The sequence below is a fragment of the Plecotus auritus genome (assembly GCF_963455305.1).
Source record: "Plecotus auritus genome assembly, chromosome: 2".
In the NCBI taxonomy this organism is placed as follows: Eukaryota; Metazoa; Chordata; class Mammalia; order Chiroptera; family Vespertilionidae; genus Plecotus; species Plecotus auritus.
The window spans coordinates 92,882,692-92,954,780 of NC_137771.1; the positions used below are offsets into that span (position 1 = coordinate 92,882,692).

A 72,089-nucleotide genomic window follows, 5' to 3' on the forward strand; every position below is an offset into this window, starting at 1 on the left:
TGGTATTGTCAGTGTTCTGGATTTTGACTACTCTAGTAAGTGTGTAGTGGTATCTCATTGATGTTTTACTTTTCATTTCCCTGATGATATATGATTTGGAGCATGTTTCCATATGTTTATTTGCCATCTGTGTATTTTCTTGGGTGAAGTATCTGTTAAGATCTTTGGGCTCTTTTTTTTAATTGGGCTGTCCATTTTCTTATTGTTGAGTTTTAAGAGCTCTTCATATATTTTGGAAACAGTCCTTTATCAGATGTGTCTTTTGCAAATATTTCTCCCTGTTTGTGGCTTGTCTTCTCATTCTCTTGACATTGTCTTTCACAGAGAAGTAATTTTTAATTTCAATAAGTCCAGCTTATCGTTCTTTTCTTTCATGAATGAGGCCTTTGGTGTTGTATCAAAAAAATCAGCACAGCCCTAGTCGGTTTGGCTCAGTGGATAGAACATTGGCCTGCGAACTTAAAGGTCCCAGGTATGATTCCGGTCAAGGGCACATGCGCGGGTTGTGGGCTCGATCCCCAGTGCGGGGCTTGCAGGAGGCAGCCGATCAATAATTCTATCTCATCACTGATGTTTTTATCTCTCTCCCTCTTCCTTCCTCTCTGAAATCAATAAAAATATATTTTAAAAAATCATCAGCACACCCAAGGTCATTTAGGTTTTCTTCTATGTTATCTTGTAGGAGTTGTATAGTTTTGCATTTTACATTTAGGTCTGGGATCTATTTTCAGTTAATTTTTGTAAGGAGTGTGGGTCTGTATCTATATTGATTTTGTTTTTTGTTTTGTTTTGTTTTGTTAACCCTCACCTGAGGATATTTTTCCATTGACTGTTTTTTTTTGTTTGTTTGTTTTTTTTTTAAGAGAGAGTAGAAGGGACGGGGAGAGACAGAGAAAGAGAAACATCAATGTGAGAGAGATTGGTTGCCTCCTGCACACACCCTGACCAGGGTGAGGTATATTCCCTTGACTGGAATTGAACCAGGGACCCTTCAGTCCGTGGGCTGACGCTCTATCCACTGAGCCAAACCGGCTAGGGTTATGTTAATTGTTTTTCATGTGATGTCCACTTGTTCCAGAACCATTTGTTAAAAAGACTACCTTTGAATTGCCTTTGCTCCTGTCAAAGATCAGTTGACTATATTTATGTTGGTCTATTTCTGGGCTTTATTCTCCCCCATTGATCTATTTGTCTATTCTTTTGCCAGTACCACACTGTCTTGATTATGGTAGCTGTATAGTAAGTCTTGAAGTTGGCTGGTGTCATTTTTTCAACTTTCTTCTCCTGCAATATTGTGTTGCCTACTTTGGTCTTTTGCCTTTATATAAACTTTAGAATTAGTTTGCTGATACCCACAAAATAACTTTCTGGGCTTTTGGTTGGTATTGTATTGAATCTGTAGATCAGATTGGGGAAAACCTTGATGATACTGAATCTTTTTATCAGTGAACATGGATATTTTCCCATTTATTTAGATCTTCTTTGACTTTGTTCATTGAAGTTATGATGTTTTCCTCATACAGATCTCATACATATTTTGTTAGATTTGTACCTAAGTATTTCATTTTGGGGGGGTGGTAATATAAATGATAGTGTGGTTTTAATTTCAAATTTCACTTGTTTATTGCTGGCATATAGGAAAGCAATTGACTTTTGTATACTAACGTGTGTTCTGTAACTCCATTTTCTTTTTACATTGGTTATTGGTAGCATAAGTAAGAGCTTTTGAATTGCACAGTTATTATATGTAGCTACTTCATCATATTTTCTCAATATTTATACTAGATTTAAAAAATAGGTGTTCAGTCATATACAGGGTGGGGCAAAAGTAGGTTCATAGTTGTTCATATGGAAAATAATACAAGAACTAATAAATAATAACACAAGAATAAACTCTGTGTTTATAGGTTCACAATTGTAAACCTATTTTTGCCCCACCCTGTATAACTATTTATGTATATCCATATCTATATAGGCTTGTTTCCTTTAACATTTATACTCAATTTACTTGTCTCATTGCATTAAAGAGAATTTGTAAAAGTAGATTGAATGATTTTGATGAGGGAACCATCTATATCTTAGTCCAGATTTTAATGGTTTTAGTATTTCATTGTAATATAATGTTTGTTGTTGGTTTGATAAATAGGCTTTTATAATATTTTTTAAAAAATAGGATTGGCTCCTGCATTTTATCAAATGCCTGTTTTCTTCATTATTAATATTACTTCCCCTCTCCAAGTAAACCTCCTCTCAAAGGGCTTCACATTAAAAACTTGCTATCAGCTGGTAACAAAATTTTCAGTTAGCCATCGATGTCATCATTGGTTAACCTGAGGTATCCTCCAGAGGCCCTGGAGGGTGTCAGCTTGGAAATGTCATTTATGCATCATGGAGTGGACACAGGAACTAGGGTGGAGGTGAGTGTGTCATTTCTGAAGGAGCTGGGAGAGCACTTAAGTAGAGTCCAGGAAGCAAGGGCTGGGAGAAGAGAGCTGATTACCAGCTGTCATCAATCAAAATGTCAAAGGAGCCTGTGAGGCAAGGGTGGGGCTGAGAGTGGAAAGCCAGTGAGATCCCTCATCAGGCATTGGGTGGAAAACTTAAGAAACCAGTGGAACAGATACCGGTATCTGGATGTGAACTTCAGCTGAGGTCCTGGGTCAGCCCAGGTGAACAAGGTAGTAGGAAATGAAGTGTGAGGACCAGATGTGAAGTCCAGTAATCCCCACGGCTTAGGGTTTCTGGTTAAAGCCCCAAGATCTTGCTTCCTTATATTCATTTGGATTGTTTTAAAGGCAAAGTTTGATAGGCATCTGTGAATAAAATGCTAAGTGAACAGTATTGAACAAGACATATGATAATCTTTCCCAGTTATTAATAGATGCTTTCATCCTTTACAAAGGAAGAATTATATTAAGTCAAACATTGAAAAATAATACTTAAAGAATCAAAAACAAAACATTGACAAAAACTTTTATCTGAAAAATATAGAAAAATGTAAAGAACAAATAAGAGTAGCTAATAATCCCATCCCTTAAAGATAATATCAATTGACCTTTCAGTGTATTTTATTCCAGTTTCTGTCTATGATTTAAGAGCATATAGAATCTATACAGATGAGTAATTCTTTTGCCTTCTTCATTGTTGTTACACCACAAGCATTTTCTACTTTCATTAAGGTGTGTGCTCAGGGATTTCGTCTGTGCTCAAGCTCCATTCCCAGTGCCTTACACAGGGAGCTTATTTGTTGAGTGACTCTATTAAATCATTAAAATGTCTTTGTGTGGGAAGAATCAAGATGGCAGTGTAGGTAACGCCTGTACTCGATGCCTCCCACAACCACATCAAAATTATAACTAAAATACACAACAACCATCATTCAGAACCACCCAAAAGCTGGCTGAATGGAAATCCTACAACTAGAGAAGTAAAGAAGAAAGCACATTGAGACTGGCAGGAGGAGGAGAAGGCACAGAACTGGCTGATCTGACACCCACATGTGCCTTTAAAAAAAATATATATATATTTCTTTATTGATTTCAGAGAGGGAGAGGGAGAGAGAAACATCAATGATGAGAGAGAATCATTGATTGGCTGCCTCCTGCACACCCTCTACTGGGGATCGAGCCCACAACCCGGACATGTGCCCTTGGTCGGAATCGAACTTGGGACCCTTGAGTCCACAGGTCGGTGCTCTATCCACTGAGCCAAACTGGCTAGGGCAACATGTGCCAGTTTTTAATTGGGAGGGAGATCATCTCTGTGGAGGCCACCTGTGAGGAGCAAGGCATCCCAGACTCACACCAGATCCCTAGCTCAGGGCTCAGAGCTGAGAAGAGAAGTCCCCATAACTTCAGGCTATAAAAAACAGCCAGGATTGTGGCTGAGTGACACAGAGGCTGATGGAGACCCAGGTGTTCCTTTTAAAGGGCCAGCACATGAACTTATTAGAACTTGACCCCTCTGAGCACCAACATCAAATGGCTTTGGGGGATTCAGACACATATGGATAAGAACTGGGTTGTTTGGCATTGGGTCAGGAACTCTGGGGTGGCTTTCTCCCAGATGGGGTGCTTGCAGGGGTCATTATTCCTGTGCTGGGACCTCCTTCATCACAGAGGAGTGATATAAAAGTCTCCATCAGCCTGGCCTACACTGTTTACTCTGCCCTGGTTATCCCCTGAGACCCCACCCCACCCAATTTTCAGCTCCACCCAAGCTGTTTGCAGCAGCTTTTCCATACGAATGGTCTGTCCTGGCTCAGGCTTCACTTTCCTAAAATTTCTCAAACAAGGTGCAGCTGGTGTTAGTATGCCCCAAATTTATCAATAAAAGACCCAAGACCTGGCACTAGCACCAGCCTGTCTTGCTTTACAGCTTGGCCTCACCTGGGAACTTCCAAGCCCAATACAAATAGCAACCATCTACAGATCTCTCTGTAGCTCTTGCCAGGTGGCCCAAGGCAGTGGCTGACTTTGCACCTCCCTGGAGGCCCTAGCCAGGGCACCTGGTGGACAGCTTCAGATCACAGCAGATTAAAACTACACGTTCACAAGCAATACACTAAAGAGGCAGACTCAGTGAGCACCAAAGCCCCTTTGAAGCAAGTTCTGCTCCACAGGAGTGTGTCCTGCACAGCAACTCTCCCATTGTAGTCACAGCTGGTCCTCATAGCCAATTGGCCTGGAGGTCAATTCCTCCCAGTAATGCCAACAAGACTCAACTACAAGACTGTGCACACAGCCCACACAAGGGCACACCTAGAGTGCCCAGCTCAGGTGACTGGGTAGGTTGAGCCATTGGGTCCTACAGGAGACCTACTGCACAAGGACACTCTACCAATTCCAGGAGACATAGCAGCTCTATCTAACACATAGAAACAAACACAGGGAAGCAGCCAGAACATGGAGACAAAGAAAACATGTCACAAATGAAAGAAATGGAAGCAAGCAAACTACTGGATACAGAGTTCAAAACCATGGCTATAGGATACTCAAAGATCTTCATGAAAGCTTCAAGGGACCTAATGAGACTTTCAAGGGTTTTAGTGAGAATGTCAAAGACATGAAAAAGAAATAGTTAGAAATTAAGCATACACTGACTGAAATAAAGAATAATTTATAGGGATTCAACAGTAGAGTGGAGGATTCTGAGAATCAAATCAATGATTTGGAATATGAGGAGGCAAAAAACACCCAAGCAGCAGAGTAAAAAGAAAAAAGAATGAAAAAATGTGAAGATAGTGTAAGGATCCTCTGGGACAACTTCAAGCATACCAACATTCACATTAGGGGGGGGGGGGGTCCAGAAGGAGAAGAGAGAGAACAAGATATTGAAAACCCATTTGAAGAAATTATGACAGAAAACTTCCCCTACCTGGTGAAAGAAATAGATTTACAAGTCCAGGAAGCACAGAGAGTCCCAAACAAGAGGAATCCAAAGAGGACCATACCACAATACATTATAATTAAAATGCCAAAGGCTAAAGACAAAGAGAGAATTTTATTATAAAATAATTTTTTTCTCTGGCTCTATTTTCTTTCATCAGTTTATGTTGTTCATTATATTCCACAAATGAGTGAGATCGTGTGATACTTATCTTTCTCCGACTGGCTTATTTCACTTAGCATAATACTCTCCAGGTTCATCCCTGCTGTTGCAAATCGTAAGAGTTCCTTCTTTTTTACAGCAATGTAGTATTCCATTGTGTAGATGTACCACTGTTTTTTAATCTACTCATCTGCTGATGGGCACTTAAGCTGTTTCCAAATCTTAGCTATTGTAAATTGTGCTGCTATGAACATAGGGGTGCATATATTCTTTCTGACTGGTGTTTCTGATTTTTTGGGATATATTCCTAGAAGTGAGATTACTGGGTCAAATGGGGGTACAAAGAGAGAATTTTAAAAGCAGCAAGAGAAAAGCAGTTAGTTACCTACAAGGGAGAGCCCATACAGCTGTCAGCTGATTTCTCAACAGAAACTATGAAGGCCAGAAGGGAGTGGCAAGAAATATTCAAAGTGATGAATAGCAAGGACCTACAACCAAGATTACTCTACCCAGAAAAGCTATAATTTAGAATTGAAGGTCAGATAAAGAGCTTCACAGACAAGAAAAAGCTAAAGGAATTCATTACCACCAAACCAGTATTACATGAAATGATGAAGGGTATTCCTTAAGAAGAGAAAAAAGAAGAAGAAGAAGAAGAAGAAGAAGAAGAAGAAGAAGAAGAAGAAGAAGAAGAAGAAGAAGAAGAAGAAGAAATAAAAATTATGAACAATAAAATGGCAATAAATACACATCTATCAACAATTAAATCTAAAAATCAAAATAAGTGAACAAGAAATCTATGAACAAAATAAACTGGTGAATAAAATAGAATCAGAGGTATGGAAACGTGGGACAGAGTGATGAATCTCAGAGGGAATGGGAGTTAGGGGGTGGGAAGAGATTAACCGAAGATCTTACTATGTACACAGACAGTAGGGTGGTAAAGGCCCGGGGTGGGGTGCAAACCAGGTAGAGGGGAGTAATGGGGGAAAAAAGGGAGACATCTATAATACTCTCAACAATAAAGATTAAAAAAAGTCTTTGTGAACATAGCTTTTAAAATGTACATGAAATTCCTCAATGGACATACCCTAATTTACAGAAGCATTTGAGACCATCATTCTCCTTTCTCTCTGGCCACTTGTCTTCTCATGCCTCAGCCATCTGGAATCTCTTGGAGGTCTAGAATGCACTAGTTCTCCTTCTTACCTTTTGTTTCTTGCCACCCTCCTCCCACCCCCTCCCCATTAGCCAAAATTGCACCTTGGATAAACCTTATTGCCTAATATACTGCCACAGTGCAAAGCTCACCCTCTGTTTTGTATTTGATGTTTCCTCCACTCGTTGCCTCCCATGCCTGGCTAACTTGTTCTTGCCTTTTAGGCTTCAGCTGAGCAGACACTTCTAGCAGACTGCCATGTCTGTGCCCCCCATGCAGGTTACAGCCCCTGTCACTCAGGCCCCTGTCAGCAAACAGAGGGCACAGTTTAATAGGTCATTGAGGAATAACTTAATGCCAGAACATAATTACAAAGGTGAAGGCAGGGTTACAGAAAACTAGCAGGGGAAGGTGGAGCACCTGGGCTAGCATCAGAGAAACTGTGACCATTTCTGAGCCTGAAGGGGCAAGAGAAAGAAGAGATTTCCAGAGCCCAGAGAGGACTCCCATAGAAGCTTTGGTAGGGGAGCACTGCTCTGGCCTGGCAGGGGGGAGTCCTCCTTCCTCTCCTCCCATTCTCCATTCCTCCTTGAGCCTCTACTGGTCAGCTCTGTGGAAGCCAGGAGGCAAGGGAAGCCTTGGGTACAATTCATAAAGGCCAGCAACCTGGAGCTGAGAGCGGGGCAGAGAAGGGGAGGAGTGTGTACATGGAGGTGACCCATGTCCAGGACCTGCCCAACCGTATGACCCTGTATATTGCCACCTTTGCATCCCATACTCTCATGAAAGATCCTTGAAGTTAGGAACCAAGCCTTATCTCTTTGGGGGACTATACCCCAGGAGATAACTTGAAGGGGGAAATCAGTCATGTGCACAGTAATATTCTCAACTTTCCATGTATAAGAGTAGAGATTAGAAATGTCCTCAGGGGGAAGGAGTCCAGCCAGCCAGCCAGGATGGCATTGCCCAGCCAGGGAAGGCTACTTTGGGTGGGCTCTGGTAAGACCTGTGAGTGGGAGCATGGGATAACAATGACAAGAGCAAAGCTTGCGGATTATAATGAACTTGTCAAAATGTGTAGCTGTGTCCTATGTAGGAAGAGATTAAAGGCATATCCTATATGATAAAGATGTAATATGCAAATTGACTGTCACACCATCACAAGATGGAAGCGCCCACAGTGGGGGTGGGCCCGGCCACTCTGTGCGCCTGCCGCCAGAGTCCTCCCAGCTTTGCCGGAGGCCTCGGGTCCACCTGTACCCCCCACTGACTGACAGCTCACCCAGGCTCCTCCAATGAGCTGTCCATCCCTCTCTTCCTCCCTCCCTTGAAGCTGAAGCCTGACTGTAGTGTCCAACAAATTGGAAGTTATAACTTATGTCGTTGAGAGTATCCTCCATTCCTCAGCTGGGGCCAGCTGCTCCATGCACCTGCCGCCAGAGTCCCCTCAGCCCCACCAGGGGCCTTGGGTCCTCCTGCTCTCCCCACTGACTGAGGCTCAGGCAAGCAGGGCTGGCCGAGGTGCAGGCAAGCCCCGGATGGCAGCTGCCCAGCTGCCCAGGGCCAGCCCGAGGCTCAGGTAACCAGGGCCAGCCAAGGCTTGAGCTGCTGGCAGTGGCAGCAGCAGAGGTGTGATGGGGTGTCACCTTCTCCTGATTGCCGGGTCACCTCCCGTCCCTGAGGGCTCCCGGACTGTGAGAGGGGGAAGGCTGGGCTGAGGGGACCCCCCCGCCACCGCTCAAGTGCATGAATTTTCATGCACTAGGCCTCTAATATGTTCATAATAGCCAAGAAACATGGTCAAATGTCACATCCTTTAATTTAGGAAAAAAATAACAAACTTCTGAAAGAATTTGTCACAAAAATTAGTGCAAAGTTGTGTCCTTAGTCAGGACCTTGAACAATATAAAACAGGGATATGACAGCTTATTTAAGGAGGCTGTTTTGGGAGGACCCCCTTAGCTCTAGCCCATTTTCCTCAGCCCCCCAGTGTTCTCGTTTGGTGATGAAACTCCTTTTCCAGGATGGGGTTTGGGGTGAGTTTGTTCACTGACACACAGAAAAGGGTGTTCAAAGTTTATCAAACTTTCTTGTTCATATGAGTCCCTGAGGATCTTGACAAGATGCAGATTCTGATTCTCTAGGTCTGGGTGGGACAAGAGTTCCCCTTTTAAACAGCATCCCAGGAGGTGCTGAAGCTGGGGTCCTGTCCACCTGCTGAGCAGCAAGGCTGTAAATCAGTAGGATCATTTACTTGTTTGTTTCTTTACCTTTTAAAACTTCTACCTGCTGTTGCTGAATTACACTGCCTTATCACCCATCCCCAGTTCTGCTATGCCTCTGAGAGAATGCTGGCTCTCTGGGTGGGGATCGCAGCATCTCCTGGGCCTATCAGCCAAACAGAACAGGCTGAATTTTACTTTTTAAAGTAGGTATTTAAAAAACAATAGTTTTAGTGTGCCTAACATAAATATTATCAACTTGAGGAGGATTTTTCAAACTACACATGATTCCCACTCATTTTCTTTCTAGCCACAGTTATTTTTATGATTACCATCTTGTGTTTCTCACACTGGTTTCATGTGAGAAACTTAAAATTCTCAATGAATCTTCCCAGCTCGATAAATTCTTCACCACAATCCTATGCAAAGGTCTACATTGATAATGTAGAATTCCAAATACCATTGAGAGACTTAGTGTGATTCTACTAAACCACTGAGGAAACGGGCCCTTATAAGCGGTGAGCACCAGCTGTTTGTTTCCGTGATTCTCCAAGCTCCAGTCAGGCACCAGTCAGGCAGCTCTGGCTGCAGAAGGAGCCTCCTAGGGGAGGAAGTACCTTCCCAACTCCTGGAGCCACTATGCATCCTCTTTTTTCAGGCATTATTTCATTTCTGCTGAAATACCCCTATTTTGCACATGTCAGCAAAGAAAACATGTCTACTGTGGTTAAAGGTCCAGGTGTTTGGGGTTTTATTCTCTCTCCCTCACCCCATTGAAAACTTATGGAGAATGTAAATGAAGTTCCTATTTACACAAGTAGCCTTTGTTACCGAGTATACTTTCTAGCTGGAGATGTAAAAATTACCTTCTAGATCTAATCCTCTGAGGATAACCCGTGTAACTGCTTTATTTTTTTTCTTCCCCTGGTTATGCCTCTTCGCTCTCTTTCTCTCCAGAGCCTGATGTTTTCCCTAGAAGTGCTGTGATAGATAGACAGGCGGGGAGTGCTGCCTCCACCGTGACCCTGGGCTGGCCCCTGTGAGAGGACGAACATCCCAGTGAATTCATGAGTGGGATAAGGAGTCCGAGGGGCAGGGCTCTCCCGGGGCTCTCTCCGTGGCTGCATCCCTGACTCTGTGTGTGGCCGCGGGCACACCATTTAGCCCAGTGGTCGGCAAACTGCGGCTCGCGAGCCACATGCGGCTCTTTGGCCCTTTGAGTGTGGCTCTTCCACAAAATACCACCTTCCACAAAATACCACGTGTGGGCGCGCACGTACAGTGCGGTTGAAACTTCGTGGCCCATGCGCAGAAGTCGGTTTTCGGCTCTCAAAAGAAATTTCAATTGTTGTACTGTTGATATTTGGCTCTGTTGACTAATGAGTTTGCCGACCACTGGGTTAGCCTCTTTGGCTAAGTCTCTTTGCTCTGTGCTACCCATCCTCTGTAAAGCTAGAAAGCAATTCTTAAACAAGTATGGCATCTTTGTCCTCGCAGATGTTTTGTGTTAGATTTGTTCTCTGGCTCCAGTTCCTTGAATTGTTTACAAGTACACACACCTCTTGTGGCTCCTAAACTTGTGTGTGTGGAAACGTATACACTAACAGAGGCAAAAAATGAAATGCATCCCACAGAAAATAGACATTTGCCTGAGATGGCTTCTTTGTCATCACTCCCCTCCCTGCAAAAATATCATTGCCCCCAGCCAGTTACCAGACATTTATTAACTCATTAAAAACAACCCAGATCTGTTCAATTTTCTTATTCCTCAAGCACTACCTATGTTTCTGTTGTCCCAAGCAATTAAATGTTTATATCAACATTTGCCTTTCTCACTCTCCTTTTAAAATTTAATCACCCCCTTGCCCCCTTTAAACACTCTGAACCTCAGTCTTGCAATACAGACCAGGGAAAAGCCAGGCTCAAAGACAGAAGAGGAATGTGAGTGAAGCCACTACTGGACCATCTGCTTTTCCTTGCCATGGAAAAAGGATTTGCAGGTTTGTGGGAAGACTATTTTTAGGGGCTACTACACTGCTAATATTCTCTCCCTGTTTGTAAAATTTCTCTCCCAGGTTGAGACTGCCACAACTCACTGTGACCTCCACAGACAATAAAGGCTCATTTGGCAACGTTCTAAAAATACAGAGTTTGGAGTAGTAGGGTCTGCTCCAACCACGTGCAGTTGAACTGTCTGCTTCTCTTCTCAGTGGCAGGCTTCTCCCAGTTCCTGGAGAGGGAAGCACCTCCTGGCTTGGATGAAAGGCATCTAAGTTAGAGAGGGATGTGGAGGAAAGGGAATAAAACAAAAGTGAGATCAATTTGCATTCAGATGTTTGCATTAAATATTAATGGGGTTTGGGGGTGAGGGTAGCTTTTCCTTTATTCACACTCAGGTTGCCAGGCTGTCTGGGGTTTGCCCGGCTGGCTCTGGGAGGAGGGAGGGAGGAGAAAAGGAGGAAGGGAAAGGGAGACCTACCCCTGTGAGCTGCACAGGGGTCAGGCCCTCACCCTGTGCCCTGGCACTGTGGCCCAGACCACTAACAGCAATTTAAAGGAACTGAAAAGTTCCTAACAACCAGAGAACACCTGGTGGCCGATCTTTAACCAATGAAACACCCTCACGCTTTAAAAAGCAGTAACTGAGTGTAGAGTCAACAGAGAACATGGTGGAGGGACAGGAAGGTGCGGCACAGCAGGAGAGCCCAGTGTAGGTGTCTGAGGGACCCAGATGGCCTGGGAGCCGGAGCCAGAGCCCCTGGCAGGCGAGCTGGAGAGTACTGCAGGCCTGCCCTCAGCTTGTGGGGCTGGCAGCCCCCGTGCTTTCTTGTTTGAGTGCAGGCAGTCAGTGAAAGGGCAGTCAGTGTGGGCAGTCAGTGTGTGTGTGTGTGTCGGGGGTGGGGGGGCAACTGGCAGGCCCTTTCCCTCCATCTATAGCATCTGTAGCATTTGAAGGGAGGTCAGGAGGTTGGGCTATTGGTGACTGTGGAGGGAGCTACTACTTTGAGGAAATCATGGCTCTGTGCCCAAGGTGGGTTTGGGGATGGTTAAAGTTCTTCCCAGTGTCAGGTCAGGAGAGGCTTTCTGTCTTCTTTCTCCTCTCTCTCTCTCTCTCTCTATCTCTCTCTCTCTCTCTCTCTCTCTCTCTCCTTGGAGAATGAGGGCCTCAACAGCTGACTGTTTACTTAGCCTTCCTGCAAGGCTGGCTCCAGTCACCATGCCTGGGCCTGTCCCTGTGTTATCCTCCACAAGGGAAACTTGGAAATTTCCATCACTCCCCTCTACCCTGAGGGGCTTGTGATCATACAGCCAGCGGTTGTCAATCTTGGCTGCACAGTAGCATCACCTGGACATCTCTGAAAAGTTCAGGTGCCCAGGTGACACATGGCCCAATAAAAACCAGCATCTCTAGGGGAGGATCCCAGGCTCAGTAGTTTCTAGGACTTCCCAGGGTGATTTCAGTGGTGGCCAAGTTTGAAAGCCACCGGCATTGGGGTTATGAGCACATCCGTTTGTTCAAGCTGATTCTTGGCTCTGCTGTCGGTACTAGCCTTGGGCAAGTTATTTATTGCTCTCTGCCTCAGTTTCCTCATTTGCACAATGGAATAATAATGGTACCAATAATAGCACATAGTACTGGTTTGAAGGTCAAATGAGTTAATATGCACCAAGGGCGTAGAAACTGGCTGGCACGTAGCCGGCACTCTGTTTGCCATTTATTATGCACATCTGAAGAGGGACATTGCCACATGAAACAGGCAGGAAGGCGAAGGAACCTGAGCATGAGTCTTATCAAAAGAGGTGTAATGAATTGGAGCTGTGTCTTTTGGAAAGAGGGGGTCTTTGTTGAGATATGATGGTTGTCTTCAAAGTCTCATCAGATGGAAAAGGAATGTGGCTTATTTCGCATGACTGTGAATGGAAAGTCTCCAACAGAGCCATTCAGCAGCAAGACAGACTGTCATGGAGTGAGTTCCTGGGAGCTCGGCTATTCAAGCAAGTGGGATGGTTTTTGGTGGGAATGTTATAAAAGTAATCAAAATGGAACTGAGTGACTTCAAAGGCCTTCTTTAGTCTATGCCGTGCAGGTGCTAAGCACTACTAAATGTTAGCTATTATCAAATGCTCTCTTAAAGTGGGCAAGGACTGGCAGGGTTGCTGGTGGATAGGGGAGTCTAAAACTGTGTCCAAGGTTCAAGGTCAAACCAGATGGAGTCAAACTTGTTTTCAAGTCAAAGGGCAGTGGAGCATGGTCTGGAGAAGAGTTGATGAAGAAGCCAGCAGGTGTGTGTGTGTGAGTGTGTGTGTGTAAGTGTGTGTGTAAGTGTGTGTGTAAGTGTGTGTGAATGTGTGTATGTGTGAGTATGTGTGTGAGTGTGTGTGTGTGAGTGTGTGCATGTGAGTGTGTGTGTGTGAGAGTGAGTGTGTGTGTATGTGAGTGTGTGTGTGTGAGTGTGAGTGTGTGTGAATGTGTGTGTGTGTGTGTGTGTGTGTTCTGGGGCCTCTGCTGTAAATAGGGGTCGGGATGCCCAGAGGCCCTTTCTGTTGAGTTTTGGACATAGGATAGATGGGTGGGTTGGCTTTGTTTGAGGAAGAAGGTCAAAGAAGTGGACATTTTTTGAATCTGAAACTCTCTGCCTCAGCAGCTTCCCACCCACGACAGCGATGGCTTGTTCCTCGCCATCCCACATTCTTGACTCACCCTTACCCCCTCACTGTGCAGTTTTCTACTGCAGCTCATCTGATTCACGAGAACTCTCCAAGCCTATTTTACTTGCCTTTACTTTTTAGGGGTGGGGTGGGGAACAGCACTAGTTGTGACGTGATTTCATTAGAAATCAACTTGATTAGTTAGCTCTTCTTTCACCCTTCTATCTCTGTCTAGCCCATGGTCAGGCCCTTCCCTTGGTGGGCACTTGGTGGAGGCGTCAGCATGCAGTGGCTCCTGGTCCCCCCTCTGGCCCTGCACTGCCCTCCTCTTCTGCAATGTGAGCAGAACAATCTTCAGACATACCTCTCCCTTCCCTCCTTGTCACTGCATCTCTTCTCTTTGCACAGACATGCCCTGGACCTCACTGCCTCATAGGAGGCGCCACCTCTAAGATCTCCATCTCTGAATGCCCTTTGTAGCCACAGCCTCGTGTCCTTCCACTGTCCCGTTCACTCATTCCTATTACACCTTTTCTTTGCCTGCCCTGCAGCCCTGGTGCCCTTCCTATTTCAGCATCTTGGATCCATTCTGGTTGCATCTGTCCCCTCCTTCCCTATCACGTTTGGATTCCTTGGTCTTGGCAAAGTTCTCAAAAGTGCCCCATTCCCTTACCCTCTTGACCTTCCCCCGTGTCTTCCCAGATGACCCTCTCATCTACTTCTGATCCCAAACTGCTGAATTCTGTTGAAGGGGTTTGTGCACCAAAAGTAACCGGACCCACTGCCTGTTCCTGCCTTTGGACTCTCGCTGTGCCCTCAGCCATCTTCCTTTAACTCCATTTTTAGCTCCTATCAGATTCCCACAACAGCTGCCTCAAATCTTTTCCACTCTGCTCAAGCCCCAACTGACCCTGCTGCCTCCTCACCAGATCAGACCACCTCCCTGGACTGGCTAAGAAATGGTCCTCTCCATGCTACTGCTATTGCTCCTCCGTCTCCCTCCCTCCCTCCCTCCCTCCCTCCCTCCCTCCCTCCCTCCCTCCCTCCTCCTTCCTTCCTTCCTTCCTTCCTTCCTTCCTTCCTTCCTTCCTTCCTTCCTTCCTTCCTTCCTTCCCTTTTCCCTCTCTCTCCGCTTCCTCCCCTCTCTTTCCTTTAATATAGATATTTTCTCATTTCTTTTCCTTTTACCCTGTTTTGGGGAAGAAATGTTTCTTATTCTTTCCAAGGCTAACCCTGACCCTAAGACCCTCCCTCTATCATCTCTTCTTCCTATGTGATCTTGTTCCTTTGTCACCTTTCCTCATCTTCAACCCCCATTTCCTTTGGGCCCCGAGTCTTGAGACTTACTCTGATTTCCTTCACCTTAAAAACCAATCAGTAACAAAGCCCTGACTTTGTCTTCATGCTCCCCCCGACCTTTCTCTATCATCTTTCTCATGCTCTCAGTCCGGGTTCTATTCTCCTCCCCGTCCCCATGAACCAGCCTCACTGAGTTAATTTCCCTGAAATGTGATTGCTGTCACCTTCCTCCCTGGGAGGCAGCCTCATGAAGTGGCAAAAGCACTGAGCTTGGAGTCAGCCACACAGGGGTTTAAATCGTGGCTGCACCCATATGTGTTATGTAATCACAACCCTCACTTGGTACATTATTAATCTTTTCAAGCTTCAGTTTCCTCTTCTGGAATATGGATGTACTTAATTCATGAGGTTGCTGTAAGTCCTGAATGATTATACTTGTGCCCAACACATTGTTGGCACAAAACTATTCCCTCCCATCCCTTGTATTAGCTAATGCTACTCCTTCATGTGATACACCTCTGCTTTCTCCAGCTCCCTGTTGAATTTTCATCCACCCTTCGAGGCCTGGTCACAGCCTTCTTACTTTGCCTGCTGGGCTCAAGTCCTCCAGTTTGTTTTCTCTCTGAAACTCATTCCTCAATTATAATGGGTGCATATCTGATGTATCCAGATCATGTGTACATATTTGACTCCCATGCAATCAAGAGCTTCTGGGGATGGGAGAGTGAATTTATCTTTGGATCCCTCCACAGTACTTATCAGAGCACCTCACATATGACAGCTATTTAGTAAATGTTAAGTTTGAAAGAATTTTAAAAAAATTTCTTGCTTCTAGATATATCTTTATAATAGAAAAAAGGAAAAGAAAACCTAATGTAATCCTTCTCACCCATGAATCTACCACCTAACCTTGTAGAATTTACAATGAAGCAGGGATTTACAATGTATATCAATGTAAATAGCCGAAAAAAACCCTTAATAAAGTCTATCAACTGGTCTAGCCAGATTTTTGTGGTCCTTGTGCTGCCTCATGGAAAAGATTTGCCTTCAGGTCACTAAGGTCCTATTTTGGCAAGTAATGAAGCTAATACCCACTTGGTGGGATCAATATGTTTTTTTCATGTGAAACAGGAAATGGTCAGACTAGCCAATATCTAAATTCCTTAATCTTAAACCATAAGTCAGTGATCACATGTTGCGAGTGTGACATAATTAAGACACTCATTTCTAAAAGTGACCAAGGACGCATCTCATGTTTATCCTGTGATGAAAGTTCTTTGAGGAGCACTGTTTGCTGCAGGTGCATTAATTAATTTATATGTTCATGCAATAAGTATTTATTAAACACAGATTGCATGTGCCTGGTTTGGTGTTAGGTGCTGGGAACCCAATGATGACTCAAGCCCGGTCTCAACAAGGGTGCTGGCTGGCCTTTGGCATGCTCTCCCTGGGTCGGGGGAGAGGGGAAGATGCCTGGGGGTGGGTGTGGGCTTGGCCAGGCGGGGCGGCTGCCTAGGCTCAGTGGCTATCACAGAGGACAGTCTGAAGGGATATTCTTCAGCAGTAGCAGCACCTGCCTCTCCTGGCAGGACCCACCACGCAGTAACTCTGGTTATGAGTCTCTGGGCTTGTCACATTATCTACAGGCAGCCTGAAATGCCTCCTGCTACACACACCAGCTTCCCTCAATTCATCTTTCAATCTGGAGGATTTACAAAGCTTTATACCATTAAGAGTAAGATCTCAACAGCATGCCGTATGGGAAAAACATGTTTTGCTCCTGCCCGTATACGTATTAGTGTGTAAGCTCTTCTGGGCAGGGACCCATTTTATGTGTCATGTTCACTGTGCAAGGCTTTATTCCTTTATAAGGCTGATGCTTCAGAAATCTGGGTTTGCAACTCCATCTGAGATCAACATGTAGGAGCTAACACCAGTTCATGGATAGTGGAGAGCCATCCACATTTTACAATGGGGTACATGGGTCTGAAGCCTATCTTATATGTCCCAAGACACAAAGACGATGGAGGAGAGAATGCCTATATCATTTAGCATCCAATCCTCTTCTTGGCTAAGGAGTAGCAGTGCTGACACATGCTCACCTTCCTCAGGGCCTGGAGGCCATGGCTGCAAATCCTTCAGGGGAGCTGGAGGTTAAAACATAGGACAGATGAGAGGGGAGGTTGTCCATCTGTGTGTTCCCTGTACCTGCTTATATCAGACTAGAGGCCTGGTGCACGAAATTCGTGCACAGGGGAGAGGGGGTGTCCCTCAGCCCAGCCTGCACCCTCTCCAATCTGGGACCCCTCGAGGGATGTCTGACTGCCCATTTAGGCCCGATCCCAGTGGGCAGTCAGACATCTCTCTCAATATCCAGGACTGCTGGCTCCCAACTGCTCACCTGTTTGCCTTCCTGATTGCCCCTAACCGCTTCTGCCTGCCAGCCTGATCACCCCCTAACCACTCCCCTGCCAGCCTGATTGATGCCTAACTGCTCCCCTGCCAGCCTGTTTGCTCCTAACTGCCCTCCCCTGCAGGCCTGGTCACCCCTAACTGCCCTCCCCTGCAGGCCTGGTACCCCCCAACTGCTCTCCCCTGCAGGCCTGGGTCCCCCCCAACTGCTCTTCCCTGCAGACCCAGTCACCCCCAACTTCCCTCCTCTGCCAGCCGGGTCACCCCTAACTGCCCTCCCTAGCGAGCTTGATCGCCCCCAACTGCCCTCCCTTGCAGGCCTGGTCCCTCCCAACTGCCCTCCCCTGCTGGCCATCTTGTGGTGGCCATCTTGTGTCCACATGGGGGCAGGATCTTTGACCACATGGGGGCAGCCATCTTGTGTGTTGGAGTGATGGTCAATCTGCATATTACTCTTTTATTAGATAGGATAGAGGCCTGGTGCATGGGTGGGGGCCAGCTGGTTTTCCTGAAGGGTGTCTCGGATCAGGGTGGGGGTTCCCTTGGAGTGTGGGGTGGCCTGGGCAAGGGGTCTGTGGTGGTTTGCAGGCCGGCCATGCCCCCCAGCGACCCACGCATAGGCCCTGGGATCTGGGATTTATTTATCTTCTACAATTGAAACTTTGTAGCCTGGAGTAGAGCCAAGCCTTCTGCTTGCTCTGTGGCAGCAGCCATTTCTGTTGGGATTTATGTATCTTCTATAATTGAAATTTTGTAGCCTTAAGCGGAGACAAAAGCAGGCCAGGGCTGCAGAAGCTTGGCTTCCTCCATTGTCGAGGGCAACCCTAGCCTCCTGCTCTCTCCAGCTCCGTGGCTGCCACTATTTCTGTTGGGATTTATTTATCTTCTGTAATTGAAACTTTGTAGCACTGAGTGGAGGCCTGGGCCGGCAAGGGCAGGTGGAAAGCTTGGCTTCCTCCATTGCCAGGGAAACCCAAGCCTCCCTCCTGCTCTCTGTGGCTGAAGCCATCTTGGTTGGGTTTATTTGCATATTCTCTCCTGATTGGCTGGTGGGTGTGGCTGGTGGGCATGGCTGTAGTGGAGATAAGGCCAATTTGCATATTACTCTTTTATTACCGTGTTTCCCTGAAAATAAGACAGTGTCTTATATTAATTTTTGCCCCCAAAGACACGCTAGGTCTTATTTTCAGGGGATGTCTTATTTTTCTATGAAGAAGAATATGGTACACGTTTATTGTTAAATGAAAATAAAGGAAATTTATTACCTGTATATGGTACGGTAATACGGTAGTTGTCAACACAAACCAGACAAACTGTGAATCCTACAGTATCAAGAATTTACTCATTTATTCAATGACAATCATGTCATCATCTTCTGGAACATCATCATAACAATCCAATTCCTGAATTTCCTGGTGAATTTCTTGTGACTCCATTTCTTTCAGAATCAGTGGACCAAATCTCTCATGTTTAGCAATAGCGCTGTCTTTAAATGAGTACTTCTTGTCAAGGTAGCCTGCTCGCAGTGCATTTGCAATGCAACTGTCAGTGATTTTCTCCCATGAATTCTTCACCCAAGTCACAACTTCTTGCAGTCTAGGTTTCACAAAGTTTCCACGCTGATTTCTCTCCATTCTATTTTCAATGTAGTCATTAATTTCCATGCGCAAATTGTCTTTGAATGGCTTGTTTATTGCAATATCAAGAGTCTGGAGATAGGCCGTCATTACTGTGGGAATCATTATCTGATCTATTTTTCTTTCGTGAAGAAATGTCTTCATGTCTTTAGCGCGGTGAGTGCTGGCTGCATCCCAGACTAGCAGACCTCTTTGGCTCCCTTGCATAACAAGCGGCAGCATTAAATCGACCCACTTCCTTATAACTGCTTGTGTGGCCCAGGCTTTTTCAGTTTCAAGAATAAAAACACCCAAAACACGTTCAATCTTTTCCTTCTTGCCCTTAGAAATGATTAAAGGTGGGATTTTAGTGCCATCCAGACGAATTGCCAAAATACAGGAAACACGTGCACTTTCGTAAGCAATGGAGGGAATGTACGCTAATAAGGCACCCCGCTGTTCAATTGTTGTTTGAGATGATTGGCCCATAAACACTGCAGTTTCATCCATAGCAATCATGTTGGAAAGATTGTATTTAGAGAAGTCAGCATCATCAATAAAGAACTTGAATGCAAGTGCTCGCTTAATAACTTGAGTATCTTCCAACCTAAACAATGTTGTAGATCTTCTTAAAGACAGTTCACTTCGCTGAAGGAAATTATCCAGCCAGTGTTGTGATGCTTTGAAGTCTTCGGGGGCTATGTCAAACTGCGGTGCCATTGCAAGGGCAAATTCTTGAATCTGAGCCCTATTCACAACCAAAGCCTTTGCTCTCCTGTCAACAACCCATTCACAGATCAGGTCTTCCAGCTCGGAAAATAATGGTTGCCGACCTGATCCACACTTGCGCTTTTTAGCATTTCCCTTGTCCACTTGTTCAATGAGGTTACCATACTCTGCTTGCCATTTTCGGACCAATCGGATACTCAACATCTTCTCTTTGCAGAAAGCAGTAAGATTTTGGCCCCAAGAGTCTTCCACGATTCCTTTCTTGTACTCCACGGAGTAGCTTTTTCTTTTTGCGCTCATTTCTAGGAGTAAAAAAAAAAGGAATTGGGGTATCAAGGTGGGGGGAGGGGGATCACTCAAAATGACACAGGGGGGATTAGAGGGGGGAATCAAAATAGCACAGGAGAATCAGAGGGGGGATTACCATTTTAGTAACCCCTTTTGATCCTCCTGTGTCATTTTGATTGCCCCCTCTGATCCTCCTGTGTCATTTTAAGTGATCCCCCTCCCCCCACCCCTGTGCCACTGAACACCTTCACCAGACATCCCCCCTACCCCTTTATCAGACATTTACCCCCTGGGGCCTGTCTGGGGACTGTCACTGGGCTTGCTGGGGCCTGGATCTGGGCTGGAGCAGGGTCTGCCACTGACTGAGAACCTTCAGTCATCATGAAGGCGGCTGAGAGCATCAGGTAGTGTCACCAGAGACAGACCAGCACTCACCACCTTTGCCACGTCCCGTCTGCTCTAATCCTCCTGTTCTTCTACACGCATCTGTGAAAGTCTCCTCCTCTCTCCCGCCCCGCGCTCACCGCTCACTCCGACCTCCGCTCCGCCTCCACACAGCAGTGACGTCAGGACTCCGCATAACGTCACTGGTTGCTAGATGCCAGTCGGGGCGGCCCTAGCGACCAGTTTATGGTAAATTAATTTTCATTCTGAGACATAGCCTGGGGCCTTATTTTCGGGGTATGCCTTATATTTCACTCAGAAGGAAACCTGTAAGCAGGTCTTATTTTTATTTTCGGGGAAACACGGTAGATAGGATGGGTGAGCCTCACTGGGGGATGGTTGACAAAGCATCCAGACTGCCTCTAAGGCAGGGGCATCACAATAGGGCCATCCGGAGACAGTGGATGGAAAGGGGTAAGGGAAATTTCTCTCAGTTCTGCCTTGATGATTTGGGGACAGCTGATGAATCCTGCCCTTCTCTTCTTCTAGCTGAGCCCTCAACTGTGGACCATCTGTCAAAAGCCAGTGTGAGGGGACCAGCGGGAAGCGCAGGATGGCGGCAGTGGTGGGCGAGGTGCGCTGGGCTCCTGCTGCGTGCAGGTGTCCGGGACTGTGTCTGGTGGGTGGCCAGCATTGATGTGGTGGAGAACGAAGAGGCCAGTGCGAGTGTCGTTGTTAGGATGACAGACTCGTTCACCAAGCAGGCTGACCAGGTGACTGCTGAGGTTGGAAAGCTCCTGGGTGAAGAGAAGGTGGATGCAATGCTTTGTGAGGCTGGAGGCTGGGCAGGGGGCAATGCCAAGTCCAAGTCTCTCTTCAAAAACTGTGACCTCATGTGGAAGCAGAGCACGTGGACGTCCACCATCTCCAGCCACCTGGCCATCAAGCACCTCCAGGAAGGAGGCCTCCTGACCTTGGCGGGTGCCAAGGCTGCCCTGGATGGGACTCCTGGGATGATCGGCTATGGCATGGCCAAGGGCGCCGTCCATCAGCTCTGCCAGAGCCTCGTAGGGAAGAATAGCGGCATGCTGCCCGGGCTGCGCCATCCCGGTGCTCCCCATTACCCTCGACACCCCGATGAACAGGAAGCCATGCCCCAGGCTGGCTCCGGCTCCTGGGTACCCTTGGAGTTCCTCGTGGAAACCTTCCATGACTGGATCACAGAGAAAAACCGGCCAAGCGCAGGGAGCCTAACCCAGGTGGTGACAGAGGGAAACACAGAACTTACCCCACATATTTTTAAGCTTCCTCTTAGTGCCTGCCAGGGGCCTGGCAGAAAAGTCAACGTATCTCATTGTAGCCGCATCTGGGCCCATGTTTTCTGTAATCCTGTTTGTGGTTCGAGATAGTGACACCTGTTTTTCTCTCACCTAATGTGCATTTGCTTTCCTAAGACAAAATATAAATGGAAAATGTTCGTGTGAAATAAAACCGTGTGTGGGGAGGCCTACAGATGGTTCCATGGTCCATCTGTATTAACCACCTAGGCTTCAGGGGTCTCTGCATGGCCCCTCTGGATCAGCTTCACATTGAGTTGCTTTTGAAACTGTTCATCTGCCCCTGACAGTGTGACAGTGGCTGTCAGCTTGACTGGTTCAGAGATTTGTTGGTATTGGGGACATTTGGGGGCCTGAGTTATTTTTGAATGTTATGTTTCTGTCACAGATATAGTTTTTGCAGTGTTGAATTAAACTGCCTTAAAACTCCTTTTGTGGTGTAAGCAAAATCCATGTACTCTGTAAGGCATCTTTTCCCTGTGTGGTCGCCAAGTGTGTGAGAGAACCACTTGTGATTACTTGGAGTTATCTTCCTAATAAATGCACTTCGTTGATTGTGTTATCTTTTGGAAAAAAAAAAAAAAAAGCATGTGTGAGGGGACCCAGCTCTTCATTTAGGTCCTAGAGTAGAAAGAGGTTACAGACAAAGTAGAGAGGAGAGACAGCAGGAAGGGGAAAGGTCTGTGGTCCTGCTGGTTTTCTATGTGGGGAGGGAGCGGGTGGGCACAGCCATGCTTACTGCTGGGAACTTTCCAAAGAGTCCCTGGCTCTTCGACAGGCATATGTCAAAATAAGGGGTCTCGAGGCCTCCACCCTGTATTTCTGACACTTTGCCTCATCAAAAATGACTTCCCCCAAGTGTTTGTAGCAAATTTGGCTAAAGAATCATCTGAAGCTTACTGCATGAGTCCAGCCTGAGCAGCCCTGGCTCACATTTGGGCAGGTTTGGCAGTCCCCAAGCCTGTTCACATCTGCTCTCCTTCTCATTTGATTTGATCCTATAATAGCTGCAGGTGGTGGGCAGGGTAGGAATTACTCACCTCGGGTTTATAGGTGATGAACTTAAGGTTCAGATCTATTTTCATGATGGAATCCTACAGAGTGCCACTGGTGTCAATAATATTTCACTTTTTTTTTTTTCATTATATGATGCTGTCTGTGTAGTAGTAGGATAGTTAGTGTGATACTTCAGTGAATATACCACCATGGAGAGTCCAGCATCGAATTTTATAGAAAGAGAACAATGACTAGCCCAGGTTCAAATGGACACAGCTTGGGGATAGAGAAGCTGGGGCTTACTGGTGAAGCCATGAGCCTCACCCTTGCTAGAGGGGAATCACCCCACCACGGTCAGCCTTGGGCATTTCTCTCATTCTTTAAGAGTACAGCTGACCCAGGAGTCCTCTAATCTCTGCCCAGCCCACTGATTTAATCTGGTCTATGGACAGGGATGACTCAGCTAAGTGAGTGCAAGGGCCTTGCCTTGTATCTTTGAAATCTTTCCTAGCTCCTCTCAGAGGACCAACAAGAATGCAAAGGGAACAGGACCCTGTATCACACCTGCTAAATTTCTGACCAGCCAGAGAAATCTTTATAATGACCAACAGACAGTACTAGCAGCCACTATAAAAACTTCAGGGTGAACAGAATGGCTTGATTTGGCCAACTGGGAATGGTTAGGGATTGAAATAAAACAGCAAATTAGGTAGGAAAATAAATTATTTTATGTTACCTTTCTCTTTCTGGCCATTTTGTTAGGTATTATTTGGATGTTGCTGAATGTATACTCACTAGATATTGCCATGTACTCACATGAAATTTGAACTCATAAACATGTGAACATTGCAATAAGCAATTTGTTTCAATTATTATGTTACATTTTCTATTTAATGTAATATGAATTTTTGGTTAGAAATTAAGATAAACACATTCATAAATCTATGCATACTGTATGAGCATAACCAATGGACACAGACAGTAGGGGGGATGAAGGCATGTGCTGGGGGTTGGGAGTGGCTGGTGAGAGGTCAATGGGGGAAAAAGGAGACTTATATAATATTTTAAACAATAAAGAATTTAAATTAAAAAATAATCTATTACTTAGGGCAAAAAGAGATGTTTCTTATCTCTTTCATAAACTAAAAAGGTGACCAGCACTTGTTCTGCTCTTCAACAAAAACGTCAGAGACTGAACTCAGTCATGGGACCACTTACAGGGAAAGTCCAGGACGGCCCTCAGCTGGCGGTGTACGAGCTGGCCTGTGTTCCATGGTTCCAGGTGGATCCCATGGGTCTGGCTGGGATAGATAGCTGCTCATTCTGCATTTAGATTTGCATATCCAGGAACTGAAGCCAGCAGTTCTAACACCATAAGAGACCTACAGCAGAAAGTATTTAGATTTGGACCTCTTAGGATATTTTCTCATTAGAATCAAGGAACCCTTTTACTACATGTGCAGTATAATGATGTGCTGTGAAGACACACATGGTGGGCTTATTATATACTTACCACAAGGCAGTGGATGATTGAAACTGTAATGGGCAAGTGAAGCAATTGCTTGTCAAATTGTGGGGAGTGGAGCAATAGGGACTGAGGGTCAGCTTGCATGATAGAATAAATGGGTACTGACACTTTAAAAAGTACTAATTGAAATTGAATAAAAATATTCATTGCTATTACAACGGGATGCAAAATCTTTTAACATCTTAGATAATTTAGCGTAGAAAATTGGCACATTGCTGACTGATCTTAGATCTGATTCAATACTCGGTTTCCTAAGTGAAATGTTTTAGTGTAGCATCTAAATAGCTTCTGAAGTCAAAGTTTGTTCTGCTATCTCCAACATTTCAGTAAAATCAGTTACTCTGGGAGGATGTAGCAGAGCTGGTCCAGGATAAGGAAATCAGAGAAGATAGTCTTGAATGCTAACATACATTTAAAACAAAATGTTTATTAATCAGTATCTATTTAATCAGATGTCAATTAGTAAGAATGTTTACTAGTATATATGCCATTTTATTAGAAGACAAAGCAAATGATCATAAACTTTTTTTTTAAGCAAACAAAATGAAATAAACAGCAATTACCATTTGCTGAATACTTTTCTCTTTCTAGGACTTTGTTTCACAACTAGAGGAATAGTGCATGGATTCATGCACTGGTGGGGTCCCTTGGCCTGGCCTGAGCCCTTTAACAATCTGGGACCCCCTCAGGGGATGTCGGACTGCTGGTTTCAGACTGATCTCTGCAGGCCAGGCTTAGGGACCCCAACACCAGGCCTCTACTATGCATATAAGATCTTTGGTTAATCTCTTCCTGCCTCCCCCCTCCCCCTTTCCCTCTGAGATTCATCAGTCTGTTCCATGTTTCCATGCCTGTGCATTGAGCATCTGCCCCCTGATGGTCAGTGCATGTCATAGCTACAGGTCGAATGGTCGAACAGTCACTTAGGCTTTTATATGCTAGTATATAGATAAAGCCACATGGTAGATATTGTATCCATTTTACATATGAGGATGCTAAGGCTGAAAGGCTGAGGAACTTATCTTGAGGAGTCACAAGGCTACTAATAGGCAAAACTATTTGATTTCAAAACCCACATTTTTTTTTTCAACTCTGCTTCTGTGAAGCCTTTATTCAGAAAAGTCTCCTACAGGATCCATCCAGAGTCCACAAAGATTTTAATTCAATCTCTTATGGTTTTACCTATGTGTATGTTTACATACACATGTACACACACAGAGAGATCTATGTTCACACATGGAATGGGTTGTAAAGAAACAGATCTATTCACTGCAAGCAGAGACTTCCTGGGGACACTTCCTTAGTTAGTCATTAAATTCTTAGGTTTTGAAAATGGATTGTATCAGTTACATGTTATCTAGGGGGATTACTCATGCTAACCAAACTGACTGATAAAATAGGTCTTGCTTTGCCAATTAAATGTCAACAGAAGTGGTACAATTCACCAAATTTATTTTCCACATTGGGGTGATTGTGGAAGCAAGTGATGTAATGGAGCACCCATCAGCCAGGGAACTTGAGTGTTTCTGCCTAGTTGACCTGTATTGGGCAGTAGAGGGAGAGGGAAATACACTTGCTATTTAATCCACAGAGGTGATGCGGTTGTTTATTATGTATAAAACCTTGCCTATCCTGACTGATACAATAAATTGGTCACTCCCTCCTATGTAGCAATGGTTAACTAGTTCCAAGCATGTAAATGAGAGGTGAACTTGAACCCAAATAAGTTTATTTTTTATTGTTGACAATATTACAGATGTCTCCCATTTTCTCCCCTTTTTCCCCCTCCACCCAACCCTCACTCCACCCCCAAATTCCATTAATCTGTACACTTACCACTCTCTTCATTGTGCTGGTCCAAGCCACTGCATCTCTGGATTATTGCAACATTCTCCTTGTACTTTTCCCCTTTGTCTACCTTTGTTACCCAACCTCCTTCCTTAATTCAATCCTGGAGTATACCCTTTACAAAACTGTGTTTTACCATTTTCCAAACTGATATTTTAGTTATCAGTCTATTTGGAACATCTTTCTATGTCAATGGAATTAATTATTTCTCATTGAAAGAACCTACTTTGAAAATCAGGGCCAGTCATTTGCTCAAGACCCTTCCTCCTCATGGGCTGATCCCGGTGGGCTGCACCAAAGAGAGGGGCACGTGGTGACTTGATGTACAAAGAGTTAGAACAAAAGGCACAGAGTCTCTGCAGGAAATACTTTCACCAGGCAGTGGTGTCCTGGTAGGTTTTCAGGTATCCTGACCCCGGCCCAGTCCTCTGTGTTTACAGTCCATCTAATGCTTGCTTACCCAGAGCACGATGTTCTGGTTAACAGAGATTCATGGCACACTATTATGTAATAGGGCCATAGTTGCATTTTTATGACACCTCAGGTTGTCAGAGCCTAAATCAAAAAAGAATTGCTTTGATGAAACTTTCACACTCACCATAATTAAATTATTTTTCTTGCAGGATTTTTAATAATAAAGATGTTTTATAGATACATTTTGTTATTGAAAACTTAAGACTATAAACTGCTTCATTAAAACTGATAAAAGCAACTCTAAATACCACAGAGGGAAGTCTATATACTCGTAGCATGTAGAACAGAAAATAAAAATTCATGTTTTCTGATTTATAAATCAAGAAAATGAATCTTAGCACAGCTCATGGCCACCAATAGTAAGTAGAGGAGCTAGATGGTGCCTGGACAGTGGGCCCCTAAACCAAGTGTGCTTGGGACCCACACCCAGTGTTTCCTGTTCCCTGCATGGTGCCAGTGCCTGGCTGTGATCATGTTAAAACCAAGCATAACAGGTGTAAAACTAATCATGTTCCCATAATTATCACTTTATTTTTCATTCACATGAATGAACATGTGCTGCAGGAGGTAGGCCTGTACATACAGTCCCTACTACTTCTGTGAATCAACAAACAAAACAAAACAAAACAAAAAAACAAACAAGCAAGTGAACAAAAAGAATATGCTTTTAGCCTTTTTAATGTGGAGTGCCAATCTTTATTTCAGAGTGGTCCCTCAGAGAACAGGCTGCAGGGAAGTGTACACCGTGGACGTCACTGTGTAACATGATCCGTGGTTCTCTAAGCTGAGTCTGTGTCAGGGGGAAAGTACCTGCCAGCTGTTAGAATGGAAGGCTCGCCAGAGTGTGTCTCTTTCATTAGGAGGTGCTCTTAAAAGGATGTATCCAGTCCACAAGCTCTGTGAAATCTAGTATTTCATCTGAAAGGAAGCGACTGAATGAAGCTGGAGAAAAGTGAGGGGCGAGGGAAAGAGACAGAGACAGAATGAGCAGACATGAATGAAATAGATGGAAACAAACTTTTTCTGTACCCCAAATTGTAATATTCAACGGAACATGTCCAGAAAAGCTGTAGGAACTTCCTGTCTTTGGGAATAGCAGAATAGTTGAATCAGAAAACTACCAAAAGGAAAAAGGAGATTTTCCTCAGGAGAGAATATTCTACCTAAAATCACAAAATGTGCAAGAGAAAGTTTACTTTTGATCAAAACTCAAGGGAGAAATGTGGCTAGTGGCAGATCTTGATATTTTAAAAAAATATTCTTATTGATTTCAGAGAGGAAGGGAGAGGGAGATAGAAACATCACTGATGAGAGAGTCATTGATTGGCTGCCTCCTGCACGCCCCACTCTGGGGACTGAGTCTGCAGCCTGGGCATGTACCCTGACTCGGAACTGAACCCTGACCTCCTGGTTCATAGTTGATGCTTAACCACTGAGCAACGCCTGCTGGGCAGACCTTGGTATTTTACAGGGTGTCCTTGTCCTGAGGAGTTTTGAAAAAGCTAGTCTTCCCTAGGCTTCTGGTTTATCAGTTGCCATGGAAACCATTAATCTTATTGCCAAAGTTCTGAGTGATTTGAACACAGAAGAATGCTCACTTGAACACATTTTACCCCCGACCCCTCTTTCTACATACAGCTCTGCCCCAGTAGCCAAATGCCTCCCGCTGCTGTTGGGCCACAGGTGCTGCAAACTTCTGGCCCTTCCACAAACTGAGGCGAGCAGTCAGGATTGTTGTTAGGAAACTCTAGCAGGCAAATAACTCCAGCAGGTCTCAGACAAGTTGGTGTAAATTCTGGCACGGACTGGCTCACCTGTTGTGTGATTAAGTCATGGGGTTGCCGCTTGTTCCCTTTGGGACAGGGCCAGGCAGCATTTGTTCAAGGGAAAAATAAGGCTCTGTGTGTGCAGTGTGACTGTATCAATAGAAACGGGCAAACAGATTCCGGTAGAAGAAAAGAATGAAAACGTGGGTGGTGGGATGACCCAGCAGCTGTGTTGAAAGGTGTCTTAGTCAAGGGTGGCTTGGTGGCAAGAAACAAAAACCTGCTCAGCTGGAGTAAAGAGGGATTTGTTTAATGGTGTCAGGAACCAACTGCAGGAAGCAGCCTGACATCATGGGTGCTGGAGAATGGTCTGCAGCTCCTCATACTCTGGCCTGCACTCTCTCATCTCCTGGGCATGACTGCTTCATTCCTCTTTCTTTGCAGAATGAGTCTTTGCAAGGCCTCTCTCCCCTCACATGGGCCTTATGTGGATTTGGGTTGCCATGGCTCTTGGAGGGCTCTGGACTCAGAATAATCTTACAGCTTAGGTACTCAGTACTTTCTCACAGATGTGACTCTATCACGAATTCTTTAGGCAGATATCTACCATAGGTCCAATCACTTGTAGCCAGATGGTGAGGTCAGAGGTTAATTTCCCCTTTCTGGCTGAGCAGGTGTGGGTAGGTCCTCTGAGAAAGAGCTGGAATTGGGGGAGAAGGAGGTGGAAAGAGTAGCTGGAGGAAATGATAGACATTTGCAGAATAAATGTCTGGCACTGACAAATCAACACGGGTTGGAATGGACACTGGCCATAGACAGTTGTAAAGCTGGACCTGTCCTTTCTGGCTAAATACTGGTGCTGTCTTGGGGAATACGGGTCCTGAAAAGGGCAGCATGTAGAATAGCTGTGGATCCTAGAGAGGAGAGGGAGGCAATGTAGCCAGGAGGGGGTTAAAGGGCTGCCAAATGCATAAAGGAGATGAGTAATTGAAGGTCCTGGTGAAAATGAAGGTTAGGAATTTGGAGGTTTGAGAGAATAAAGATGGCCTCTTGAGAGAGATGGCCATAGAAGAGGCTGTGATTAGAGGGAGTTGGTGCTATGCTAGACTTGGGGGAGGTCTGAGTTGTGGCCATGCTGATATGCTGTAGTGTCATATACATGAATGGTGTTATAGGCTGAATTGTATCCCCCAAAATCCATGTGTTGAAGCCCTGATCCCCAGGATCTCAGAATGTGACTACATTTGGAGATTGGGCCTTTAAAGAAGTAACTAAGTTAAAATGAAGTGATGAGGATGGGCCCTAAACCAATAAGACTTGTGTCCTTATAAGAAGATATTAGGACACAGACATAGTCAGAGGAAAGACCATGTGAGGACATAGAGAGAAGGTGGCCACCTGCAAATTGAAGAGATGCCTCAGAAGAAATCTATCCTACTGACAGCTTCATTTCTGACTTCCAGCCTCCAGAACTGTGAGAAAATAAGTGTCTTGTTTAAGCCACCTGGTCTGTGGTACTTTGTTACAGAAGCCCTACCCAACTAATACAGATGGCATGAGAAGAGGGACATTTGTTGGCCAAGAAGCAGCACTGGGGTTTAAAGGAAGGCCAACTACACCCATCTTTGCCAATGAACCATAGCTAATGAGAAAAGGCAGGAGGAAGAGGATGCATTTTTCGGGAAGAACAAGGAGGCCAGGGTGAGAGAGGAGAGGTCTGCATCAGGGAGAGACTTCTACAGTTCATAGGGTCAAGTAATAGGAGGCAGCAGGGTGGAGGTGATGGGAGAACAAGAAGCCTAGTGAGGTGGGCAGAGGTGGGATGATTGTTAGGGTTGGGTTTAGGCAGCAGGGATAGGAGATTCAGTGCCTCATCCCATGGACAGGATGCAAATAACTGATGTTACAGAAGCACTGGGTGGAGGAACGACATAGCTAAATTTGAGGCAGGAAGGAGTCAACACAGTCTTGGCAGGACCTTGTAATTGATAGAGAAAGCAGAGTTAAAGAGAATACACACACACACACACACACACACACACACACACACACACACACACCTTATTTTGTCCAAGGTGAACGCAATAATTCTGGAATAAGAGGAAACCTAGGTCTTGTGTCAGAGTGACCCCTTGCTTGGGAGCCTGGAGCATGCCCAATCTGAGTAAGGAGGTCTGGAGTTTTCTGGGGTCCTTGAATGTGAGTGGACCTTAAGTCCTAGTATGGTCAGACTCTGCACCGCCACTGCCTTGGGATAAAATCAGTTTCTGGGTTGATTTTTTTTCTGCAAAATTACTAAAGCACAGAATCTCTCTGCTCTAATTCTGAGACTTAGTTTGCTGAAGGCTGATCTTGTTCCATGGTTGGCTTCAGCAGAGAAAAGAGTGTGGGAGCTTTGTGGAAATCTTTGAGAAGTGAAGGTCAGTAAACTGATTCGTGCAGGTTGTGAGGAGGCGGGGAGGTCGTGTCTGGTAGCTGGTTAAAAATATGAAAGTGAGTGTGTATGTATTTTGGGGATGTGCCCAGCTAAGCCCTAAGCCGGGGTTCAGTGCATGGTGCCACAATGTACGTAATGCCAGTAAAAACAGCAATGTATTGATTGCTTAATGTAAATGGATATTACCAACACAACTAGAATGTAAGCTCCATAGAAGAAAGACTGTTTCTGCCACAATTTCTGACTGTGCCTAATACATATTGGTGTTCAGTAAATACTCATAGTCATGGAGTTCAAATATATTGTTAAGAAACTTAATCACTTCTGTCCTCTCCCAATCTCCTGTCCCCCTTCCAAAAAAAAAAAAAAAAGGACATCTAGATAAAAAAAAACAGAAGAGAGATAGAATGGCTGAAAATGTTCAGCATCACTCAAAATCAAGAAATGTGAATTATGCCAAAACCGGTTTGGCTCAGTGGATAGAGCGTCAGCCTGCGGACTGAAAGGTCCCAGGTTCGATTCCGGTCAAGGGCATGTAACTTGGTTGCGGGCACATCCCCAGTGGGAGGTGTGCAAGAGGCAGCTGATCGATGTTTCTCTCTCATCGATGTTTCTGACTATCTATCCCTCTTCCTTCCTCTCTGTAAAAAATCAATAAAATATATATTTAAAAAAAAAAAAAAAAAGAAATGTGAATTAGATGGATGATCCAAGATGGCGGCATAGGTAAACACCTAAACTGCTGCCTCGCACAAAAAATTCAAAACTACAACTAAAAGACAAAACGTCTATCACCCAGAACCACGGGAAAGCTGGCTGAATGGAAGTTCTACAACTAGAAAGAAAGAGAAAAGAGCACTGAGACTTGCACAAGCGCTGAAAAGCTGAGGTACGGAGGCACGCGAATCGGGCTGGCGGTGGGCGACTGGGTACGCTGCTTTTTTCAACCGGAAGGGAGACAAGCTCCTGATTACTCCGAACTCCAGTTTCTGGGGAGACACTGGGGACCCAAACTCCTATGGGGAGAAGCTGAACTATCTGCCATCGGGTTGGAAAGTGAGAGTGGCTTGCTTGCAGGGCTGCGTGCAGGAATAATTGTTTACTGTGCTGGGGCAAGGGACGTGGTCGGAGACACAGAGCTGGCTTACTGGCAGCCATTGCTGTTTGCCACGCCCTAACCTAGTGACACCCTGAGACTCTGCCCCACACAACCTACAAACCCACCCAAGCTCCAAGCAGCAGCTTTAGCATATGAATGGCCTGCCCTATCGCAGCTTAACCTAGCAAACTTGCAGCCCGGGTCAGACAGCTCCAAAACCTCCAAACCCCAAGCAAAGAGGAGAAAACTGTAGTTCTCACTGTAGCTCCTGCTGGGTGGCCTCAGACAGTAGCTGACCTGCACCCCATTGGAGATCCAGAAGCCAGTGTACATAGTGTTCAGTGTGAGACACCAGATTTCAACTCCTCACATCCATAAGTGACACATTCAAGAGGCAGACTCAGTGAGCACCAAAGCCCCACTGAAACAAGTCCTGCACCATAAGCGTGTCTCCAGCACAGCAGTTCTTCCATTAAGACACAGCGGGTCCTCACAGCCAATTGGCCTGGAGGTCAATTCCTCTCAATGTTCCAACAACAATCAAGGCTTAACTACACCAAGACTTTGCACTCAGCCCACAAGGGGGTGTACCAAGAATGTCCACCTCAGGTGATTGGGGAGGCTAAGCTACTGGCCCCTATAGGTCACCTACCACACAAAGCCACTCCATCAACACAGGGAAGCAGCAAAATGCGGAGACAAAGAAACACGTCACGAATGAAAGAAATGGGGGAAAGCAAACTACTGGATGACATAGAGTTCAGAACCACATTTATAAGGTTACTCAAGAATCTTCTAAAAACCACTGAGGAACTTAGTGAGACCTTTAAGGATCTTAATGAGAATGCCAAAAAAATGGAAAAGGACCAGTCAGAAATTAAGCATACACTGTCTAAAATAAAGAATATACAGAAACTCAACTGTAGATCAATGTACCCCAATAATCAAACCAAAGATCTGAAATATGAGGAAACAAAAAACACCCAACCAGAAAAACAAAAAGAAAAAAGAATCCAAAAATATGAAGATAGTGTAAGGAGCCTCTGGGACAACTTTAAGCATACCAACATCTGAATTTTTGGGATGACAGAAGAAGAGAGAGAGCAAAATATTGAAAACCTATTAGAAGAAATAATGACAGAAAACTTTCCCTACCTGGTGAAAGAAATAGACTTACAAGTTCAGGAAGCGCACAGAATCCCATACAAGAGGAATCCAAAGAGGACCACACCAAGACACATCATAATTAAAATGCCAAGGGCAAAAGACAAAGAGAGAATCTTGAAAGCAGCAAGAGAAAAACAGTTAGTTACCTACAAGGGAGTACCCATACGACTGTCAGCTGATTGCTCAACAGAAACTATGCAGGCCAGAAGGGAGTGGCAAGAAATATTCAAAGTGATGAACAGCAAGAACCTACAACCAAGATTACTCTACCCAGCAAAGCTATCATTCAGAGTTGAAGGTCAGATAAAGAGCTTCACAGACAAGAAAAAGCTAAAGGAGTTCATCACCACCAAACCAGGATTACATGAAATGCTGAAGGGTGTTCTTTAAGAAGAGGAAGCAGAAGAAAAAGGTAAAGATAAAAATTATGAACAACAAAATGACATCAAATACATAGCTACCAACAAGTGAATCTAAAAATCAAGTGAATAAAAAATCTGAAGAACAGAATGGACTGGTGAATATAATAGAATCAGGGACATAGAAAGGGAGTGGACTGACAGTTCCCAGGGGGAAGGGGGTGTGAGGGGTGCGGGAAGAGATTGGACAAAAATCTTACACCTATGGATGAAGACAGTGGCGGGGGGTAAGGGCATGGGGTGGGGTGGGGAATCAGGTGGAGGGGAGCTATGGGGGGGAAAAAAAAGAGGAACACCTGTAATAATCTGAACAATAAAGATTTATTAAAAAAAAGAAATGTGAATTAACATTATAATTATATGCCCCTTTAAAACTAGCATATATACTATTTTGAAATTAGCAAAGAATAAAAATGATAATATTGAATGCTGGTATGAGTGCAGTGAGAAATTCTCTTGTATTTCAGTGTAAATAGGTATAACTTCTATAAAAAGTCATTTGTCAATGTGTATCAAAAATTCTAAAAATATTTATATGCATTGACCCAGTAAGATTGTGATTATAATTTTGTGGCTAAATCTTGGACCAGGTCTCATTTATTAAACAGAATTCTCCATTACAGAATGGTATTTGCAATGAAGTGGCAGTGTATGTTTTAAAAATATATTTTTATTGATTTCAGAGAGGAAGGGAGAGAGAGATAGAAACATCAATGATGAGAGAGAATCATTGACTGGCTGCCTCCTCCATGCCCCCTGACTGGAGATCTAACCTGCAACCTGGGCATGTGCCCTGACTGGAAGTTGAACTGTGACCTCCTGGTTCATAGGTCGATGCTCAACCTGAGCCATGCTAGCTGGGCATTGGCAGTGTATTTTTTGAGGAGAAAATATTGGTAGTAAAAATAGTGAGGAATTAAGACAAAAGTGAAAATAAGCAATCTGGAAAATGTTCCTGACCACATAGCAAGAGTTATGTGTGTGTGTGGGTGGGGTGGTGATGGTAGTGGGTGAGGGGTGGAAGGAGGTGGGGGGTTTGATGTAGAATAAAATATCCAGAAAATCCCAAAAGACAAGTTATCAATTAAGTGGTAGTGTGTTCAGAGCTTAGACCAAATTATTCCTCATCACTTTTACATAGTGTCCCCAAAAATATATATACACACTTTAATAACTGATAGTTCAATAGATGTTTCTTTTTATATTTAACACATTGGAATGAATAATTATTCAAAGTGTGTATACATTTTCTGGGGACACCATGTAGGTTACCAACTTGCTTTTGCATGACCCAAAACTTATGCCATTAGATTGCTTGCTTTTAAAACATGCTAGTAAGCATTTAGCTAACATGAAATTACACTAATAATTTATATTTCATATAATGTGCTACAGGTCTTTGGCTACACTGTGATCTTTGACCAAGGTACTTTAATAGTGCTTGGTTTTGGGTGAATGTCCAGTGACATGGTATTTGCATTATTGCATTTATTATTTTTAACACTCAAAATGTGTATTTTATTTTATAGCAGTTTCAAAAATAGTAGCACATATGTAAACAGTAATATGGAAATCTTTTTCTATTCAGAAATAAGACTAAATGTGAAATATAAATCCTGAGTTTCTTATTAACCATCATTTGTGCGTATATGTGCATCTGAAAAGACTTGTGGAATTCCTTTTTTCAAGATTTTATTTGATGGGCAAGTAGGAATGCTTTGCGGCTAAGTCATTGTTCATAAGCCTCTGAGTCACAAATGTCACACACCTGTGAGCCATAAATGGCCCTTTCTTTCTTGAGCTGCTGTGATGTCACTTTGCCTTATTTCACATCTAGTACAACTTCTCTTTCCAGTGCACTCTCTGGCGATTAGTCATTTCAGCAGGACTTCCCCATCAGCATCTGCTCCAAGAGCCAGTGTGACAGAATGTGGGACAGTGCTCTGAAAACTGCAAAGGGTTATTATGTGGACGGTGGCAGGGATATCTTGGCTACTCCACATTAAGAACAAATGCAAAAGGCGATACCACCACCCACACCCACCACACATGTTCCACCTCGAGCCTGTGTTTGCTCATTCTCTGAAAGCTTTCAGTATGAGCCTTCCCAGGGAGCTCATCTCCTTCCTGTGCAAGTCCTGGGTCAGTAAGACTTATTCCCTGCCTTTGAGGAGGTCACCATCTGGGACACACGTCACTTACCACCTGGCTGTGTTCTCAGTCTCACCTCCTGTCTATTCCTTTACCCAATGCTAACCGGCTTCTCCTTCCTCGGGAGGTTCCACTCCCCTCCAATGGTTGAAGCCTGGTGGCCTCCTTTTGGGCCTGTCCCTCTTGATTTGTGTGGCAGTGCACTTGAATGGGAGTCAAAACAGGGCATTAGAATTTTAACTTGGGTTTCCATTAATTCTGTCCTTTTAGTCCCCTCTTTCACAGTCTATGCTTTTGTGGGTATTTTTGGTTGATCCTCACCCGAGTTTTTTAGAGACAATGGAAGGAAGAGGGAGAGAGAGAGAGAGAGAGAGAGAGAGAGAGAGAGAGAGAGAGAGAGAGAAAGAGAGTGACACATCGACTGTTTGCCTATTGCATTCGCCCTGACCCGGGCCTGCAACTGAGGCACATGCCCTTGACCGGAATTGAACCCATGACCCTCCAGTCCATAGACTGAGGCTCTAACCACTGAGAAAAACTGGCTAGGGCACCAGTCATTATTCTTCAACCCAAGTATGGTAGTTACATCCTTAACTCCAGAGCCTTCCGTGGTTCTCTGGTGCTATGGTGTATCTTACCAATCTTATTTTTAGCATGGCACTCCTTCCCTTCCTTTCTGTTGGCTTCACTCTAACTCCATGCATACTTGCTGTTCTCTAAATATAGTGCTTTATGCCCTGGCCGGGTAGCTCAAGGTTTAATTAAAAACTCATATTGTGGTAGCTTCCCTGATCTTCATTCAAAACCAAGTTTTGTGCCTAAAATCCACTTATTCCAGCCATGCTGTACCACTAACAATGCATAACAGTTATTTGCATATTTGTTCATCTTTTTCACTATAGGCCTAATTAATTCATTTAACCTCCTCTCGTCCCATGCCTAGCATTTAATAGATGCTTAATAAAACTTTGTTGAATATAAATAAATAACTTAACCCCTCCACTTCCTTCAATTGACTTCTTAGGGGCAACCATTGTGTTTTTCCTCTTTGTTTGCTCCATTAAACTCAGCTTGGTGCCTACCACATAGTAAATGCTCAATTAATGTTGGAAGTGGTATATATATGAAGCAACATATAAAATTTGCCTGCCAACATTCCTGTAAGGAGACAGATGTTACCCATTTAATTACATGAAGAACCTGAAGAACAGAGAGGGTGTGTTGTGGACACAGCTCTTTGACTTTCTAGTTGTATAACTTCTAGTTCTGGATACTTCCAAAAATCTCATCTAAGGACATGCTGAAGAATTGGGTAGACATGGCCACATTCCCTGCTGGCCCACCTTGAAGGAGGAAGAAGTCTTGGGATCTTAGGAGAGCCAAGGGCTCTTGCTAGCTGATTAGTCTGTTATGTACAGCACCTCCCACATCCCCCACTCCAGAAGGTCAGAGGCTCTTTGGGTCCCGCAGCTCTTGCTGTTTCTGTTCCCCTGGAGATCAAAGTGGACTCTGGGTTCAGTCCAGCTTTCTCACCAGAGCAATAGGCACTTACGTGGCCCACATGTAGTTGCCATTACAAAGCATTGGCTCATATATTTGAGCTTTTCCTTTTCTTTTTTTGGAACTATGTGCTTTTACTCAGCAACATTTAACAGTTTTTGCTGTTGGGTGTCAGGCATTTTGCTAGGTGCAGGCCTGCATCGATGGATTCACTAAACACGGTCCTGGTGTCAGGGGCTCCCAGACCAGTGACCACGGTGCAGGCAAGTGGAGTGCTCTGCAGTGGAGGTGGGGCCAAGTGCACAGGCATAAAGGAGGGGCTGGGGCTGGAGCTGGGGAAGGGATGTGACTTGGCCTCCCAGGGCCTTTTGTCTAGACTGGATGTCTCAAGGCAGTCAGGCCAGAAAGACAGAAGGAAGCAAGGAGGGGATTGATGGAGAATGTCCTCTTCTCTTCCTGGTGGCTCAGGTAGCTATCTACCCATTAGACCCAGCTCTGCCTCTTTTCTCTACCTGCACACAGGCGCATGCGCAGACGCGCACACAGCACGTTGGCATCTGTTCCAGCTTTCAGAATGTCTGACGCAGAGAAGGAGCGGGCTCGCCTTTCCCATCTCACGTGCTGCTTCGGGGGCAGCTGCTCTGCTGCCTCTGGCTAGTGCCATTTGTTCCCACTGAAACAGGAGAAAACAAATGAGTAGAGGCGAGGAGAAACGTGGGGCTCAAGCGAACAGAGCTAAACTGCTGTGTCGGGTGGTTATACAACCAAGCACTTTGCCAGCTTTTACCTGGGAAAAAGTCTCCTCAGCCGGATGGTTGCATTATATTTTTGGACTGGGTGAGTTAGTATTAAAAGTGAAGCTGTCATAAAAGTTAAAACGGCAAATGTTGATTTCCTTATTTTACAGATTTCACAACTCAGGCAGAAGAGGAGTTAAACTATGGTAGTGAGGGAAGTAGCAGAGCAAAAGTCATCGGTGATTTCTTGGAACTATTTCTGCCTAAGCAGTTATCATTTCTCAAACCCCCTGAAAGAGAGCCAAAAGACATCTGCATAAGTAGCGACAGGCTGAGCAGCCAGCACTGGGCGTTCCAGTCTTTGAGCATGAATGCTGAGCAGTTTTTACAGTTATCTCTTTAATTGGCCTCTTACTTGCTTTTATTTTGAGCAGTGCTTTTGGTGAAAAGTGCACTGAACTAAGAGTTGGAATACCTGGGACCTAGTCTTACCAAACCACAGCTGATGGCTACCTCTGGAGGCACCCGACTCTCTACCCAGGAGAGGAGAAGCAATTGAATCAGAGCTCTGTAAGGTTCTTCCTAGCTCTAGGACAGGAGTTGGCAAACCACGGCCCACAGGAGGGCCAATCCAGTCCACCATCTGTTGCTGTTCTGTCTACAGGTTTTTTATATGTTTAATGTTTGAAAGAAATCAAAACAAGAATATTTCATGACCTATGAAAATGATATGACTTCCAATTCTGTGTTCATAAAGACAATCTTATTGGAACATGGACATGCTTAGTCGTTTCTCACTGTGATGGCAGAGCGGAGTGTCTTATCGGGACACGGACGTACCCAGTCGTTGTGTGCTGTGATGGCAGAGGGGAGTGTTGTGGGAGACCATGACCCCCGCAAAGCCTACAGTGTCTACAGTCTAGTCCTTTACAGAGAGAGTTTGTTGATAGCTGTTGACCACAGTACAACATATGTTCTTATTTCCTGCCTTTATAAAAACAAAGAACTTTCTGGAGTTGCTGCAAGAATTAAATGAGATAATTGGTGTGAAAGCATTGTGATCCCTGGCCAGTGTGGCTCTGTTGGTGTACCAGGAGGTTGTTGATTAAATTCCCAGTCAAGGTACATGTCTAGGCTCATCCCCAATAGGGGGCATGCAGGAGGCAGCCAGTGGATGTTGCCCGCCCTCTCTCAAAATCAATAAACTATTTTTAAAAAGCATTTTGAGAAAGTCAAAAGCATTTGTAAATTTTCACAATTCCATTAATTAATTTGAGAAAGGGTATCATATACAGAAATACCCGGCTCCTAGGGTTTGCTGGATGGAGAAGTAACAACTCTTATTAATAGTTTGTACAAACACAAGCTCTATTTTTATTCAGTAGGTTTGAAATGTATAGGATGGGATTGCAGGTGTGTGAAATTATCTGGAAGAAAAAATAACAAGAATTTACTTGCTAGGTTGATGTGATTCTGGCTGAGCTTTTTACATTTCAATTATTTAAAGTATTGTTATAACTTCATTTTAAAATAAGTAAGAGAAAAGGAAAAGTACCCCCAGTCCTATTTCAATACTGATATTTTAAAAAGTATTTTTAAAAGATTTTCTATTTCCAAAGTGAGGGCTGAACTATAATGGAGAAGATTAGCTGTCTGCTCCATACTAAGTTGTCTATAGACAACACTGTTCAAACAATTGAAAGATATAGTCAAATATTGGAAAAAAAGTATAATTTAGAAAGATTACAAAAGCCATGAGTTATGGGTTTTGTTACAACAATATTAGAATAACCTGTCATTGTTAGATTGTTCATAATTTACTTAATTATTTAACTAACAAGAAAAGCAAAATTATACTTGCTTAACCTTTAACTTATTCAGATAGTTGGGTGGGGGGGGAGAGGGTTTGAACATTTTAAGTGAGGTTGAATCAATTTCAGGTTTGGCAAAATACACAAGGGTGGAAGTTTTCTACGAGAGGTTCAGAGCTTCAGTGTGCCCAAGAATAACCTAGAAAAGCAGGACTTGGATTTTGAATCCTATTTTCCAGTAGTGACCACCTAGGAAGCTTCCAAATCAACCTGCCTTGTCTTTGGTATATTACTGGTGATGTTCTTTCCCATTAAAGTGACCAGCTGTTTGGTTGAATTCACCATGTGGGGACAGCCTTATTGTGAGCTATGAATAAACCTCCACCCAAAAAGTGGGATTGCCCTCTCTCTGTCTGGAAGTGCGGAATGATCTACCAGGGGTGGGCAAACTTTTTGACTCGAGGGCCACAATGGGTTCTTAAACTGGACCGGAAGGCCGGAACAAAAGCATGGATGGAGTGTTTGTGTGAACTAATATAAATTCAAAGTAAAGGAGCGGAGGGGAGAGCAAGAGAACCCTCCACTCTTTTGGCTCCGCGGGCCGGATAGAACAGCCAAACGGGCTGGATCCGGCCCGCGGGCCGTAGTTTGCCCACTGCTGACTAGGCAATGAGGTCCCAGGAGGCTAGGGTTCTCCTGGTACTTGTAGTGGGACCTCAGGTGAACCACTTAGTTCTGCTGAGCCTTGACTTCTTCACCCTAAAAAAGGGGGGAGTGTAATAGAACTTACTTCATGGACCTGTGAACACTGACCGAGAAGACCAGTGGGAAAGGGCCAAGGATGGAGGTGCCTGGCGGCAGTCCTCTCTCAGTGTTAGCCATTCTTCTCATCCTGGGTGGTGAGGTAGCTAGAAAAGCAAAACCAAAACAAATATTTCTTGGTGGTGGGGGTTCGAGCTCATGCCCTCCCATTTCCTGCAAGCCCTGAGTCAAGTGTGAACGTAGGTTGTCCAGCTCACTGCTTTGTAAGGGATGAAAATGTCTGGTAACATTTCTTTCCCACTTTAAGTCTTTGTGGGACGCGTTAGGCAGAAGGCAGTACTTGAGCACTTGATGAGTGATCTTTTCTACACTAATACCCACCCAACAAAATGATTAAGTACACACTGGTCATTTGATGTGTCAGGAATGGTCAATAAACAATGACAAAGGGTCTTTTACATTCTCACCATAAACACGGCTGCTCCTTCTCACCATCTTCCTTGATAAACACCATCTGGAGTTCACTCCCAGAGGAGGGACAGCTCGCTGCCATAATGTAGGATGAAGTCAGTCGGTTGCCTCTTGAAGATTTATTTTTGTCTTTAAAAAAACACTGGTGGGGCTCCTGGTTTTTGGGCCCTGGATACTAGTGGCTCTCTTTCTGACATGGGAGACAACTTGGGGTAGTGATTTATTATTATTATTATTTTAATTTTCTGTCACTTCAGCCTCTTGCTTTTGCATGAAAGGAGGGGCAAAGTGGGTTGTGAGGGGCTGAGGCTGAGAGCTTGGAGCCCAGGACCGAGATCAGGCATTTCCAGTGTGTGAGAGTGGTGAATGGGAGGAGGGAAGGGGGTTTAAACAGCATGGTGAATATAATGAACACTCCATCTTTGGTGTCTTCACGAAGAACAATGGTAGAGAACTAAATATGGTTTTGAAAACTGAAACAGTGTTTAATTGAACTCTATATTGGACCAAAATGGGATCACCACAATCACTCCTGGAATATCCCCTGAGCCTAAAACAGTGTCTGACACATGGTAAGAGTTTAATAAATATTTGTTGATGAATTGCCACCATCCTGGTTCCAGGTATGTATCTCATGAAACTAGTGCCATAGGTCTTCAAATGTATACATTTAATGGGAAACACCCTCTAAATCTCCTTGTCAAGGAATGAGCTCCTTTTGGCCATTAGCCCTGTCTCCTACACCCATCCCTACTTTCACATCTGGCAGCAGCCCCATGTGTCTTTGGAAGTAAATGTCCTTATGCTTTCTGACCTTGCTCCTTAATAGTTGACAGGGGTGGTCATGACATTGGAGGACTAAACGGTATTTGGTTAGGGACCGAGGAATATATACATTCTCTGTGGCCCAGCCAGTGATCCCCTCCAAAAAGTCCCAGATGTGTGGGAGCAGTCCACAGCCAACTGGGATGTAGAAGGAATTGCGATCTAATACTGGGAGAGATGGCCCCAGGTCACCATCATGAGTGGAAGAGGAAGAAGGAAGCCACAGCCACATAGAGGTTTATCTTCTCATTCTGCCACAAGCACAGTTCTCCTTCCTGACACAACCACGGTTGTGCAGGGAAACAGTCTTGTACTTCGTGAGTGTGTGTGTGTATGTGCATTTGCTTGTTTGTATGTGTGGTGGGGGACAAATTTCTTGTTCTTGACTTTTACTCCTGATTCTGATTCATTCAGGAGTAGAAAGGGGAAGTTGTGTGTGCATGTGTGTATGTGTATGTGTGTGTGAGTGTGTGTGTGTGTGTGTGTGTGTGTGTGTGTGTGTCTGTGTGTATGAAGTCTTGAGCTCTCTTTAGAGGTTGAGCTTACTGTCTGTGCATAGGTCACAACTGTACTGCTATGGGCCCTTGTTGTGGGAGTGGAGATCAGGAAGATGTTAAAGGAACCAGTGCCTTTCAGATTACTCATTCACATAAGAATATAATTCCCACCAGTTAGTCATCATGAATTCAAATGTATTAAGTTGACTAAACATTTATTGTGTTTCTACTGTATGCCAAGTGTTAGGACTGAAAAGACACAAATAAGAAACAAAATCTATTTTCAAATGTGCCACAGGTCTGTGAGAAAATGTAAGGGTTTAATCAGCATCATGATGAAGTGTGCAGAAGGAGGCTGGAAAGAGGTAGGCCACTTGAGGTGAACCATAAAGGATGGTTAGAAGGTTGCCAGGTGTGTGGTGTGAGAAGGGAAGGGCATTTTTTGCAGAGAGAACAGCAGTGAGCTAAAGTAGGGACATGCAGACATGCCTGGTCTTTTGTAGGTACAAACAGTAAAGTAGGTGTTTTTGTTTGTTTGTTGTTTTTGAGGGATTGGAAAGTGTAGGTTTCACTAAGGAGAAAGGAGAAAAGAAAACAGAAGGATACATCCTATACCAAGGCCAGTCTGTTGTGGGATGGGTTCTCCAGATGCGGAGATGGAATTTGGAAACAAGATGTTTATTAGCCGTTAAGGCCAATGGGCAGAAAAAAAGCATGACTGGGCAGAGGGAGAAGTGGAATCACAACTTCAGCCACCCTGGTGGGGAGCCTCATCCACCTCCTAGCTTTGAATATCACTGGAACATCAGTGGGACATCAGTGGGACATCAGTGTCCCTCCCCCAGTCCTCTAATCCAGCGGTCGCCAACTGGTGGTCTGCGAACCACTGGTGGCCCGTGAGGTCTGAAAGGTTGGCTACTGCTGCTAAGAGTTCTTAGAGGGCCCTAGTTGGGTTAATGACATCCAATGAAGGGTTGAATCTTATTAACTCCTCAGTGATAGTGGACATGGGTGCTACACCTGGAGGGAGACCCAAGTGTGGCTGAGAGATTCACCTCGTAAGGTCTATAAGTCAATTCATGGCCGAGTGGCACTGTAACTGCTGACAGGAAGTTGTGGGTTGCTATTAATGGAAATCTTGTCCAGGAGGTTAGACATCAGCACCCACACCCCCTCGACTTGGTTGTGAACACATCCTTGCTTCACTCCCTCTGTTGAGTGATTCCAATACTTAACATTATCAATGACTCCTCAGGAGGGCAGTGAGCAGCATGTGCAGGAGACATCAGAGTGTGTTACGTGTCCACTGGGAGTCCACTATAAAGACAAATTTAATGGAAGGTGTAGCTGAAGACTGGCAGGGAGAACAGAACAGAGTTGTGGCTCATTACTGGGTCCTCCAAAGATGTGTTCTTTTTAATAGCACACTGTCTGGGTGTAAGTACTGGTGCAAGCATTTCCTAGCTGAGTGACGTTGGCCAAGTTACTTAACTTCTCTGTGTTGTAGTTTCCTTCTATTTAAAATAGAAGCAATAATGGCAATGATAACTTTATGGAATTGTAGAAATCATTAAGAAGATTAAATGCCTAATAAAACTCAAGCGCTTAGAACAATGCCTAACATAGAGTCAACATTCTATAAAAGTTAGCTCTTGTTATGAATATCTTAATCCACTTAAAATATATAACCCCAATGTTTAAGACATTAGAGACCCTTGAAGAAGAAGAGGAAGAAAAGAGGAGGATGATGGGCATGGATGTGCCATGTAATTCCTTCACTTGTTTAGTACTGTGGAACATATACCAGGTGTCGGGTATTGTGTGAAGAAGACATAGTTTCTGCTCCGAGGATGCAGTTTGGTAGGGGACTTACAAACTTAGGCAAAATATCACATAAGATGTCCTATGTGCTATACTGAAGGTATTTAGAGGCAGCCATGGGAAGCAACCATCTGCCGGGGAAGGCATTGGAGAGGGAGAGGTCGAAGGCAAGGAGGAATTCAGCAGGTGAGGAGGGAAGAGAACAGATGTAGCAAGAGGAGGTGAAGTGGTGCAAAGAGTGAGAAGGTGAGCAAGGCTCTCGGCTCAGTTCTGGGAGATGCTGAATGTAGTGGGAGCTGCGCAGTCGCGCTGGTGCCAGGCCGCCCAGTCTTGCATTGCCAAGCCGGGAGGTTGAGCTTCACACTGACCACAAAGAGCAGGGGCGAGACGTGATCAGATTCTGTGTCTCAGAAGACTTGTCGGCTTCACAGCAGTCGGAGTCCTTCCTGCATCCTCATTAGACCTTTGGTACTCAGAGAAGTCTAAGGACCACCCAGCCAGCATTGCCCAGGCACCTGTCAGAAATGCAGACTCAGGCCCCCAGACCCACCAACATCAGCCTCCCCATGAGAGCCCCAGGGGGCTGGTTTGCGTGGTGGAGCTGCAGGCCAACTCAAGGCTGGACTCCACGGCATCTTAGGTTCAGAGTGTGTGCCTGATCAGTGCTGCTCCTTCATTCTGTGGCTGAAGGTTGAGCTCAATGAACAGGAACTACACGTGGCTTTGGGGTGTCGGGGTTTCGGGGGTGAGGGTGGCTCAGGGGAAACGCTTGCTGGAGGGCTGTTGTCCCTGTAATGTTGAGACTGTTCATCCATGTTTTTTTTCCTGAGGCTTTTCTCAGTCAGAGTATTTGTACTTGGCAGCAGAGACACAGAGATTTTTCAAGATGTTTCTGCTCATCAAGTGCTTAAAAATCAGCATTGTCAGGTTTTCATGTCCAGCCCAGGCCACACTGGGAGTTAAAAATCTGTTCCCTTAGTTCTCTCTCCTGCCAGGCTTTCTCCTGCATCACATCAACAGCTCCATTTGTCACCTTTATTTTCCAAACCTTTCTCCACTCTCCCCTTCTAGAAGTTTCCAAACTTGTCTCTGGGTCTCATGTTTGATTTTTTGGGGGGTGGTGGTAGTGGTGTCTGAAGGTAGTGGTGTCTGGGAGGAGCAAATGTAGTGGGAGCTGCACAGGCAAGCTCTTTTCAAACGGTGTCTTTTCAAACAATTATTTAATCTGCCAGCACCCTTTCAGTTCATAAATAGCATGAGAAGGAAGGCTTTTTCCTTTCCCAGGACATATTAACCTTAAAGAAATAAGACTGTGGATCTGGGGTGAAGGAAAAGCCACATCTTGATTTCTGGGTGCTGCTTTTCACTGGCTCATACCCAAAAGCCAATGCATAGAAGCTATACATCACATTGCCCCAAATAAATGAGCCTTTAGGCATCAAAGACTTTTTAATAAGAGCTGAAAGCTTAGCTTTTGAGCTCTGCCCCTGCACTTTTTCAAGCTACAATAGAATTGGTATGATATTTCAAAGTATAGGAAAAGGCAGGGAAATAATAAGAGAATTCTTTTCTCCTTTCAACTTTCTATAATAATAAAAAAATTATCTGCAAGGCTCCCAGGATAGAGTGTATCTTACCAGGTCAAACCCAGCCAGATACCCCATTACTGAACATCTGAGTTTGATACTCTGTTCTCACAGGACAGAGAATAAATGCTCTGCCAAGCAATTAACCAGCCCTGCCTTCCAAGAGACGAAGGAAACTGAGGAGAAGAGCAGACCCTACCCACCTCCCACCCCCGCAACCCCCTGGTATATCAAGGGTAAATCTGAAAGAGATGCTATTGGAAACCATTTCAACAAAGACATCTTACCAAATACAAGCACATGAAGACAAACCAAAGGAGTAGTATATAACGAACCACAGTGGTTAGACCATTAGACATTGGCAGTATTGATATGTTGGGCTGATAATCCTTTGTGGAGGCTGTCCTTGCATTGTATGCTGTTTAGCAGCATTTCTGGGCTCTACTTACTAGATCCCAGTAGCACTTCCTCAGTTGTGACAACCAAAAGTGTCTCCAAACGTTGTCACATGTTCCCTAGGGGCAACGTCCTCCCTGGCTGGGAACACCTGGTTAGCTACAGGATGGGCTAGCTGGTTCACATCCAGCTCTGCCACCTACTTGCATCGTGATCTTGGGTAAGTCTCTTAGTGTCGCTCGAGTTCAATGTCTTCACCTGTGAAGGTCGGGACACCTCGCAGAATTACTATAGGATTAAGTACTTAAATATGCATCATCTGGCACATAGTAAGTGTTCAACACATATTAACTGCTTCTGTGATGATAATGGCATCTTCTCACTGAGGTAAAATACTGTCACCCAGAAACTGGAGCAATTGATAAGAAGATTAAGGACACAGACCACATTTTAGATGATCACCGGAGGAAAAATTCTGCTATAGCAAACAAAAGTGCCGATTCGGATTCGCCCCACACGCATGCCCCACTGAAAGAAAAGCACTATGCACGATGGATTAGCAGCAAAGCTCTAGAAATTCTGAAGAACTCAAACAGGCTTAATAAGGGGGCCGAATTTAACCTTGGAAATCTGGAAAACAAGAGGGCAGTGTCAACAGTGAAAAAAGAACAGAGGGCCATTGAGAAGAGCTGTAAGGCTAAAACAAAATCTTCCCTCACTGTAGGACGCTCACTTAAGCGCCTCACTTAGAAAGTCCCTTTGAGATCTGAAGTAGCTGCAGGCCTTGCTGAAGAACACAGCGACTCCTCGTTGCCACTCTAACTTGCACATGGTCCCTGAGACAGAAGCGAAAACCCCCTGGTCTCTGAGATGTGGAACCAAGAACTCTAGACAGAGCCTGGTGCTGGAGGCAGGGACAGCGCTGGAGGTGGAGTGAACAGAGTTAAAAGGGACTGAAGCTACCAGCTTTTGAGTGATTTTTATTACCGATGCATAAATCAAGCAAGATGTGAACTCTAAATTGATTGCGACACATTGCGTTGTCAGTGTGTTCTCTGATTATTTAATTTCTGGTCCGATCTTATCTCCTATTTCCCAAGATGCTTCTGAAGGCTTTCATGTCCACAGCCTGAATCACGCTTTCTTTTCTCCTGCCAGTGCTCCGTGTTCCCAGAGCGTGTGGATGGGGAAGGTTTTATATAGCACAAGCTAGCACTTTGGGGCCTCGCCCTTGCCTAAAGCAAATTCCTTAGGGTTTGAAAGAAAATCTGTCTCTGTCAAGCTCTCTGCTTTTTTGTTATATCTTTAATTGTTGCAGTCATTTCAAGGCCTTGGTTTATTTTTACATTTGCTCATCTACTTTTTCATTTTATATTTCATTTGTCCTGTATTTAAGTCTTAAAATTTCAATATTGCCTTGAGTGTTATCAGGATTATTTGTCATGTCAGAAGCCTTAGAAATACTGATCTACTGATGTGGCTTTACCTGGCGCTATTTATTTTCCCCTTCAGACACCGTTATTAGCCAGGATCCTGGTAGAAAGAAGTTGGTTGAGCTGAAAAGAATATTAATGAAGCACTTTGGGCAGAGTTAAGGGAAACAACCAGGGATGGTGAGGCACCCAGAACCAGGAACAGCAAGGGGTCCTGACCTCTGAGGGACACTCAGGGGTGGGAGCAGGGTTCTCAGAGCCTGATGAGGAATGGCTAACAGGAGGCCCTGCAGCCATGTGGGACACAGGCACCAGCAGCCGGGAGGAGCATGGAGTGAGCAGGGAGAATCAAGGCCCTAACTCTCTCTTTCCCCACTTTTTGATTTCCTAATGGTGTCTCTGATTGGCCAATCTGGATGATCCCAGGCTGAGAGATTTGCCTTCCTAGCACAGAGCAGGGCAGAGAACAGATCTGGATTGAGGTGGGGATAAGGCACAAACCTCTGGCTGTTGAACTTCTCATTAGATTATCAATAGATGAGCCTTTCTCAGTGGATTATCCATGGTGATGGGGACACATGAACACCATGCCAATTCTATTCTGGTTATGATGAAATCAACTTATGTTCTTCCTGGAGATATGTACTTTTTCATTTTTTTCATTTTAGGGAACTTCTGTTTCTCCTGCTAGATCTGTCCTATGTCTGTGTACAGAGTCCCTGCTCACTCCATGCTTCTCCCGGCTGCTGGGCCTCCTGTTAGTCATTCCTCATCAGGCTCTGAGAACCCTGCTCCCACTCTGTCTTTAAAAGCCTAATGCCCATACCAAGAGCATGTTAGAAATGTTCATTCTCAGCCCTTCCTCTACATCTACTGAACCAGAAACTCTGGGGTGGGGCCCATCCATCTGTGTTAACAAGCCCTTAGGGGAGTCTGACGCACGCTCGAGTTTGAGAAGCACTGGGGTAGACATTGTACAGAACATCTCTGATGCTTCTTTCACACCACACCTTTTTGTTCCAGGTGTTGCTGTGGCAACCAGCAGTGCACAGGAGTAGCCTCACTTCAGCTGCACCACGTATACTTGTCTGCCTTTGGGATAATCGGGGGAGCCTGCTCCGCTGTTCTTGGGCATGTGCAAACCTGGAAACACCAAGGAGTTTATTAATAGTCCCGGGGCAGCCCTGGACCAATGGGGATTGGGAGCCAGTGGATAAACCACTCCCCATGATCTCGAGGTAGGGTGTGTTCCATACTGCTGCTCAGTAGGTTCCAGCAAAACTGAGCCTCATTTGCCCAGAGCACTTAACAGATCAGTGATAAACCTTAAGATTGGCTTTCCCTCCCCCAAATCCTTCATTTTTGCTTCCTGGGATCATTTTCCAAAATAAACCACCAGCATGTAAACCCCATCTCAGGCTCTATTTCTTGGGGAAATCCCAGCTAAGACAATGTCCTTTCCCCAGCCTTTACCAAAATTGCATTCAGCTTCAAGGACCAGTGTAAATGTTACCTGTAGTGCATAAACCTCTCTCTTCTGCCTTCCTTGTGCTTCCATAGTGCTTATTTTTGCTGTCATAGCAGCGGTCATAATCTGTCTGGAAACATGCTTTTAGAGCTATCTGTCTCCCCAGCCAGACTTGTTTCTCTGGTCAGGGACAGTGTCTATTCATTCAAGGAACACTCCCCCGCCCGCCCCCATCCTGGTGGGTTTTTGGATAGTGCTGAGCACAATCAATGTCTGTTGAATTTAATAGAATGCCAGAGTCACGTCTGATGGCTTTTAAAGTCACACTGTATATGCCCAGTGTGTCTGACTTGGAAGAGTGCTATTCTTCATTGTTCTAGTCTTTAAGCTATGATGCTTTCTCTACCAGCTGTTTTTAATCCCGTTGCCACTTGAAACGAGGTGCAGTTGGGTGGGGTCTGCTTCATGGGCATGTGGCCTGTGAAGTTGGTACAGGGTCCTGCACTTGATTCATTGCTTGGCTGTCACCATCCTGAAAATTTAAATAATTTTATCTTTGAAGTTGTGTTTTGTGAGTGAAGTGCAAATGGACAGTGGATCACGCCTTTGGTCAGAGAAGATCTATGTAACAGCATGTCTGCCTCCTCTGCTATCCCATTCACATGTAGCATTCATGATGTCCCCTGAGCACAGACTTCCGTGGCCCCACATTGTGTGGGTTTCCAGTGAGACTCAAAGTAAGTACAAGGCAAGGGCATCATGTCCATGACTGAGTAAACCAAGAAAGAGGACAGTGAGTTAAGGGAGGAAGGGGGAAAGAGGGGAGAGAGGCCACATTTTCCACTGGAACCAGACCAGGAACCAGACCATGCTTCCACTGCAGAAAGAAAGCAATATATTCTAGTAAACACCAGCGATGGAGGAACCCTATCATATCCTTTCACTGTACTAACTAACAGCTTCTGCTGAAAATGACGATACAGAGGAAAAGATAGGGTAACCCACAGTTCCTTTCCCTCTTGGTTCTTCCTTACCTACCAGTAAGTTGAAGATAGAAAGTGTTGGCAGAATGAGCACATATGAAAAGGTGAAGTAAACACAGTGTGGTTAATTTTATCCAATGTTTCCAATGTGTTGATAAGAATAAAATACATATGCATAATCAAGCTACTAAATGAGTTGTATAATGTCAGTGATTCTATATACAAGTTGAATGTTCTTATGTCTGCATTTAAAATGGTCATTGCACAATATAAATATGAATGGGAAGATTTAAATACAGTCATACATAAAAATATTCATTAAAAATAAATGAAAAATAAAGTAACAAATTTTAAAAATACTGTGCAATGAGCCAAACTTGGTGTGTTTGTAAGCATATAAAAAATGCTTTAAAAATAAGAAGAAATATCTGTAAGGTGAGCTGCTTCTCTTCTCAGTTAAAATGTGCCAGGTTTTGGAAATCCAATATAATAAAGAGGTAATATGCAAATTGATGATCACTCCAACACACAAGATGGCTCTCCCCATGTGGACACAACATGGCCACCACAAGATGGCCAGCAGGGGAGGGCAATTGGGAGGAACCAGGCCTGCAAGGGAGGTCAGTTAGGGGTGACCGGGCCTGCAGGGAAGAGCAGTTGGGGAGGACCAGGCCTGCAGGGGAGGGCAGTTGGGGGTGATCAGGCCTGCAGGGGAGGGCAGTTGGGGGGAACCAGGCCTGCAGGGGAGAACAGCTGGGGGGGGGGGAACTAAGCCTGCAGGGGAGGGCTGCTGGGAGGGACAAGGCCTGCAGGAGAGGGCAGTTGGGGGGAACCAGGCCTGCAGGGTAGGACAGTTGTGGGGGGGGGACCAGGCCTGCAGGGGAGGGCAGTTGGGGGGGACAAGGCCTGCAGGGGAGGGCAGTTGTGGGGGGGACCAGGCCTACAGGGGAGGGCAGTTGGGGGCAACCAGGCCTGCAGGGGAGGGCAGTTCAGGGCAACCAGGTCAACAGGGGAGAGCAGTTAGGGGTGACCGGGCTGGCAGGGGAGGGCAGTTAGGGGTGACCAGGCCTGCAGGGGAAGGCAGTTAGGGGCAATCAGGCTGGCAGGGGAGCAGTTAGGCATTGATCAGGCTGGCAGGGGAGTGGTTAGAGAGTGATCAGGCTGGTAGGCAAAAGCAGTTAGGGGCAATCAGGCAGGGAGACAGGCAAGCAGTTGGGAGCCAGCAGTCCTGGATTGTGAGAGGGATGTCTGACTGCCCATTTAGGCCTGATCCCACCAGCCTGGTCACCTGCTGGCCCAGTCACCCCTAACTGCCCACTGGTGGGATCAGGCCTAAACGGGCAGTCGGACATCCCTCAAGGGGTCCCAGATTGGAGAGGGTGCAGGCTGGGCTGAGGGACACCCCACCACCTGTGCACAAATTTCGTGCACTGGACCTCTAGTACAAAGATAAAAAACTATCATCCCTGCTCAAAGATTTTAAGATTAGAAAGGGATTCAGACAAGCAACTCAGCCATCAGAGAGGAGGGTAGTGAGAGCTCTGAACATGTAGCTACAGCAAGGTTGGAAGGAAAGAGAGCAGGCATTTAAGTGTGAGCCTTATTTAACCTCCACCACCAGCTACCCTCTCCCATGGTGCTTGGCACACAGTAGGCATTGAAGAATCTGAGGAATTCCCTGCCAGTGTTGCTCAGTGATTAGAGCACTGGCCCACTCACCAAAGGTCGCAGGTTTGATTCCCATTCAAGGGCACATACCTGGGTTGCAGTTTCGATCCCCGGCCCTGGTCAGGAGTGTGCAAGAGACAATCAATTGATGTGTCTCTCTCTCATTGATGTTTCTCTCTCTCTCTCTCTCTCTCTCTCTCTCTCTCTCTCTCTCTCTCTCTCTCTCTCTCCCCCTTCTCCTTTCCTTCACTTCCTTCCAGTCTCTCTAGAAAGTAATGGAAAAATATCGTTGAGTGAGGATTAACAACAACAAAAAAGAATTAGAAGAATGAATCTGATTCATGGCAGCTTTCTGGAGGAGGTGACTTCTTTTTTTTATTATTAATTTCTTTATTGATTAAGGTATCACATATTTGTCCTCATACCCCCATTCCCATCCCAAACCCCTCCCCACACATGCCTACATCCCCCTGTTGTCCGTGACCACTGGTTAGGCTTATATGCATGCATACAAGTCCTTTGGTTGACTCTCCCCTTTACCCCCACCCTCCCCTACCTTCCCTCTGAGGTTTGACAGTCTAATCGATGCTTCCCTGTCTCCAGGTCTGTTTTTGTTCATCAGTTTATGTTGTTCATTATTTCCCCTAGATGAGTGAGATCATGTGATACTAGAAATACACTTATAAGAACCGAAAATGAGACAAGCAATAATGGTTATGCTGAGAGGCAAATGAATCAGTCTGTAGTGAGTTTCTTTCTGGGCCAACAGTTCTTTTGAGTCCCAATTTCAATGTCAAACAGTTCCTTATGTGTACACGTCAGCAATGATATTTCAGTTCTGGATGGTGGACAAATGGTGGTAATGCAGGTCCGACCCTCTCTGGTTTGGTCCTGGGCAACCTGCCACGATGCACAGCTGCTGACTGTTAGTATGGCAAGGCATCATCAGCATCTTCCATCTCTGGACTGTTTCTCTTCCGTCTTCATGGCTGGAGCAGTCCTGTCAATTCCTCTCTGTTGCAGGAATCCACATGGTCTTGGAGTTGTTTTCTGAAAATATACAAACATATTCTCGACCAAAAGCTAATAAAGGAATCTTTTCTATAAGTTTGACTTGGGATCCTTTTTCATTTTTTGCCCAAACGATTTTCCTTTGGCTTGTTTTGACACCATGTGTGTTTTTCATGGGCGTCTTGCTGTTAGCATTACAAATGAAAGTTAATTTTCTAAAGTAAAAAATTTTCTAGATGTAATTTACTTACAGGATATTTTTCCTTACATGATATTCTTCTACTATCCCCCCCTTTTTTGATTTAAATATTAGGGGCTTTTGGAAATTTTATAATGTAGTCTTGATAGCTTTTAAATTTTAATTTTTTGCACTAAAATATGACTGCTTTAGGATCATTACAAGTTATGCAATTTTACCATGAGATGAACTACCAATAAAAAATTTTAGTTAACACTTTAGGAACAGCTTTTTGTCCAGTACCATTAATTTTTCTAGAATATTCACTTTTTTCATTTAGCCAATTTAAATTAGTCTGAGAACTTGACTACTATTTTACTGTCAAATTTAATACTCTAACAACAATCTTATTTTACCCTGTAAATATTAGTGGAAAGGATTATTTGCCTTCTTGAGTAGGCCCTGAGCATTCCTGGTGCTAGGTTGGATTTAGATATCAAAAACCCACTTCCCCACACCATGGGTACAAGACAACTCAAACAAGTCTTGTTGCAGTGAGAGGGCAGCTGCTGTTGGCCAAGTTTTTGTCTGTTACCTGGGTCCCCATTTAAGCTGGGCATAGGAAGCGAAGGAGCCATGGGGGCAGGAGACCTCCCTCTGAAGGGGGGAGGGTTCAGGCCCCTGCAAAGTTGGGGGGGGTGAGGGTCTGTGCCCCACCTCTGTTGACCCCCAAGTTCTCTCCTGATGGCCCCTCTGCGACTGTGCCTGTCTTAGGTTGTTCCTTCCCTGAGGAATCTTACCCGTCTCTGGCTAACCAGCCATCCTCTGGGGCCAAGCAGGGTGATGTGAGGTTCAGTTCTGTAGAAGGTGACTTCTTGACTGGAAGTTCAGTACCTGGGCTTGTGGACATTTCAGTTGCACAGTTAACCTCCAGAGGTTGTGATTGAAGTTACCAAGGAGAGGCCTAGGGGGAACAATATTTCCAAGAGAGTTCTCTCTTAGGATGGTGGTATTTGTGTTCACCATCGGTGGAAAAATAAATGTCAGGGCCCATTCCTGTCTTATGTGTAATTCTAATTCACAAGGACAGTATTTAATTTTGCTAAATTTCATGGTTAAAAATTAGAAGAGTCTTTGTGCATTTCTTAGATAGATGTAATATTTCCCTTTCCTTACATTTTTCAGACTCATCCATACAGGCTATTCTCTTTTTCTATGTACTTCATATTTATCTGCTACAGGAGACTCAACCACCTTCACCCCTGAAAGTAAGACTTGTTCAACAAGTCCCTTCTCAGATGGCCCCAGTTGTCCTGGAAGATGACATGTGGCAATAACTCTCATCCACAGACTTTTCATCTGCCCTGCTTTACAGCTCTTCTACTTGGTATGACCACTGATTTGGTATTAATTAGACTGGGAGTTTCTTGAGAGTAGCTTTGTGTCTGTCACCTCTGTTTCTCCCTGGGGACCCAGCACAGTGTCTGCTACCCAGGGGGAGCACAATCAGTGGGGTTGGTTGAATGAATGAGCTAATTCTATCCAATTGCTCCCAACCTTCTTTAATGATGATTTTTGGTACCTCACTTCTTTGCCTTATTTATCAATCTTTTCCTGATACCTTTTAGTATAGAACACTTCATACGCACGCATGCGAGCGCGTGCACACACACACCCTTGTGTTCATTCTCTCTCTGTCCGCTTCCCCTCCCCCACCCCAGCTGTATCTATGCCTAGCAGAGCACAGCAAAACTTGACTAAAAGGTTTAGTGGGGACACTTTCACACTTCCTGAGACAGTTCACAGGAACATAAAACCACGATGGATTGCTCAGTCCTGGCCCCTTGCACATTCTAGCGAGATGGCAGTGTCTGATTGCAGAGCACACCTGTACCTCGTGACAGCCTGTGCCGAGTGGGTTTGGGAAAGCACTTATTTATTATAAACCTAAAATTAAACGACACGTTTCTACATGTTGTTTAGCAGCAGCTGATGCAAAACTTTGTCAACACAGAACTTTTCACATCTCAGGTCCAACTTTGGTAAATGGATTATTGTGTGAGACGTGCTGGCATTGGAAATGAAAGAACTAGCTTGGGAAAATTAAAAGCCATGCCCTTTATTTTCCTTTCAATTGAAATCTTTTCATTTTAAAAGGGTTTGGGTCACTTCTCTTTTTTGACGCACTTCTGAGTGTCCTTGTCTCAGTCAGGACACGGGGATCAAATTGAAAACAGCCCAGTGCTATGACAGTGAGATGACCATTCTTCCTGGAGCAGTTGGGACATGTCCTTGTCTGGATCTACTAGGCTAATCTCACCAAGCTCTTGTCTGTGGTGCTAAATGGAACAGTCTTTGCTTCCTAGCCAATTCCTCTGCTGCCCACACAGCTTTGCTGCTGGCAAATCCCTTTCTCTCCTTGCTATGTCTCATTGTTCACCTTTGACAAAACATCCTGTTCACAGCCAAAAGTACAGTATGAACTCATGTGAAATTCTGCTCATTGCAACAGGTTCCTCCCATTGTCACACAGGTTTGTTGAGAACACTGCTCTGTGCACATTTTTTCATGCAATTTGCCCTTTGCAGTGCAGGAAAAAAACATTTTTCAATACATACCATTACAGCGACAGCTGGGGGGGGGTGTCTCAAAAATAAGATGGGAATCAGAATGTAGGGTGAGATATTTTTTAAAATGCTAATTGAAATTGAAAGCAAAAGGCTAATAAGATGCTCGCATCACAGACAGGATGGGCAGTCTGCAGGAAAGCCATCAGTTGTAACATGGCCTATACGTTGTTATCATCTATGGTTGTTACAATTTTTTACTTTACATTTTTTTAGCATTTAGATGTTATAAAATATTTTTTATGTCATGATTATTGATCTTTAACCATAAGGTCAAAAGAGGAAACTGAGGCTTGTAGAAATGATCCTGTACAAAAACCACCCAGCTGGTAGATGGTAGAGCTGGGACTTAGAAACTAAGCCTACAGATGCATTCCAGACTTTTATTACTGATGAAATTAAAGTGTTTCCTTAGATATCTTCAGGAAGCAGCCAATCTAAAAGGGGATTAAAAACTGCGCAAACTTGTTACTATGCACAAACCTGTTATAAAGTGCAAACAGCAGGGTGATGCTCCTGGTAGGGTCTAGAAAGGGAGGATAAAGTTAAGAACTGTGTTTAGTGAATAAGAACATTCTGGTCACTAAAATAGTATATTCTCCATTGTGAAAGGAAGATTTTTATCAGCATCTAATTTAAGTGCCTAATGCATCCTATCAGATAAAGCAAGCTTCAGGAGTCAATCCCTTTTGCTTGGTTTGGTGTACCAGACAAATATCTGGTTATTTATTCTATCTTATTAGTACTTATCAGCTGGGAAGGGAGAGGGTGCCCAAATATCGGATGGGAAAATTATAGTCATTAGAAAAGTTTGACTTTTACTTTAAAATTAAGGCAATTTTATAAATCAGGCTGTTGGTGAAGTTGGTTTAACATGAATCAGTTCTCTAGCATCAAATCACTTCTGGGTGAATTAGACTTGAGCGAGTTTCTGCAACTAAGTGCCAGATTTTAACTCATGATGGTCATATTAAGTACTGCCTTCTGCGCTGGATCTGCCAGCTCACCTTCTCCGACACTTGGTATGAAAACAAGTCAGTCAGATGGTTTACTGGAACAATGTCCTTCACCAGTAGCATCTTAAATTTGAAGGAATATTTGTAAGCAGCTATCTAATCTCCTCCCCATGTAGAGGTCCCAAAGTGGTCATCTAAGTCAGCAGTGAGCTTATTTTACCAAAATTTATTTACTTTTGAATAACTAATTGTCAGAATTTGTTTTACCTTACGTATTGAGCCGAAAATTTTCTGCCCCTCGTTCATTACTCTAGAGCTGCACAGAATGAATCTACTCCATCTACATCAGTGGTCGGCAAACTCATTAGTCAACAGAGCCAAATATCAACAGTACAACGATTGAAATTTCTTTTGAGAGCCAAATTTTTTAAACTTAAACTTCTTCTAACGCCACTTCTTCAAAACAGACTCGTCCAGGCCGTGGTATTTTGTGGAAGAGCCACACTCAAGGGGCAAAGAGCCACATGTGGCTAGCGAGCCGCGGTTTGCCGACCACGGATCTACGTGAAAAACCTTTGAATATTAAACTTGCAGCAATTACATATAGAATGTAAAAATTCTTTATAATGGATTTAACCATTAAAAACTATTTGGCTTAAGAGAGGAAACTCAATTGGGTGACTTTTGTACTGTAGGCAGATAATTCTGACTGGAACTAAAGTCGAGTTCATGAAGGGTTTTTATCTTTCATGATGTGGTGACTGTCAAAAACTGCGAAGGTTCTCAGATTTTACTTACTTGCAAAGTTAACAAGTTAGACTGTGACAGGTTTATGAATGCTGGAAGAGAATATGAGACTCTTGAGTTAGAAACAAAGGGCAGTGTGAGATTCATAGAAATAGAAGTAACCAGAGTATCCTCATTTTTTGTGTTGGTTACCAAGCCCCAATTCCCACAGGGTGGGCAAACAGGGCCAGATGACACTTCCACACACATAGGGTGTGTTATAGGAGAGAAGCCCTGAGTTTAAGAAACCCCAATTTTTTGTAGTGGGTTGCAAGCAAACCCATCAACCTTTACTCAGGGAACATGTTATCTTTATTATGCTGAACAGCAAACAAACCAGCTCTGTGCTCCTCAGTGAAACACCACCTCTGTCTTTCAAGGCTGTTCTCTATGTAAACATTCTTGAAAAGATAACCTGGAACAAAGGTAGTCATTGCCTTTGCCTGCAAGATGTGCAGAAACATGAGGGACCTATGGAGAATCATTTCCCAATAGCAACTACCTTTGACTTCTTTTCAAGACTTTCACACAAACCTCTAAACCAAAACTTCATGCCAAAAGATACAGGGGCACACCCACTCGAATCTCCTTTTCAAGTGAGTTTTCTTTCTCTTAAACTCTAAGGGTTCCCACGAGACTGGCAACAGGGGATCCAGGGGCAGTGGAGTTCATCCTGGGGTAACCCCCTGAATCTGTCCCCTTACCCATGGCTCCTTGCCTTTAACTCTCCAGTGAGCTGACAGCAGATGCCTTGGTTCATTTCTTTCCTATAACATCTCTAGAGAGCCAAAGCAGTCCAGCCTAGTTTCTCTCCTGCTGCTTCTTCTATCCTAGAGCCTTCCTTGTTTCACTGTCCTCAAACAAACAAACAAACAAACAAACAAACAAACAAACAAACAAGGGCTAGACCAGCCGTGGGCAAACTAAGGCCCGTGGGCCGGATCTGGCCCATTGGGCTGTTCTATCAGGCCCGTGGAGCTGAAAGAGTGGAGGGTTCTCTTGCTCTCCCCTCCGCTCCTTCACCAGCAGCAGTGTTAACATGGCAACGTGGGGAAACAGGGCCGCAGCTCCTTCTTCTGAGTGGGCGGATTTATATCCGCCCATTCAGTAGCAGGAACAACCTCTCAATCTTCCAGAGGCTCCTTGTAATGCCCGCGGATGCGTCTCCCGACATCACCCTGGGAATGCGTAGACACGTTATCGTGGTGATGTAGGGAGACACGCCCCTGGAGAGCACAGTATCAGAGCCTTTCTGAGGTAAGATTAAGAGCTCTACTCAAACACAATTTTTTCCTGTTCCCACATTCTGTACATCACAATGACTTGTTAAATAAAACAACAAAGACTTTCAGCTTTTAGGGCTTGTATCCACTGCAGTTTTTTTTCCCACTGCGGACGCGTGCAGCAGGGAAAAAGACACACAGAGGACATGTCACACTAGCCATGCTGCGGCTGCATTTTTTTGCTGATACGAATGCGGTATCAGAAACGCTACCGTGGCCACTAACCGCATTTACTGTTTACACATTTTGTTCTTTTCTATTTGTTTTAGTTTTAAATTATTTTATTATATTTAAGTTTAATTTGAAAGGCTTTTGTACCTTTCCTTTGTTAGGCAATTTTATTTTGCCTTTGCCATCTTCCATATAAGGTATGTTATTGTGTTATGATTCCTCCATTTTTTGAAGTTTCAAATTATAATAATTAGTGTTTACATTCTTCTTGTTAAAATGTTTGAAATGAATAAAACTATTGAAATAAAAAAAAAAGACAGTACCCTTTTATGTAATGATGTTTACTTTGAATTTATATTAGTTCACACAAACACTCCATCCATGCTTTTGTTCAGGCCCTCCGGTCCAGTTTAAGAACCCATTGTGGCCCTCGAGTCAAAAAGTTTGCCCACCCCTGGGCTAGACTGAGGAAGAGGAAGGTAGGAGGTATGTGATTCCTTTATTTTCCAACTAAGTTTATTTACAACTTCCTCTTCCAGCTTCTTTTCATTGATGTTCAAGAGATTAATTCTCCTCTGAATAATGTGGTTAGAAGAGTCTGATTTCTAGCAATGTGTAGCTTCAGTGGAAATTATAAGACTTTAAGGGAGAGATTGACAGCAATACAATCATAATAAGGGACTTTAACACCCCACTGTCATCAATGGATAAATCTTTAAGACAAAATATCAACAAGGAAACAGTGACCTTAAGTGACACACTGGATCAGATGGGTTTAACTGATATTTACAGAACATTTCATCCCAAACACATTATTCTCAAGTGCACATGGAACATTCTCAAAGATAGACCACATGTTAGGACACAAATAAGTCTTAACAAATTCAAGAAAATTGAAATTATACCGAGCATCTTCTCAGATCACAATAGCATGAAATTAGAAACCAACCACACAAAAAACTCAAGCCCTGGCCCATGTGGCTCAGTTGGTTAAGCATCATACCGCACACCAAAAAGTTGCTGGTTGGATTCTCCATCAGGACATATGCCCAGGTTGTGGGTTTGGTCCCTGCAACCAATTCATGTTTTTTTTATCTCTCTCTAAAATCAATAAAAATAGCCCAGCTGGCATGACTCAGTGGTTGAGCATCGACCAATGAACCAGGAGGTCATGGTTTGATTCCCAGTCAGGGCACATGCCCAGTTTGCAGAGTCAGTCCCCAGTAGGGGATGTGCAGGAGGCAGCTGATCAATGATTCTCTCTCATCATTGATATTCCTCTCTCTCTCCCCCTCTAAATATATATATATATATATATATATATATATATATATATATATATACATATATATATATATATATATATGTATACAATAAAATAAATATATTGACAAAACAAAGCAAACCCTCAAAAACATTCAAACACATGGAAGCTAAATAACATGTTATTAAACAATGAATGGGTTACCAATGAGATCAAGAAAGAAATAAAAAATTACCTGGAAACAAATGAAAATGAATACACAACACACTCAAATCCATGGGACATAGCGAAAGCAGTCCTGAGAGGGAAGTTCATAGCATTACAGGCCTACCTCAAGAAACAAGAAAAACACTCAAATAAAAAATCTAACCCTACAACTAAAAAAATTAAAAAGAGAACAACAGAAGAAGCCCACAGTAAGTATAAGGAAGGAAATAATAAAGATAAGAGCAGAATTAAATGCCACAGAAACTAAAAATCAATACAAAAAAAATCAATGAAACCAAGAGCTGGTGAAACTTAGCCAAACTAATCAAGAAACAAAGAGAGAGGACCCAAATAAATAAAATAAGAAATGAAAGAGGAGAAGTAACAACTGACCCCACAGAAATACAAAGGATTATAAGAAATTATTATAAACAACTATATGCCAACAAATGGAACAACCTGGATGAAATGGACAAATTCCTAGAAACATACAATTTTCCAAAACAGAATCAGGAAGAATCAGAAAACCTGAATAGAACAATAACAACTAATAAAATTGAAGCAGTAATAAAAAAATCTCCGAATAAACAAAAGTCCTGGACCGGATGGCTTCACAGGTAAATTTTACCAAACATTCAAAGAAATACTAATACCTCTCCTCCTGAAACTATTCCAAAAAATTGAAGAGGAAGTAAGACTTCCAAGCTCTTTTTATGAGGTCAACATTACCCTAATTCTTAAACCAGGTAAAGACATGATATAGAAAGAAAATTATAAGCCAATATTCCTGATGAGCACAGATGCTAAAATCCTCAATAAAATATTAACAAATCAGATACAGCAATACATTAAAAAGATCATACATCATGATCAAGTGGGATTTATTCCAGAGATGCAAGATTGATATGATATTTGCAAATCAATAAATGTGATGCATCACATAAACAAAATGAAAGATAAAAATCACATGATCATATCAATAGATGCAGAAGAAGCATTTGATAAAACCCAGCATCCATTTACGGTAAAAATTCAGCAAAGTGGGAATAAAGGGACCATATTTTAACATAGTAAAGGCCATACATGACAAACCTATAGCCAACATCATACTCAATGGGCAAAAACTAAAAGCATTTCCTTTAAAATCAAACAATACAGAGATGTCCTCTTTCACCACTCTTATTCAACATGGTACTGGAAGTTCTAGCCACAGTGATCAGAAAAAAAGAAATAAAGGCATCCAAATTGAGAAGGAGGAGGTAAAATTGTTATTATTCAGGAATGACATTGATATGTATATGGAAAACCCTAAAGACTTCACCCATAAGCTACTAGATGTAATAAATGAATTCGGCAAAATAACAGGATACAAAATCAATGTTGAGAAATCAATGTCATTTCTATACATTAATAATGAACTATCAGAAAGAGAAACTAAGAAAACAATCCCATTTACTATTGCAACAAAAAAAATGTAAGTTACCTAGGAACAAATTTAATCAAGGAAGTAAAAGATCTGTACTCCAAAAATTATCAGATATTGAAGAAAGTAATTGCGAAAGATACAAATAAGTGGAAGCATACTAGTATACTGGGTTCATGGGTAGGAAGAATTAACATCATTAAAATGTCCATAATACCCAAAGCAATCTATAGATTCAAAACAATCACTATTAAAATACCAATGCATATTTCACAGATCTAAAAAAAATATTCCAAAAATTTATATGGAACCAAAAAGTACCTCAAAAAGCTGCACCAATCTTGAGAAAGAAGAACACAGTTGAAAGGGTTACAATATCAGACATCAAATATTACTACATAGCCATTGTAACCAAAACAGCCTGGTACGGGCATAAGAACGGGCATATATCAATGGAACAGAACAGAGAGCCCAGAAATCAATCCATACCTTTATGGTCAATTAATATTTGACAAAGGAGGCAAAAGCATACAATGGAGTAAAACCAGTCTATTCAATATATGGTGCTGGGAAAATTGGACAATTACATACAAAAAATGAAATTAGACCACCAACTTATACCATACACAAGAATAAAATAAAAATGGACAAAAGGTTTAAATGTAAGTGGTGAAACCATAAAAATCCTAGAAGAACACATAGGAAGTAAAATCTCAGACATTTCTTATAGCAATATTTTTGCCAATATATCTCCTATGGCAAGGGAAACAAAGGAAAAATAAACCAATGGGACTATATAAAACTAAAAAGTTTCTGCACATCAAAAGAAACCATCCACAAAATAAAAAGGGAACCCACTGTATAGAAAAACATATTTGCCAATGATACATCTAATAAGAAGTTAATTTCCAAAAAATATAAAGAATGCATATAACTCAACACCAGGAAGACAAATAACACAATTAAAAAATGGGCAAAGGTCTGAATAGACACTTCTCCAAAGAGGACATGCAGAAGGCCAATAGACATATGAAAAGATGTTCAAGGTCACTAATCATCAGAGAGATGCAAATTAAAACTATAATGAGGTATCACTTCATACCTGCCAAAATGGCTACCTTCAATAAATCAACAAACAAGTACCAATGAGGATGTGGGGAAAAGGGAGCCCTAGTATACTGTTGGTGGGGATGCAGATTGGTACAGCCACTGTGGAAAGCAATATGGAGATTCCTCAAAAAATAAAAAATGGAACTGTTTTTTGACCCAGCAATCTCTTTTCTGGGAATATATCCTAAGAATCCCAAAATACCAATCAGAAAGAATATATGCACCCCTATGTTTATAGCAGTGTTATTTATAATAGCAAGATCTCGAAACAGCCCAAGTGCTCATCCTATCTAATAAAAGAGTAATATGCAAATTGACCATCACTCCAACACACAAGATGGCTGCCCCCATGTGGTCAAAGATGGCTGCCCCCATGTGGACACAAGATGGCCACCACAAGATGGCCAGCAGGGGAGGGCAGTTGGGAGGGACCAGGCCTGCAAGGGAGGGCAGTTGGGGGGCAATCAAGCCTGCAAGGGAGGGCAGTTAGGGGTGACTAGGCCTGCAGGGAAGGGCAGTTGGGGGGAACCCAGGCCTGCAGGGGAGAGCAGTTGGGGGGGACCAGGCCTGCAGGGGAGAGCAGTTGGGAGGGACCAGGCCTGCAGGGGAAGGCAGTTAGGGGTGACCAGGCCTGCAGGGGAGGGCAGTTAGGGGCAAACAGGCTGGCAGAGGAGCAGTTAGGCATCAATCAGGCTTGGCAGGGGAGTGGTTAGGGCAGGGGTGGGCAAACTTTTTGACTCGAGGGCCACAATGGGTTCTTAAACTGGACTGGAGGGCTGGAACAAAAGCATGGATGGAGTGTTTGTGTGAACTAATACAAATTCAAAGTAAAGGAGCGGAGGGGAGAGCAAGAGAACCAGATAGAACAGCCGGATCCAGCCCGCGGGCCGTAGTTTGCCCAAGGCTGGGTTAGGGGGTGATCAGGCTGCCAGGCAGAAGCGGTTAGGGGCAATCAGGGAGGCAGGCAGGTGAGCAGTTGGGAGCCAGAAGTCCTGGATTGTGAGAGGGATCCCAGATTGGAGAGGGTGCAGGCTGGGCTGAGGGACACACACCCCGTGCACGAATTGCATGCACTGGGCCTCTAGTATATATATATAAAACCCTAATATGCAAATAGACCAAACAGTGGAACAACCGAACAACTGGTCTCTATGATGTGTGCTGACCACCACGGGGAGCATGTGGAACATGGCGTGCATTGGCAGCAGGATGCAGAGCATGGAACATGGTGGGCATTGGCCACAGTGAGATGGTGAAAGAGGTGAGTGGGGGTGCCAGACCAAGGTGGGGCACCAGTCGCTGTCATTGGGGCGAGCCTCTGGAGGTTACTGAAAGTTCTTTGCTCACATGCTCCTCGTTCCCGCCCAGTGCTTGCACCTGCTGCTGACGCCTTACCCTGGCCCCGATTGCTTGGCGCCAACAGCAGGTGTGAGTGGCGGCTGCTGGCCCTTCAGGGTTTTTCCACCTCCCCTGCTCCGGAGGGGCAATCAGGGCTGGCAGCCGCCTCTCGCATCCACTGCTGGCGTTGGCCCCAATCGCTCCATGCCATTAGTGGGTGCAAGCAGGTCCGGCACTGGCAGTGTGTGGGAGCAGTGGTGGCAGCAGGAGCGGGGCTGCCTGCAGACAGGGGACCGGGAGCTACGGCAGGAGGGGCCAGGCAGGGGCGTGGAGGATGGGCCGAGATCTGCCCCTGTGACCACTGCAGCCTCACGGCCCACAGTTCCTTTCAAGGTGCACAAATTCTTGCACTGGGCCCCTAGTCAATAGATAAAAAAGCTGTCTGACATTTATACAATGGAATACTATGCAGCAGCATGGATGAACCTGGAGATTATAATGCTAAATGAGATAAGTCAGTCAGAGAAAGACAAATACCATATAATCTCACTTACATATGGAATCTAATGAACAAAATAAACTGATGAACAAAATAGAACCAGAGACATGGATACATGGAACAGACTGACAGATGTCAGAGGCAGGTGGGGAGAAGGGGCTGATAGGATGAAAGAAGGTGTAGGGATTAGCCCACGAACATGTATGCATAGCCCATGGACACAGACAATAATGTAGTGAGGGACAGAGGGAAGGGAGGATGGGGTCTGGGTGAAGGGAGGTAAAAGGGGGCAATGAGGGACATCTGCAATAATGTCAAAAATACAAATAAAAAAGAAATTATATTATAGATTATCCAAAAACTAGAAGTTCTATGTGGCAAAATAAAGTCATGAAAACTCAAGTGAGAGACTTGGATGAAATATTGCAATGTTTTTAGTAAACCAAAGTTTAATACCCAGACTACTGCTCCTATTTTCCCTCTGACTGAAAAAAAGGACCAACAACCCAATAGAAAAAGAACAAAGAATCTGAGTAAGTAAATCACAAGAAAGGAAATAAAATGGCTGATAATCTTATGAAAGGACATTTAACCTCAAATGGTTATCAACTAAATACAAATTTAGATAATGAGATTCCCCAATATATTGGTAAAAATGTATAAGACTGATAATAGACAGCTTTGATGAGGCGGTTAGAAATAACTATTTTCAAAGTGGCTGGGGGTAATGTAAATTGATAGCACCTGTTTGGGCCAGTTCTCATTTGAATCTCATGAGAAAGCTAACTAAGTGTTGTTATTAATAGCAACATTTTGGAAATAACATAATGGCCATTAATAGAATGGTTAAATAAACTATGAAAGTCCAAATTAAGAAATATGCCATGTAGTTTTAAAAAGAATGAAGAAGGTCCTTTATTAATTTTAAAAAGAATGAAGAAGGTCCTTTATTAATTTTAAAGGACCTCTAAGGAATATTGTTAATTAATAAAAGGAAGTTGCAAAATAATACTGTAAATATATACAGACATTTATTTATATTCATACTAGAGGCTCGTTGCATGAAATTTGTGCACTGGGGGGGTGGTTTCCCTCAGCCCAACCTGTACCCTCTCCAATGTGGGACTCCTCGGGGGATGTCCGACTGCCAGTTTAGGCCCAATCCCTGTGGACATCCCTCTCACAATCCGGTACTGCTGGCTCCTAACCACTCGCCTGCCTGGCTGCCTGATTACCCCTAACCACTCTGCCTGCCAGCCTGATAGCCCCCTAACCGCTCCCCTGCTGGCCTTATTGACACCTAACTCCTCCCCTGCCAGCCCGATCACCCCTAACTGCCCTCCGTTGCCAGCCTGGTCACCCCCAACTGCCCTCTCCTGCAGGCCTGGTCCCCAACAACTGCCCTCCCCTACAGGCCTGATAGCCCCAAACTGCCTTCCCCTGCTGGCCATCTTGTGACAATGTGGGGGTGGCCATCTTGTGATGATGTGGGGTGGCCATCTTGTGATGATGTGAGGTGGCCATCTTGTGATGACATGGGGTGGCCATCTTGTGGTGGCCATCTTGTGACATCATGGGGTGGTCATCTTGTGATGACATGGGGGCAGCCATCTTGTGATGACATGGGGGTGGCCATCTTGTGACAATGTGGGAGTGGCCATCTTTTGACCTGAGGGTGTGAGGATTAATTTGCATATTACCTCTTTATTATATAGGATCTACCTCTATGCATATGTGCATATTTAAAGGCACAGAAGAATACACACATCACTGCTAATATTCATTAGTTCTGGGAGGAGAATAGGGGATCAGATGGGGGACTTAAACATTGACTTTTGCTTTGAATTCATCATTCTTCAGTGTTGCTTGTTTTAATTAAATGTGTCACTGCATTGCTGGTGTGATTTAAAATGTGTCACTGCATTGCTGGTGAGGATTTAAAAAAACTGCACTGTAGAAAGTCAACTTGGTTATCCCGTGATAGTCATATAACAAGCTCCTTATGGGCCAGCAGCATAACTCTAGTTGAAAAAACAAGTGGGCCCTAGCTGGTTTGGCTCAATGGAGAGAGCGTTGGCCTGTAGACCGAAGGGTCCTGGTTTCGATTCTAGTCAAAGACACGTACTTTGGTTGCACGCTTCTCCCTGGCCCGGGCCCTGGTCAGGGCTCGTGCAGAAGGCAGCCAATGGATGTGTTTGTCTCACATCAATGTTTCTCTGTCTTTCCCTCTCTCTTCCACTCTTTCTAAAAATCAATGAAAAAATATCCTCGAGTGAGGATTTAAAAAAAAACAAGAAAAAAATAAGTGGAGTTTTAGAACAACTACATGGGAGAAAAAAATAGGATTTTCAAGAAATCCTTCCTTTTGTACAGCACAAACTCTGGTTTCCCATGTTTAGTGCAGAACTTCCTAGTGAAAGAGATAAAGAAATACGGACTAAATTCAAGAGCTCAAAAATGATGTAGGAGTCAGGAATTAAGATATTAAGAGAAGACTACAGTAATTCCAGAGGCTGAGGTGGCAGTGTGCATAAAGAGGAGATGACAGACGCTGGTGACCTGGGAAGGAAGGCATACCAAAACAACTGCTAGGAGGAATACTCTCCAGGGGTTCTCCAAGTGTGGTCCCCAGGCCGGTGGCATTATCATCACCAGAGAGCCTGATAGATATGCAAATTAACCAACCCTGTCCCAGGCCTACTAAGTCAGAAACTCTGGAAGTGGGGGGCCCTCAATGTTTTAACAAGTTCCCCTGGGAATTCTGATGTGGGCTAAAGTTTGACAACCACTGCTTTAGACCAGGGCTTCTCAAACTTTAAAACATATACGCATCATCTGGTAGCTTGCTAAGCAGCCCATTCGGACTCAGCAGGAATGAAGTGGGCCTGAGACTCTGCATTTCTCAAAAGCTGCCAGGTGAGGCAGATGCTGCTGTTTCTTAGACAACACAGAGTGACTCTAGAGGGAAGAGTAAGTATTCATTGGTAGGCGGGCTTCATCAGGAAACACTCAGGGAGAACACAACTACTGCCAGCCTCGCTTTACTCCCGCTGCCATTGTCAAGGCTAGGGTCAAGAAGAACGCTGCTCTCTTTGCCCTGCTTGTTGCCTGGGGCCCTACAGATGCTCTCACGTGCAGGGCTGTATTTGCTCACTTACAGCATGCTGCTCGGAAGCTCTACGCATTCACTGCTTTCCTGATATTTTGTTAACAGTTCCTCTTTCCAGATGGAGAAGCTGAGGCTGGCCCACAGAGCTATTTGTGTTCCAAGGTCACAGAGACCTGGGCAGACTGGGCTGGTTGGCTGGGCTCTTCCACAGGCGCCTTAAGCCTCTCCTACTAGCCAGTGGGAAGTGGTGGGGGCTCAGGGGATTAGCACCACAGCAGCTCAGTGGTGAAACCCAGGCCAGCCCACTCTCCAGGCTCTCTGGTGAATAACAGGATCTTTATCATCCTTTCCGTCAGAAAGCATTTATTTAAAACCCCTTGGCTAACTCACAGGGTGAGCTGGCCTGTCACACACCATCACATGGCATGGAAACTGGCAATTAAATTTAGCAACCCACCTCAGCAAATCCAGACCGAGATGTTTACAGGCAGCCAGAGAGGAGCCTGGTATTTTCTCTCCTAAATCAAGAGGTTTGCAGAGAAAGTGAACTAAGCCTCGGGTGGGTTGTGCCGAATTCTGAGCACCTGTTCCCATCAATAACTTGGGGTCCTCAAAATGCAACAGCAGGACTCAGAGGACCACATATGTCCCCGCTGCGTGCAGCCTGATGGAGGGTTAGTGGCCTCATTGCTGATCTGTAGCTCAAAATGGAGAGATGCTGAAAGGGAGATGTTTTCTTCAAGAACCACTTGTTTGTTAAGCGACTCTGGGGGTGGAGAGAGACATGTTAACTAAAGAATAAATGTCCCAGCACACTCCAAACAGAGCGCAGCAATTGCAGGGCTGAGCATGTTGAGCGAATTTCCACTGCGGCAAACACTGAGGTGGGTACACGGAGCAGTGAGCTTCACTGGTGCTCAGGGTTACCGCTGGGAGTGCCTGCCGCAGCCCTGCCTGTGGCCCAGGAAGTTGTTCTGTAATAAAGCTCTATTTCCTAGAAAACCCCTTGGATTGAAAATGAGCAAGAGTGGAATTTGTGTGTGTTTCTGGATCTGGTGGTGCGTGTTGAGATGTCTAAACCAGAAGAGATGATACTTCTCATTTTTGCAAAGGGCTCAGCCAGAATCCCATGCTTTCGTGGGGCTGGGAGCGTGACTGTCAGAGTCGGTGAGAGTGTAAGGCCTTGTACAAACTAGACTCTGCAGTCGCATTTTCCCCAACATCTGCCCAACTTCTGTTAGGGCCTGTCTTTGATGAGAGCCCAGATCTGCTGTGGGTGGGAAGAAGCGGACCCTTGCAACCCTACAGAAAGGTGACATTCCACGAGAAAGCCTTCCCTGCTCGGGTGCAGGTAAGCAGCCTGAGCAGCAGCACACCCACACGAGTATCTGTTCTCTCACTATACACAGTAGCACCTTTGCAGAAAAGGGAACAAGACTTCAGGGGTTGGAAACTGAGCCCCAGGGGAGTGAAACGCCCGCTGATAATGGGAGCTGCCTTGGATTGGAAACAAGGGGAGTGGCTCTTTATCACCCTAGTGAGTTTCCAGTAAAGCGAGAGATGATGGGAGGCAGCCTTTGAAGGCTGGTCAAATCCCTTGCAAAGCAGGCTTTTCTCACAGCCATCATTAAGGGCAGCGGTGTGACAATCCCTAAGCACTGTGTTCCTGTCTAACATGCCCATCACAGGGCCTTTCTGTCTCTCCTCTTGTTCCTTTGCTCCCTTGTCTTTTCATTTGTTCCTTCTCCCCTTTCTTGACTGAATGGGTAAAGAGCATCACCCTACAGATGTTTCTTAACTGTACTTGGGCGTAGGAGGTGACTGATCCTTCTTGGTTCATTAAAGCAGGTCAGGGCTGACACTCAGGTGGCCCTGAATCCAATGCCATTGTACTGGGCCTTGTGTATTTTCAGTGCCTGGGTTTCTCTCTCTGGAAGATGGGGGTAAAAGTCCCTCCCCTCCCTTTCCAAGGAGGGTTTCCAGAACTGATGGGTTCATACAAAAGCGCACACCCAGAAGGAGGAAATGCTGTGAGTGCTGGGCAAGGCATCGCTGTGCAGCCACCTTTCAGAATCCCACACTGACATCCTTACTCATGTCTCCCTCGTCTTGTAAAGCAGGTTGTATCCTAAGAAGGTGTTTGGCTCAAGTTCACACAAGGTTGGGTGCCTCAGCTAAACTAAACAAAGAGCAATTGAGTGCCTGCTCTATGCTCAGCTCTCTGGACCACAGTGACCTCTGCTCTGTCCCTGGAAGGGCAGCCCTGGTGGAGAAAATAATGTGTTTACTTCTCCCGGGAAGTGTGGAAACCTGTTACACTGCCTCCTCTTCCCCGAGTGCGGCCTGAATCCAGCCACGTATCACACCTGCTGGCACAGCCTGCTCCTTGCATGGGACCAAGGTATTAGTCAGGGGGATGCTCAGCGTGGCCAGAGGTGAGCTAGAGGACACGCACCCACTTTGGGGGTTTAGAAGTGATGGGTTGGCCTGGCAAGTGTAAGCTTCACAGCCTAATTAAAATGTTTCCATTCTGTCTAACTTTTAATTCAGTTCCTTTGTATATTGGGCATCTAAAACAGAGATGCCAGGCCCTAGCTAGTTTGGCTCAGTGGATAGAGCGTCAGTCTGCAGACTGAAGGGTCCTGGGTTCAATCCTGGTCAAGGGTACATACCTCAGTTGCAGGCTTGATCCTTGGCCCTGATCTGGGCACATGGGGGAGAAACCAATCTATGTGTCTCTCTCAAATTGATGTTTCTCTCTCTGTGTCTCTCCCGCTCCCTTAAATAATTGGAAAATGACTGTTGGGAGAGGATTAACAAAAAAACAAACCAACACCCCCCCCAAACAAACAGATAATGCCAAACAACGCCCCCCCCCAAACAAACAGATAATGCCAAACAACGCCCGCGCCCCCCCCCACCCCCCCCCCCCCCCCCCCCCCCCCCCCGCCAAACAAACAGATAATGCTAGGACAAAACAAAAAAGGAGAAAAACCCCGTGGAGGTTGGGACAATGGCAGCACCATGGCTGGACCTGCTGGGTATTTGCCTGGAGTGCCCTGACCTCTTAGGAATGCAGCAGTGTGTCTCCTGCAAACTACCTCTCCAGGCCCCTGGCCACCTGGCTTCTCACTGGCTTCAGCCCAGGGAGTCAATGAGGACAAACTGGAGGGCTGGGCGAAGGGAAACACCAGGCTGTTCCATACCATCTGGCTCTGAGGGGGACAGGGTCTCTAACAGCAATCATCTGGAGGTGTGCGACTGCTGGACAGCCCCTCCACGACCCCAGCTCCAGCAGGCCACCCAGAGTTCAGGTGCCGGTAGCATCCCCTTCCCAAATCTGGAGTCCATGAAAACATCCTGCTGTTACTTCTGTCTGGGATTGGCATCTGGGCTCTCCCAGCACCATTGTAACCAGCTCCCACATCGCAGTCCCTGCTGGGGACTGTTCTCCTAACTAGTAAGGACAGGAAACCTTTGAGGGCACCTGGTCCACTTCGCAGACCTGAAACCCAGGGACGCATGGGAATTGCCTGTAGGAAGTGGATCAGAGGAGACTGGAGCCCAGGGTGCTCAATGTCAGGAGAGATGCCTGTGGGTGAGCCTCCTCGCACAGAGGGCACATAGGATCTGAGGCTCAACGTGGCCACATTTGACTGGTAAGGAGAAACCCAGAAATAAAGCTGAGATTGCTAATTGATGTGCAGAAATTGCCCAAATATTCAAATTAGCCAGAAAGGCCCTTCAACTTAAAAAAGGAAAAAAAGACAAAAGGTAAAAAGAGCAACTTGGGTGTCAAGGTATTAAGGAAAGAGGCAGACTGTCTTATTCTCCTATTTGCCTCTTTAGATTGTGCGGAGGAGCTGGGCTGGGGAACGGACTTCTTCCAAAGGGAAACTGGGTCCCTCATCCCTTCTCTGGGAGGACTGGAGGCTGCTGGGGGTCCATGGCTTTATCCAGAGCTTCTTGCAATGACTTCTTGGGGTGCGTTGAGGAGCCTGACCCTTGTCACAGCCAGGCCCCAGCTCCGGGCAGCCTACATTTAGGCCCTGGTGCCACCAGCCTTGTCCATGTCAGACTCCAGCCCAGCGCCTGCCCTCCCAAACCACCTCCCAAAGGGCACTCCATGGTCAGCAGGGCCCGCAGGGCCCGGGAGGGGCCCACCCTGGCCACCACCCTTTGACGCAGGCATTATTCAGAAGTCCCTGAACCAGGCTGCCTGCTGCCTGCACAGTTCATGGAAAGGTTTGGCACAAGCATATCCAAAGGGATATGTGATGTGAGAAACTTAACACTTTATTTTTAACTGTAAAATACACAACATAAAATTTACCATCTTAACCACTTTTAAGCGTACAGTCAGTGGCATTAGTATAGTCTCAATGTTGTGTAACCATCACTACCATTCACCCACAGAATTTTTTCATCTTCCCAAACTGACAAAACATTAACCCCATTCCCTCCCCCGAATTTGACTGCTATAAGAACTTCATGTAAGTGGAGCCATGCATTTTTGTGAATGGCTATTTCATTTAGCATAATGTCTTCGAGGTTCATCCATGTGTCAGAGTTTCTTTTATTTTTAAGGCTGAATAATGTTCTATTGTAGCTATATACCACATTTTGTTTATGCATTCA

At 44.6% G+C, this 72,089-nt stretch overlaps 1 pseudogene across 1 annotated transcript; it reads left to right on the forward strand.

The window, feature by feature from the left end:
• Positions 1-12,839: 12,839 nt before the first annotated feature.
• LOC308241141 (dihydropteridine reductase-like) lies at positions 12,840-21,718 on the forward strand (annotated as a pseudogene). Its single transcript has 3 exons — positions 12,840-12,899; positions 14,284-14,349; positions 20,910-21,718. The product of its transcript is annotated as a dihydropteridine reductase-like (transcript).
• Positions 21,719-72,089: the final 50,371 nt, after the last annotated feature.